The sequence below is a fragment of the Jatropha curcas genome, chromosome 5, assembly GCF_041381405.1.
Source record: "Jatropha curcas cultivar XTBG-Jc1 chromosome 5, XTBG_Jcur_1.0, whole genome shotgun sequence".
Taxonomy (NCBI): domain Eukaryota; kingdom Viridiplantae; phylum Streptophyta; class Magnoliopsida; order Malpighiales; family Euphorbiaceae; genus Jatropha; species Jatropha curcas.
Window position 1 is genome coordinate 6,263,894 of NC_143155.1, and position 72,089 is coordinate 6,335,982.

Sequence of the window (72,089 nt, forward strand, 5' to 3'; positions counted from 1 at the left end):
GTGTCAATTCTTTTGATATACCAAATGGTACTTGACTTATGGGTAGTGGATATTAGTGGCGAATCCAAATAGTCGAGTAGAGTGAAAGGATCATAACCCCAAATATCACCTTTAAGGTTTAGGGTAGAAAGGAAATTAAGAAGAGATAAATGCATGAATGACATTGTATAAGAACAAAAGGTAAACTCAATTTAAAGTTAATGACATTATTAAAGATTGTGAATAGTTACACAACTTTCGGAGCCAACTCTCTTATTCGAACACAAAACTGAAAACCAGAGATTATGGGTTCAATCCCCAGCAGAGTCGCCAGGCTGAGGACGTGTGATTTTTCCATGGGAAGAAAGAAACGAATTGAATGGGCAAGGTTGGTTTTATTTAAAATTGGTTTTCTTTATTAATCCATTTGTTAATCCTCAGAAAATGGTTTTCTTACTTTGGTAAGAATTTTTACTTTTGGAGTCGCCACCCTTATTAGGAAAAATTCTCGAATTAGTCAATTTTTTAGAATTGACTAACTTGGTTTTAAACTAGAGATTGGGTTCGGGAGTTAGATATGATAGGGGAAGGTGTTAGGCACCCTATCGCCCACTTAAACCGGCCTCCTCGTTGTCCAAAGATTCACAATAACTCAAGTAATGCAATTAACTGTAAATGAGGTGAAAATACTCTTTGATGCATTTTTAGAAAACTATGTCAATCACACAATTGAATGAAATATTAAGCATAAAATCATAAAGTAAATCATTAACAAAGATGGAGGGAGGAGAAAAGAGTTACAAACCATTCCTAATTGTTACAATCTACCCATTACCCTTCAAATTTCCCATTTCCCCAACTAACTATTACATACAAGCATTTATTGAGATCAATCAAGATCTTTTTATATCTTGTAATGATAAAACATTAAAACATAATAAGAAAGATAAAGCATCCATACAAATAACATAAACACAAAGGCAAACATTATTCTCAAAACTAAAGATCATACATCCTACCCATCATCACTCAAACATACACAAAATGAAGATATGATGCATGTACAATTTACAAGATTGACAAAAAAAGGGGTTAGCATAATAATAAACATAAGGCATTAAATAAAGGCATAAAATTAAAAGGACAGAATAATAAATGTTGCAAAAGTAAATAACAATATTTAAAAGACGTGAATCTAAATGGTTAACCAAGGTTTAAGCTCATGGTCTTGATGCTCATCAAGGATGATGAACAAATTCACCAATCATTGCTCTCAATCTTGCTTTATTGTTTGTTGGATCCATTTGTGACCAAATATGCATCCCAAACCTTTTAAGGTTGGAGCTTGGTCACTGGATCTCTGAAATAGGGCATTTATTGATTTTTAAACACTTTCAACCTCTGAAATGAAGGGCCTAATGCCATAGGGGGCTATGGCGTGCACCACATAGGTGTGGTGTGCGCCTGACGTAGTGGTATAAGGCTCTTCCGAAATCAGGAAGGTTTTAAGTGAATAACAGGTCAAGAACAGAGGATCTAGGCTCATGTGGCATTAGCCACTGACTCAGGCTGTGCGCTACAGAGGCACAAAGATCCTTTATTGGTTGTTCCTCAGTTTCTCTCTCAACCAGACTCAAAAGAGGTGTTCAAAGCCCCGAAAAGAGAAGGAAAAAGGCGAAAGAATAAGATTAAGGTTCTCAAAAACTACCTTTGATTATTTCTTTGAAGATTTGTTCAAAAATGGATGAAGGAACCCAAACACTTGGTCCTTGATCTAATAGCCTGAGATCCAAGATTAAGGTGTATGTTTTTTTTTTATCATTAATTGATCTTAGAGGGTTTTGATTGAATAAATCACAAATCTCAATCTTGGATCAAATGTTAACACTAGTTTCCTTTGAATCTTTATGTTGAGTTTTAAAAATGCAAGAGTCTCCACTAACTTTCAAAAAAATCTCCCTTTTGGCTCACCCCCCAATGCCTATTTATAGGCATTTGAGGATGGGTGTCCCTATTTAGGGCTGACGTGGCAAAAATGCCACTGTCTGGCCTCGCAATGGGACTGGGCTCACTTTTATTAAAATGGATCGGGTAGCACCTAAGTTGAGGTGGTGCACCGAGAAGTGTGCCGGGTGGGCCCGATGTGCTTCTCGAGCCCGATTTCATCGTGAAATGCCTGGTCACTCGAAAATATAAAAATGGTTAAACACATAGATAATCTCAGCCGCGGACCACTGGTCTAAGAACCAAGGTGGTCGAAAATCCTGATCCAATTTTATACAAAAAACGGTGTATCGTCACTGAATCTTTTAGGAGAAAAATTTGAGCGTCTGCGCAATCACAGGATTAAAATCATACATCCATAAACACTAAACATTCATTCATTCACAAATGATCAAATGATGCATATTCTAACTGTAATAGTTGACAAATGAAAGGTTAGTACAACAATAATCATAATACATTAAGTTAAGAATGCATAAATTTAAGAGACGGAATAATAAAGTGCTTGAAAAGTAAAGGACAGTAATTAAAAGGCAAGAATTTAAAGGATTGAACAAGACTTAAGTTCATGACCTTGATGTTCATCATGAATCAACAACAAATACTCCAATCATTACTCTCAATCTTGTTTATTATTGTTTATTTGATCTATTTGTGGATAAAAATAAATTCCAGACCACTTAAGGTTGGAGCTTTGCAACTAGATCTCCGTATCAGGGCCATTTTTATTGATTGTTTACATTCTGAACCTCTAAAATGAAGGGCCTAGCACCACAAGGGGCAGTGGCATGTGCACATGAGTGTGGCATGCGCCCACATAGTGGCGCAAGGCCCTTCCTAGATTAAGAAAGCTTCAGGCAAGAACAGAGTCAAACAGGGGATTCTGGATCAAAGTGGCGTGACCCACAAGCTAGAAGTACATAGTAAAATGTGTGAACCTACAGATTATGAATGGGTTGATTTTGTATGGTTTAATATAAATCCATGGATCAAATAGATGATAAATAGTAAAATACTTTTGAATAAAATATAACTATTTGAGGAAACTTACCAAAAAAAACTACATATACCTAGAAGTAAAATTGTACAATACTTTTTACAAATTATAAATATATTTTAATAACAATATTAAAATCAAATTTCTTAACTTCATTGTCATGCCCGATCCTAATCACCAGAGGAATTGTCCGCTTTGGATCAAGCCAAATCCCCCATACAAGATTGGCAAGACCCGCACGGTTTTATCCCATAGGTGAAATGGAAAACTTCCCAGGAGGTCACTCATCCTAAGATTTCTGTTAAGCGAGCACGCTTAACCCTGGAGTTCTTCCAACTATCCAGCTATTCCACCAAAAGGCGCCTCTAATGATTAATTTGCCCCTTTTCGATATATGATTCGATTCATTCCTGTGTCCCACATTCCACTACCCTAACTAGCCTGCCATCCTAGAAGCTAGCCAAGAGCTTCGCTCTACCCGCCTAAATCATGCAAACATGCTCCAAAAATAGTAAATAAAATATTAAATATGCATAGTAATTTTTCTGAACTAAAATAATACCAAGTCCCGGACCGATGGTACTATTCACAGACCGGTAAATCACTGTTACCGACACTAAAAGAAAATCAGACTGTTACATTCATCATCATAATCATTACGAAGATGACTTGATTGATCCAACCCATTATATCTTCAAACCCACTGGATTGAGTTTGATTGAGTTTGATCTCCTATTGAATCAAGTTGAAACAATTATAATTATTTCAATAATAATATTAAAGTCAAATTTCTAAACATCATCGTCATAATCATTATAAAGATGACTCGAACAATTCAATCTATTATATCTTCAAACGTCTAATGAATTTAGTTGGATTGCACAAATCAAATATGGTTAAGGCTAGTCACATGAAATCTTAGGAGCTATCACTTTCAACGACAAGAGCATTAATCCCAATTGATTTTGCCAACTTCTATTTGTCTATTATGAATAGTGGCTTTGTATAGTTTGTTTTTTATGCTAAATTCTAGTTTAATTGCAATATATATCATGCAAAATCAGTCTTACTAAAAAAATGGAAACATAAAAAACTTTTTAGTTTGATACGATTAATTAAAATGACTCCTTAATTAATTCGATATTCACATTTATCATTAATGAAATACTATTAATTATTTAACTCTTGTAAAAATTTAAAAGACTATTAATTGCATTAACAATTAACAACATAATATTAATCAGTATTTATGAGATAATTAAATTAAAAAATTAACTAAAATCATTATATATTTTTTTAAATGAGATATAATTTAATTCTAATTAAGCAAATAAGTCTTTTAACTTTAGGCCACAATGATAAATTGGTTTATGCTTTTGTATATTCATGTCGATATAAATAAATAGATGCATCCATCTAAAATGGTTTTCTATGTAAGTTGTTCATTTATGTTATTCATAAAGTTAGATTATATTAATTTTTAACTGAGACATGACTATAATGTAATTATCTAATCCTCGTATATTTATATAATACTAGTCTTTTTATAACATACATTTCACATTGACTATACTCGCTATTCATACTCATTCAATTTTTTATGTCCTTTTTACTTATTATTTATATTCATTTTTATTTTTTAATATTTAATATTAATTATAATTTTTATCTTATATTATTTAAATTTTTATAATGTTAAAATAAAATTTCATATAAGATTAATGTGAATATGACGATTAATTAATAAAACAACAGAGTGTGTATATACACACACATTTTAACTTAATTTATATCGTCATTTATCTAAAATTCATCATAACTACAATATCACCTAATAAATATGTTTCAATATATATAGATATATAGATATAAGAATAAGATATTACATATATTTTTAAAATTAATATTTTCAACTATTCATTATCCTACACATACATATATTCATTTTATTCAAAAATAAATTTTAAAAGTAAAAATTTTAAAATTTTAAAAGACTTAATTTTGCATATTCATTCTATTTGAAAATTTGTTATAATATACTTTTTTTTCTTTTTTTTATCTCTCTCCTAAATAAAATATTTTAAATTATAATAAAATAGAATCAAATATTTAAAAAATAAATTTATAAAATAAAATATAAAATTTTCAAATGTCTCATTATCATATATATTTATGAAAAAATAATATTTCCATACTATTTTTCTTTTAAAAGAAAATATCGTGTGTTCTATTAAATATCTATGTTATACTAAATATCTAACCACATTATATCTTTGAGAAAATAAACTTATTTTGATATTAAAAATTCGTAAATTATTTTTTCATGGTTTTTTCTTTATAATTGAAATATTTATATTATTTTATATAATAATTTAAATTACACAAATGTTAAAAGAAAAAATTAGGAACATACTCCAGTATTAGAATACAATAAATAATTACATGTACTATAAAAATTAAAGTTTAAATAAATACTCATGGATAATATTCAAGAAAAATATGATTGTTGATTGATTAGTAATTAATTCATTTTGAAATTGAGAAATAATTGAATGTAACCGAGATTTAATCGAATATAAACTTTTTAAATCAATTAATAAAAAATTATTAACAAAATTCAATATATATATATATATATATATATATATATATATATATATATATATATAATCCTAAAGTAAAAAAAAAAAAAAAATCTTTAAAAGCTGATTCGGCACTCTACTTTTTCAGCATTCACTTTTTTCTTTTTTTACAAAATTTTAATTTTTTAATCTCTTTTCTTAACATTTGTTTTTCCTTTTTTTTAATAAAATTTGTAATCTATCTATTTCAAAAAGTTTGAACCTCTTACTATCATATCTTATTTCAATAGAAGAAGAGTTTCAAATTCGAATAAGCTTATATTCTTCCTATTGTTTCCTAAAATTGAAAAACACTGGAAAATTTATCTTGCTATAAGTTTGTTAATCAAAACAATTTTTGCATCTTCTTCCTCATCACCATTTTCTATTTCCAAATGCCGGAAATCAATTCCTAAGAACATTGTATCAGTCATGCTCCTAGCAACTTAAACACTAGCCTATAACCACTAGCTCAGTTAGTTTCGTCTCATTTTAGTTAATGCTGATTTTCTCTTTTAGCAATTTTGTTAATTTTGTAGCTCTACATGCTTTATATTAGAAGAGGTTTAATTTCTTTTTTTGGTCATAATTATTTTTTTGCAGCAAATTAAGTTTATTTAGTTGCTTCTATTTTCATGGATACAAGTTTTCTATAAGAGAAAGGCATTGGTATCAATTGTTGAGGCCTCCATTGCAGAATCAGTTTGTGAAAAACAAGTTAGAAATACATATATTCATTGTACGTTAGGTATCACCCTGTTATTTTGTTGTCATAGTTACTCTCTTTTTAAATCATTATAACTTTTTTAATTTTTTTATATTAACTAAATTTATAGGAGTTCCTAATTGACTCAGTTTCTAATACATTCGTATTAGAACTCCAATCTCTAACAGGATCTTCAATGTAGCTATATCTTATATTAAGCACTAACAGTAGAAATGTGATGTAGTCATTATACAAACATGAAAGGCAGCTTGCGAATCCACTGCTCCTACAAAAGTTGTTATTCCAGCTGAAACATTTTTGACAGGCCCTGCTGTATTTTAAAGGCCATGCGCAGGGCCTGTGATTTTTAAGGTGCAAGGGTGTGTAAAGGCCAACACTAATCTTAGCGAATATACTTCAAAAGAATGGATGTCCTTTGAATATATCAACGATTTAACTTTGACTGGTAAAGGAACTTTCAACAGCCAAGGAGCTGCCATTTGGGAATATAATGACTGTAAAACAAATAAGGATTGCCAGAAGCTTCCTGCTGTAAGCATCTAATTAATCAATTATGTTCCTATTTTTAATTATATATAGTATTGAAATGATTTGCGGTATTGTTTTAGCTGCTTAAGTTCCATAAAGTGAATAATTCAGAAGTTTCTGAGATCCCTCCCTCAATAGCATGTTCTTACACTACCATGTTGTAAAATGTTAGAATGCTTCCTTCCACAGTCTCACCATAACTGCTCCAGATGAGAGTCTAAACACCGATGGCATGCATATAAGCAATTCCAGTTTTATCAGTGTCACTAACATTATGATTGAAACTGGTGATGATTGCATCTCAATCAGAGACAGAACCACAAATCTTACAGTTTCTCAAGTTACTTGTCGCCTAGGACATGGAATCAGGTAATTAACTTTTTCTTTAAAAATTTTCTATTCTTGGTACTTCCCATTTTTAAGAATAATATTATGAAATTTTCAATTTCTTTTTTTGTCATTTTGGTCTAGTCCTTGAAGCCTTGGCAAATATCCTAATGAGGATGATGTGAGCGAGATTGTTATGATTCACTGCACATTTCAAACACTACAAATGGTGCCAAAATCAAAAAATATTTCGAATCAGATCCCAACAATGCTTGTGGCATCGTTTACTAGGATATTATCATAAACCATGTAAAGAACCCAATTATCATAGATCAGAAATGCGATATCAAAGATAAGGAGGTAATTAATTCAGGGAATCTTATCAATAAAAAGATGAATTCTTATGATAACATTTATTTGAAGTGTTGTATAATATTATGCAGGCGCAACCATCTGATTCTAAGGTGAAGGTTAGTGATGTTCATTTCAGAAACATTAAGGGCACATCAATTTCAGTTGTAGCAGTCGATTTACAATGCAGCTCAGCATTTCCTTATGAAGGAGTAGAACTTTCTTATACAAAATTAACCTACATAGGCAATAAACCTTCAACTGAATCTGCTTCATGTTCCAATGCAAAAGTGACCTGTGCGCAAAACAAAATCCAACAATTACTTGCACTTAATGTTTATATATATTTGGATTGTTTTTACTTACATTTTAATTTCCAATTTTGAGCTTACATAAATCATTTTACGTGTAAGCAACAACCTTAAGGCTTATTTTACGTCACTTTGTGACCTACTTCATTGCAAGATTTTTGCATGCTGCTAATTGCAGTATAATTCTTATATGACTAGTCTTTTTATGACATGCGTTGCACGTTGACTATATTCGTTATTCATACTCATTCAATTTTTTATGTCTTTTTTTACTTATTATTTATACTCATTTTTATTTTTTAATATTAAATATTGATTATAGTTTTTATCTTACATCATTTAAATTTTATAATGTTAAAATAAAATTTCATATAAGATTAATGTGAACATAATGATTAATTAATAAAACAGCAGTGTGTATATACACATACATTTCAGCTTAATTTATGTTGTCATTTATCTAAGACTAGTATCTTTTATATTCATTGATACTAATTGCACTTACTCGTTACATTTACTATTTTAGAACATATAAAATAATTGCATTAGAATATAACGTTGAATTATATAATAAATTTTTAAATAAGAATTAATAGATAAAAATTAATTTCTTCTAAAAAAAATAAAAATTTAGTTAAGAGATTAAGAGTAAAATAATTAATTAATATCTCTAAAAACAAAGGAGAATGATAAAGTAAAGAGTTTTTATTAATTGAACTCTATTAATAAATTGTAGTAAATCAATATATATCACTACAAAAAAAACGCCATTTTGCAACCGATTTTCGTGACCGCCCAGTATCAGTCGCAATATGGCGATGATGTTGCAACCATTTCCTATGAAAGTTGAAGTCACAGACATTTATACTCATGATAGGTTTGCGACCAATCTCCGATAAATTTCGCAACGGATTTGATACTGACTGTAGATCCGTCGCAAATTCTAGCGCTAATAACTCCCGCCAGTTTAGTTTTTGTTTTGCGACTCAATTGTGATGAATTTGAGATCGATTTTGCGACAGATGTGCATCCGTTTCACATTCCATCACTAAAATGCGCGCTGCAGTTTAGTGCTAATTTTAGTTGCTGGTTTGCAAGGGATCAGTGAAAGATTTGCGACCGATATTTTTAAGACCGATTGTGGTGGTCGCAAGTCAGACGCAATTTCTTTGAGTATAAAATGACATTGCAGGATTAAAAATTACGATCAATTTTTAAGTTTACCGTGTCGGTCACAAAAAGTTAGGGCTTTATAATGCCTTGGTCGCCTTGGGCGCGATCGCAGCGTGCCTCTCCCCTTCTTTCTCCTTTTCCAGCAGCTGCGTCTCCTCTCTGTGCAGCGATGATCACCGGAGAAGCCACTGCGGTAAAGTTAACAGCTTGGAATTCGTCCTCCATTCATTGCCGCTTTCTTAGTGGGCTTCTTGTCAAAGACCGGCCATCTCCACGAGTGGCGGTAAATCTCCTCTGTGGCTCGCACCGTTGCAAGTCGCCATAACGGGTATGCCCCTGTTTATTATTAACGTTTTTTTTTTCTTTTGTTTATGCCATAGCAGGTTGTTTACAAATAATTTGATAGCAGGTTTATGTTTCAGTAGAAAAAAAAAACTACAGCCAGTAAATAAACAAAAAAAAAAAAAAACAAGTTCTGCGTATGAGCATAAAGTGGATAATTTTTTTTGTTTTATTTTTTGGATAATTTTTTGTTCTATATGAGCATAAATTGGCATCAATTGAATTTGATTTATTTTTTGATTTATTAATTTTGAAAAAAAAAACTGTAATTCTACTGTATAGAAAAGGAAAAAAAACTGTAATTTGGAAAAAGAGTTTCTTTGTTAGGTACAAACTGTCCATGAACGAGACCTAATTAAAGCAGATGCATGGAATTTCTTCATTAAGGCATATAATTATTACTAATTGATGACTGACAATACAAAATATATAATGAACTTAGACATATTAATTTGTTGTTTGTTGTTAATTAGTAGACGTTAATTATTGGCAATTGAGAAGTAATTATCATCCACGAGACTTAATTTGGCAGCCAAATTAAATAATTTTAATTAGTAATCTACTACTAAAATAACAATAGGAGTTCTATTAATTGTTTTTTTTATTAATAAAAGCATTATGTATAACTAGATAAATTAATTTCAAGTTGGAGATAATTCATTTTTAACCAAAGAAATTGTTCCTGTCCTAAAATGACCTTTATGACAAAACTATTAAATTTAAATTTGATCTCTCTTCTTCAATTGAAGCTTTAATTAGGGAAGTTAAAACTCTAAATATTTAGAGAGTTAAAAATAAAAAATAAAATGAAAAGAGAATCACTTTATGTTGATTTATTTTTTTCAAATTTATTGAAATTTATTTTTTTGAAATTACTTATGTTGATTTGTGTTTTTATTTGAGTGGAAATCGCATGAATGATGCGTTTGAGTTAGAAGCCTGTAGTGGCCATTTTGACTTTTGGAGAATGTTAAGATGATATACAAGTGTTTATATAACTGTGTTTAGACTTGAGATTTGATTATGTTATGCTGAAGTGCTGCTGAAATTTTTTTAAAAACTGAATATGAGGAATCGTATACTTAGTTACTCTAAGTTAACCTAAGTGAGAAATAATAACCTTAGTGAGTTTACATATATATAGTTACCCTCATTATAGAAATAAACTTAGTAAGTTAGAAATGAAAATAGAACATTACTTTTGGCATGTTTTAAGGATGACTTAGGACTAACGCAATTACATATAATTTGCCCTTTATAAACAGAATGTTAATTACGTAAAAAAAAATAAAAAAAAATAAAGCGGACTAATCGAGATTGGATATACTATAGTTATGAGGTTGATGGGATTTTAAACAAGAATTCTTGCAAAGATTGGAATCGTTTATACAGTTTACAGTTGGTACCCAGTTGTATAGATGGTAATTCTTAGATATCAATACAATTAAACTTCAATTATACAAAAATAGGTTCATGGAAAATTATTACGAATGGATACATCATGGTGAACCTCGAGTTTCCAGTGGGTCAGGCCATTCTATTTCTGTAAGTTCAGAAGGTCAGCTTTTGCAATTTCAATATGGTAATCGATGCAATGATATGGTAGTCGATGCGGGTAGAGCGGAATTCCATTGGGACAATATGGAAGAATCGTCAAACTATGCAGCACAACAATTGTTTGACATGCTAAGAGCAGCTAATAGTGAACTGTGGCCTGGATGCAAGAATCATTCAGTTCTATCTGTAGTGGCATGATTACTGTACATGAAAGCGAAGCATCATTTTTCAGAAAGGTGTTACGATGATTTTCTGCAGTTAGCAAAAGAAATGTTGCCTGAAGGCCATTCAATGGTGGATAATTTTTACCAGACAAAAAAATTAGTTCGGGGATTAAGACTACACGTGGAAAAGATTGATTGTTATCGAAATAATTGTATGAGATAATGGGGTGTTGCTCCGAATTAAGAGAATTTAAGTTTTGTAATCTTCCAAGATATCAATGGCGGGGTCAATGAACTGGTAGAATATAAAGAGAGAAGGTTTTCAATAAGATGTATTATTTCCCTTTTGTTCCTCGCCTTCAAAGGTTATATGCATCTAAGGCAACAGCTAAACACGTGAGATGACATGCTTTGCATGAATATGAGGATGCTATAATGACTCATCCGTCAGAAACTGAAGCCTAGAAACACTTTGATAACAATCATCCTATGTTTGCTGCTGAGATGAGAAATGTGAGATTGGGGCTTTGTACTAATGGGTTTTAGCTGTTTGGCCAATCAAGACAACAATATTAATCATGGCCTGTCACTGACACACCATATAATCTACCATCCTCAATGTATATGAAAGATGAATACATGTTTTTGTGTGTTATTGTACCTGGCCTTAATAATCCAAAATACAAAATTAATGTGTTTCTACAACCTTTGATTGCCAAACTTAATTATTCATCACTTCAATACATTCATTTAAATATATCAACTTCTAATGTTCTAACCATTAAATAAGTCCAAGTTTATCTCCCAATATATATACACCAAAATAATTTACAATAACATGCTTAAGTTATAAATGAAATAATACAGTCTCCAAAAATGTAATACTTATACATGCCATAATTTTTAGTTACATAAAATACTAATCAACTACCAAAAGGTCTCTTCAACTCTGATGCTACTCTTCAGGTCTTTAAGCAGCAAGCACAATCTCCAACCTGCGCGTGATAAAATCAACGCGCTGAGTATAAAACTCAATGGTGCTCATAAAACACAACAAACCAATGTTGTGATGACAACATACTTAAAAACAATCATTTATATACATAAAATCATTAAATTTGAACATGCAGTACATATGCACACCAACACATCATGCTTTAGAAATTCATTTGATATCATAAATAAGTTGTGGTAAATTAAGAGTTATTAACATAATGTGATCTCATTTATTTCACTTCCTTAAAAATATTGTATAAGGGCTCACATACACTTAGGAGAAAAAGAAGCAGATAAGTTTTCATAGCTTATTCACAATGGCCTTAGGTCGCCAACCTTTTCATAACATATAGAGCGCGTCCGCCCTAACATAAGACACCCACGTGCCTAGCATATGATCATAGCTTCTTATCATAATGGCATCAAATGCCGAGCATGCTCATCATACATAATAAAATCAAATCATGCATCAAATCCACACCAAGTATATTAGAGCCCAAAAACATTTCTCATAAAATTCATTTTCTTTAGTCTTCTCATAATAAAAACTTAATTTAAACTTAAGTAATTCATAAAAATTCTCATACTTAAACAAAATGACTTAACATAGAAAATTTCCAGCATAAAAATAACATGGACCTTTGCTGTGTTTTTAAAACATAACCGGAGCTATGGGTCTCCAAATTAAATGAAATTAGAGTCGTTAGAAAGCTAAGACAAAATCCTACAAATTTTATGAAGGGATCACAGCCCAGATCAATATGGAAGATAACAAAACAAAGCTAGGAACACAGACTGACAGACCAGACCTGATTCAGCAGAACCAAGTCCATTGTTTCTTGAATTCCTACTAAACCCCATACTCAAATTAAGCCAATCCAGAACGAGAGAATTCTCAAGACACAGGGCAACAACTTTTATGAAGAACTCAGAACCTAATCTTGTCATTATAGTGGTCACAATGGGCACTAAATTCAGTGATGCATGTGGCCCGACACAAACAGAGTCAGTTTGGGTGTTTCAGCCATACGTTGAGTTATATATCTCCAAATTGGACACACAAGGGTGGGTTGGAAAGATAAGAGATAGACCTACAACTTTTATGAAGGACTCAGACACAAATGGAAACTAGAAAGGACCGAAAAATGGTCCTAAATCTCACTCAAAATCTCGTTTTTCCCAAATTCAGTTTACTTGAGCCATGAAAGGAACATGAACCACAAAGATACAAGGTAGAAATGTCTACCACAACATAAATACTCATCAAACATCATCCAAGAGCATGTAATGGCAACCAAAATTCAACAAACCAATCATTTCATACAAAATCTCAAAATATACACATAATAGCATAAAGGCACAAAAATCAAAATTTGAGTAAGGTAAGTGTGTTTATGAACACTAACCTTCAAAACAAGCTTTAATAAGCTTTAATCAAAGCTTCTCAAGCTTTGGTCTTGCCTTTATCCTTATTAGAAGGCTCTCCACCCTCTACATGGAAGAAACTCAAAATCAAACAAAGAAAACAAAGCAAAGAAGTAATTGGAGCATGATTAAGCATGTATATGCTAAAAGACAAATCTAAATCCAAAAATAATTCACTTATCATAAAATTACTTACTTGACCCAAGTAGGAAAATCACCAAATTCCTTGAAATTAGTCACCAAAGATTACTTCTCTAGCTTCACTCTCTAAGATTTATGCCTTAAATCAAGTTGGATGGGAGTTTACTAAGTAGGAATTGAAGAAAATGAAGAAGAAGAAGAAGAAGAAGGAGGAGGAGGAGAAGGAAACGTGTATGGAGAAGAAGAAGGCAAAAGTTGGTGCTCAATAATTGATAGTTGCTTTATTAAAGCAACTAAGGGGGTATTTTGGTCTTTTCTCCAAATTGGAGGGTATTTTGGTCTTCTCTCCAAATATTCTCCAATTAAATTCCTTCAAAATATTATTTATCTCCACAAAAGTCTCTAATTTATTCCATAAAAATAATTCCTCAATTTTCCTCCATAAAAAAAAAATAATTGCTCAAATTTCCTTACTTAATATAACACCATAATTCAATATTCACTAAGTATCTAAATTCTCCAAAAATATTCCTTACTTACTTTCTACCCATAAAAACCATGCATACATGCTCCAAAAATGTTAAATAAAATATAAAACATAAATAGTAACTTTTCGGACAAAAAATAATACCAACTTCCGGACCGGTGGTACTATTCACAGACCGGTAAACTACTATTAAAACACAGGAAAAAAAAATGGGGCGTTACAATTCTCCCCCCTTAAAGAATTTCATCCTCGAAATTCACCTGAATTAAACAACTGAGGATGTTGTTGTCTCATAATCTCTTCACTTTCCCAGGTAGCTTCTTCGGTCTTATGGTTTCTCCAAAGAACCTTTACCAATGGAATTCTCTTATTCCTTAGTTCCTTAATTTCCTTAGCAAGTATCCTCACTGGCTCTTCCTCATAAGTTAAATCTGGCTCTATAGTCACAGAGTCCACTGATATTACATGTGATGGGTCGGACCGATACCTCCTCAACATAGATACGTGGAAAACATTATGTATCTTATCCAGGTCTGGTGGTAAAGCTAGTCTATAGGCTAATGGACCCACACGCTCAATGATCTCATATGGACCAATGAACCTAGGACTAAGCTTACCCTTTCTTCCAAATCGCAATATCTTTTTCCACGGAGATACCTTAAGGAAAACCTTATCTCCCACTGCATACTCTATATCCTTCCTCTTCAAATCCGCATAAGATTTCTGACGATCTGAAGCTGCTTTCAATCTATCTCTGATAATTCTGACCTTTTCCTTTGTATCTCGAATCAAATCTGGACCTACCATCTTGCCCTCACTCAATTCTGACCAACACAGTGGAGTCCTACATCTCCTACCATATAGTGCTTCAAAAGGGGCCATCTGAATACTCGATTGGTAACTGTTATTGTAGGCAAATTCTACAAGTCGAATGTACTTCTCCCAACTGCCCTCAAACTCAATAGCACAAGCTCTTAACATATCCTCCAAAATTTGAATAACCCGCTCTGACTGACCATCTGTCTGAGGATGAAAAGCTGTGCTGAAATTCAGCTTAGTACCCAGGGCCTCATGTAGCTTCTTCCAAAATCTAGAAGTAAATCTCGGATCTCTATCTGAAATGATGGAAGAAGGAACCCCATGTAATCTCACTATCTCATCTATATACAGCTCTGCATATTGCTCCATGGTGAAGTCGGTCCTAACAAGAAGAAAGTGTGCTGACTTAGTTAATCTGTCAACTATTACCCATACAGCATCTTTCTTTTTAGGAGTTAAAGGCAATCCAGTCACAAAATCCATAGTAACCTTATCCCATTTCCACTCTGGAATAGAAGTAGGGTGTAACAAACCAGAAGGAAACTGATGCTCTGCTTTCACTTGTTGGCACGTCAAACACCTCGACACATAATCTGTGATATCCCTCTTCATCGCCGGCCACCAATACTGTGATTTCAAATCCTGATACATCTTATTACTGCCAGGATGCATAGCACAGGGACTACTATGAGCTTCCTTTAAGATACTCTTCCTCAGCTCTGAAATTTTAGGCACACAAATCCGATCCCCAAAGTACAAGCAGTCGTTATCTTTAATCATAAATCTCTTTTTCCTTCCATCTCTGACTAGGTCTTTCCATAAGGCAATTGTCTCATCATCCTTCTGTGCATCTCGAATCTGCTGAAGTAGACTAGGTCTAATCATAAGCTCTGCCACGAGTGCACCATTACTAGCTACAGATAATCGCGTATTCATAGCACGTAAAGCAACCAAGGACTTCCTACTAAGTGCATCTGCTACCACATTAGCTTTACCCGGATGGTAATCAATGGTGAAGTCATAGTCCTTAAGTAGCTCTAACCATCTGCGCTGTCTCAGATTAAGCTCCTTTTGAGTAAGCAGATACTTGAGACTCTTATGATCCGTATACAGATGACATTTCTCACCATACAAGTAATGCCTCCAAATCTTCAAAGCGAAGACTATAGCTGCTAACTCCAAATCATGCGTAGGGTAGTTCTTCTCGTGTGGTTTAAGCTGTCTAGAAGCATAAGCAACTACCTTGCCCTCCTGCATAAGCACACAACCCAATCCATTATGTGAAGCATCACTATACACATCATACGGTTTACCCGAAACTGGCTGTGTCAACACTGGAGCCTCAATAAGCATCATCTTAAGCTTCGCAAAACTATTTTGACATTTATCATTCCACTCGAATCTGACATCTTTTTGAAGAAGCCTAGTCAAAGGAGCCGCAATGAGAGAAAATCCCTTGACAAATCTTCTATAATAACCAGCCAATCCTAAGAAACTCCGAATCTCTGTCACATTCTTAGGTGGCTTCCATTCAAGCACTGCCTCTATCTTCTTCGGATCAACTCTAATACCCTCAACAGAAATAATGTGACCCAAGAAAGCAATCTCAGACAACCAGAATTCACACTTACTCAGCTTAGCATACAACTGTCTCTCTCTCAATATCTGAAGTACAATTCTCAAATGGTGATCATGATCCTCTCTAGTCCGAGAATATACCAAGATGTCATCAATGAACACAACCACAAACTGATCTAAATAAGGATGAAAGATCCGGTTCATCAAATCCATGAACACTGCAGGAGCGTTAGTCAAACCAAACGGCATTACCAAGAACTCATAGTGACCGTAGCGTGTCCTGAAAGCAGTCTTAGGTACATCTGATGCCTTCACCCTTAGCTGATGATAACCTGATCTCAGATCTATCTTCGAGAATACACTAGCTCCTCTCAACTGATCAAACAAATCATCTATCCGAGGCAATGGATACCGATTCTTCATAGTAACTTTGTTAAGTTGTTTGTAATCAATACACAATCTAAGTGATCCATCCTTCTTCTTTACAAACAATACTGGAGCACCCCACGGAGATACACTAGGACGAATAAACCCCTTATCAAGCAATTCCTGAATCTGTATCTTCAACTCTTTCAACTCAGCAGGTGCCATCCGATATGGAGCAATGGATATCGGTGCAGTACCAGGCATAACCTCAATACCAAATTCAACCTCTCTCTCAGGAGGTAAACCAAGCAACTCCTCTGGAAACACATCCGGAAAATCACATACTGTGGGTATATCATGGACACTAGGAGATTCTGTAACGCCCCATTTTTCTGTGTCTGAAATAGTAAGTTATTGGTCTGTGAATAGTATCATCGGTCCGGGAATAAATATTATTTTTGTCCGAAAAAATTACTATGTATGTTTAATATTTTCTTTAATATTTCTGGAGTATGTATACATTATTTTTATGGGTAGAAAATAAGTAATGAATATTTTTGGAGAATTTAGAAAATTAGTGAATAGTTAATTAAGGAGTGATTTATATGTTCAGTTAAGACGGTGTCTCCGGCACCAAATGTGGCATCCGCCGTCGGGTCTCTCGGGACTGGGCGGCGGGTGTTACAGATTCTGACTCTGGAGCAAGTACACAGGCTAAGTAGGCCTCACAACCATGCTGGATCAATCTTCTAGCAGTAGAAGCAGAAATAACATTAGAGAGGTAATCCGACCTCTCACCCACAACTACAATCTCCTCACCAGATGAAGTCTGGAGTGTAATCCTCTTAAGTCTACAATCAATCCTAACTCCATGTCTAGATAACCAATCCATACCCAAGATCACATCAAACTCCCAGAAAGGCAACTCTATTAGATCTCCCAGAAACACATGGCCATAGATTACCAATGGACAATCTGTATACACCCGATTAACTACGACACTATGACCTAAGGGATTAGTAACCTCAATACTATGCTCTAACATATCAGCATGCATATTACCCAATCTACCCACATGTATGCCTAAATATGAATGAGTAGAGCCAGGATCAATCAAAGCATATACAGAAATATCAAAGAGAGAGAATGTACCAATGATAACGTCTGGGGCATCCTGCTCCTCCCTAGTCCGGATAGCATACGCTCTGGCAGGTGCTCTGGACTCAAGTTTTTCCACTGTCTCTGAAACTGGCCTCTGACTCCCAGTACCTCCTGTATCACCACGGCCTCTGCCCTTGCCTCTCGAAACATAAGGAGCTGACCTCCCTACCTGAGGAGCTGCACTAGCCAAAGTCATAGGGCAGTCTCGAAGCAAATGCTCTGTAGACCCACATCGAAAGCATGCCCCAGAAAATCTCCTACAAACCCCAGAATGCTTCTTTCCACACTGAGGACATGGCGGAATATCAATCCATGTAGCACCTCCACCACTAGCAACAGATGTGGTCTGTGGAGCTACTCTGCCATGAGTACCCTGTCCATGTCTCTGAATAGGTCTAGACCAGGTCTGTGATGGACCCCTGTGCCTCTTACTACTAGACTGAACCCCAGAAGTCTGTCCAGATACCATACCCTGAACCCTCTTTTGTTGACCCTACTGACTCTGTTGCCTCCTAACCTACTGCTCATTCCTCACTTCCTCAAGCTCTAAAGCTGCCTTCACTAGGGAAGACAATGATGTATGAGGATGAGCAACCAAATGCATGCGATATTCATCATGCAAGCCTTTCCTGAAGCGCTTGCATCTATCAGACTCAGTAGGAATCATCTCCGTAGCATACCTGCTCAATCGGATGAACTCTCTCTCATATTCAGCCACAGACATTCTGCCCTGTTTTAATGCTAAAAACTCTGCTTTACGTTGGTCAATGTAAAGCTCCCCAATATATTTCTGTCTGAACTCAAAAAGAAAGAAGTCCCAAGTCCTCTGCTCAGCACTAACTGTCCGTGATACAGTATCCCACCACTGGTAAGCTTCCTCTCTCAATAAGGAAGTGGCACAAACCAAACTGTCTACAGGTGAGCACTGCATCTGGTCCAATATCCTCTCCACAGACTGGAGCCAATACTCTGCTGCAGAAGCCACATCATCCTTTGTACCCATAAACTCAACAGCTCCATATTTCCTCAGTTTCTCAATAGGGGGACGAACTGGAACAGGGGCTGGAGCAACTGGAGCCTAGGGAACAGCTCCTGCTGCCTGCCTCAAAGCAGCAACTAACTGCTGAACAAATGTATCCTGATTAGGCCCAGCAGGACCTGCAGCAGCTTGCCCCACCCTCGAGGCGTGCTCTGCATCAGAACCCACAGCACCACTAGCGGCATCACCAACAGGAATACCACCAATAGGAGGGACATAACTATCCACCTCCTCAATTGACAGATGTTGAGACATCACTCAACTCCTACAAAGACCAAAAGGTTCGCATCAGAGAGAAGCTCCAAACCAAATCAATATGGCATGTATTTAACTTAAATTACTCATACTCTCACTTCAAAATAGATAAATGCCTATATATGCATATAGTCCGAGAACTGCCTAAACCTATGCTCTGATACCACTAAATGTAACACCCGCCGCCTGATCCCGAAAGACCCGACGGTAGATGCCACATTCGGTGCCGGAGGCACCGTCCTAACCTACATATAAATCAAATAATCATATTATGAATTAGAAGTGACTTAGTATTCACAAGTTTAGCAAGTAATAGTATTCTGTTTTGAAAATGATTTGGGAGAATCCTATAGAAAAACTGCAAGAGTTTCCCCTAAAAATAGAAGTTGCCAAACATATGAATACAAAGCACTCCCAAATTCAAACTCCAAACCCCATCAAACTCCAATAACAACACAATAGCACTTCTATAATTTCATAACTCCATAGTTCCTCAATAACATTATAATATTCATCACTTCAATACATTCATTTAAATATATCAACTTCTAATGTTCTAACCATTAAATAAGTCCAAGTTTATCTCCCAATATATATACACCAAAATAATTTACAATAACATGCTTAAGTTATAAATGAAATAATACAGTCTCCAAAAATGTAATACTTATACATGCCATAATTTTTAGTTACATAAAATACTAATCAACTACCAAAAGGTCTCTTCAACTCTGATGCTACTCTTCAGGTCTTTAAGCAGCAAGCACAATCTCCAACCTGCGCGTGATAAAATCAACGCGCTGAGTATAAAACTCAATGGTGCTCATAAAACACAACAAACCAATGTTGTGATGACAACATACTTAAAAACAATCATTTATATACATAAAATCATTAAATTTGAACATGCAGTACATATGCACACCAACACATCATGCTTTAGAAATTCATTTGATATCATAAATAAGTTGTGGTAAATTAAGAGTTATTAACATAATGTGATCTCATTTATTTCACTTCCTTAAAAATATTGTATAAGGGCTCACATACACTTAGGAGAAAAAGAAGCAGATAAGTTTTCATAGCTTATTCATAATGGCCTTAGGTCGCCAACCTTTTCATAACATATAGAGCGCGTCCGCCCAAACATAAGACACCCACGTGCCTAGCATATGATCATAGCTTCTTATCATAATGGCATCAAATGCCGAGCATGCTCATCATACATAATAAAATCAAATCATGCATCAAATCCACACCAAGTATATTAGAGCCCAAAAACATTTCTCATAAAATTCATTTTCTTTAGTCTTCTCATAATAAAAACTTAATTTAAACTTAAGTAATTCATAAAAATTCTCATACTTAAACAAAATGACTTAACATAGAAAATTTCCAGCATAAAAATAACATGGACCTTTGCTGTGTTTTTAAAACATAACCGGAGCTATGGGTCTCCAAATTAAATGAAATTAGAGTCGTTAGAAAGATAAGACAAAATCCTACAAATTTAATGAAGGGATCACAGCCCAGATCAATATGGAAGATAACAAAACAAAGCTAGGAACACAGACTGACAGACCAGACCTGATTCAGCAGAACCAAGTCCATTGTTTCTTGAATTCCTACTAAACCCCACACTCAAATTAAGCCAATCCAGAACGAGAGAATTCTCAAGACACAGGGTAACAACTTTTATGAAGAACTTAGAACCTAATCTTGTCATTATAGTGGTCAAAATGGGCACTAAAGTCAGTGATGCATGTGGCCCGACACAAACAGAGTCAGTTTGGGTGTTTCAGCCATAAGTTGAGTTATATATCTCCAAATTGGACACACAAGGATGGGTTGGAAAGATAAGAGATATACCTACAAATTTTATGAAGGACTCAGACACAAGTGGAAACTAGAAAGGACCGAAAAATGGTCCTAAATCTCACTCAAAATCTCGGTTTTCCCAAATTCAGTTTACTTGAGCCATGAAAGGAACATGAACCACAAAGATACAAGGTAGAAATGTCTACCACAACATAAATACTGATCAAACATCATCCAAGAGCATGTAATGGCAACCAAAATTCAACAAACCAATCATTTCATACAAAATCTCAAAATATACACATAATAGCATAAAGGCACAAAAATCAAAATTTGAGTAAGGTAAGTGTGTTTATGAACACTAACCTTCAAAACAAGCTTTAATAAGCTTTAATCAAAGCTTCTCAAGCTTTGGTCTTGCCTTTATCCTTATTAGAAGGCTCTTCACCCTCTACATGGAAGAAACTCAAAATCAAACAAAGAAAACAAAGCAAAGAAGTAATTGGAGCATGATTAAGCATGTATATGCTAAAAGACAACTCTAAATCCAAAAATAATTCACTTATCATAAAATCACTTACTTGACCCAAGTAGGAAAATCACCAAATTTCTTGAAATTAGTCATCAAAGATTACTTCTCTAGCTTCACTCTCTAAGATTTATGCCTTAAATCAAGTTGGATGGGTGTTTACTAAGTAGGAATTGAAGAAAATGAAGAAGAAGAAGAAGAAGAAGAAGAAGAAGAAGGAGGAGAAGGAAACGTGTATGGAGAAGAAGAAGGCAAAAGTTGGTGCTCAATAATTGATAGTTGCTTTATTAAAGCAACTAAAGGGGTATTTTGGTCTTTTCTCCAAATTGGAGGGTATTTTGGTCTTCTCTCCAAATATTCTCCAATTAAATTCCTTCAAAATATTATTTATCTCCACAAAAGTCTCTAATTTATTCCATAAAAATAATTCCTCAATTTTCCTCCATAAAAAAAAAATAATTGCTCAAATTTCCTTACTTAATATAACACCATAATTCAATATTCACTAAGTATCTAAATTCTCCAAAAATATTCCTTACTTACTTTCTACCCATAAAAACCATGCATACATGCTCCAAAAATGTTAAATAAAATATAAAACATAAATAGTAATTTTTCGGACCAAAAATAATACCAACTTCCGGACCGGTGGTACTATTCACAGACCGATAAACTACTATTAAAACACAGGAAAAAAAAATGGGGCGTTACAAAACTAATGTTTAATGAAATGACAGCATATTAATAAATCATGCATAAAAATCCATTACAGGCTGAAAAATATGGTCGTGAGCCCACAATGATGGAGGTGTTCACTTACACTCACACAAAGGACCACGATGGAAATACGTTTGTTGACAGACATGTGTTGGGAGTCAATGTAAGTAACAATAAAGAATATTTACATTTACTTTCTAGTCTTCTCTTACGTGTACAAGTTCAATATAATAAAGCTTGCAACTGCATTGATTAATTAATTTATCTTTTTCAGGACAATATAGCTCGCGAGCATGTTATTTCTTCTCAGGCTAGATCTGAAGTTAAGTCAAGAATTGATGAGTTAGCACTTTATCTGAAGGCCTTAGGGGGCGAAAAGAAGAGGAAAGTATATGGCATCAGATCTCAGGCATCACAGTTTTATTGCGGCTCAGCATCTGACTCTTCTTCAGCCTCCTCATGACCGCAGCCCTACCACAGTGCTGAGGAGATTAGTGCCTTATGGGCTCGTGTTGATGAGCAGGAGAGACAGTTTGCAGAGCTTAGAGCGCATGTCATGCGGATGTCCGGTTAGCATGGTGCAGGTTCGTCTTCCTCTGATCCTCTGCCTACTACAGATCGACATGTTTCTATAGCTCTACATCAGCCACTATTGTCTCCTCTCGATCCCAATGCTGCAAACGATACCTTGGTCACTCCTGCCGCCTCTACGACACATCCAACAGATACTCCTACCGATGCTACAAAATTGGATCATGCAGAAGACCGACCTCGTAAATTTTAATTTGGACTTTTTAGCTTTCTGTGATTTTTTTCATATTTTGGATAGTACATTACATTTACAATTCCATTGTTACATTGTTATTGTGTTGTGATCTTGATGATGATGCTTGTGATCTGGATGATGATGCTTGTGATTGTGATTTATATATATGTCGACTTTTAACAGGTGGAAAAAATTATGGTTTTTAATATTTTTTTTTTTTTTTGCCTGTAATCATATTTTGTGATCGGGGACCGAACTGCAACTAAATTATAACAGTTAAATTTAAATTTGTGACAAATCACCAACCAATCACTTTCAAAATTTACGACTGACACTTTCTGCAACCAATTTGCAATAAGCTTCCAAAAGGAAAACACAACAAAAATTAGCGACCGATATTGATTATTTTGCGACCGACTAATCGGTCGCTCATTTACGACCGCATAGTCAGTCCGTCGCAAAATTATTTGCGATGCCCACTTCTGCGACCGATTCATGTCTGTAACAAATCGGTCGCCGAGTCCATTTAGCGACCGATTTCTTATATTTTATCACCGATTTGTTGGTCCAATTCAGTGATTTTTTTTAGTGTATAATAGTCAAGAAAGGAGAAAAAGGCATTCAATTATAATAATTAATAAAAATTATATGCAATTCATATAATCCTCATTATCGCCTAAGAATGTAATATATATCTTGACTTGAGAGCTTATACATTCCATCATTGCATTAGAAGAAATTTTTTTTTTTTAGGCTCAAAAGAATCTAAAAAAAGTAGTCTAAGTTCATTAAACAAACTATTTATATTAGTTTAAAGAAATAGACTCATTGTTGAAGTAGCAATGAGGATTTTTAATTTTTCTCTAATCTTGTTTCTCTAGGTTTATTTCTTATATAGATAGCAATACATTCTTTGATTATTTTCACCAAGTTTTTAATTTTTTTATTATTTATTCTTTAATTTTTTAAATATAAAATTTAAATCTTTAAAAATATTTTTTCATCTCTAAATTTAATAAGGGTATCTTGGTTAATCCCAACATTTTTCTTTCCAATTCATACTTTTATATATCACTATTATTATAAATTAAAATTCCTATTTTAAATGCAAATAGAAACTCTTTGATTAATATAATAAAAATATCTTAGTGAATAATTATTAAAATATATATTTGAATTTCTGATACAATTTTTATTCACTAACATTATGAATTTCTAATATAATGGAAATTACTAAATAAAAATTATATTATGAATTCAATATATAAAAATAAATATATATTAAAATATAAATTTAAATTGAATATTTCTAAATGAATCATATTAGGATCTAATATATACTTTATAATATTTAATAATAATAATATATAAAATATTATATACGTTATATATATACACTTTCTATTCATTTATTATATAATGTAATTTTATATCAATTTTTATATATAATACTCAAAAATGTTAATTTTTATATTAATGAATAAGGATATAATAACAATGCTACTTGATTGAAAAAAATTTTCCAATGTATATTCCTTTTCATATGATTACATATACAATTGAATAATTATATATATAATATTAAATTTTAAATTTTTTTTCTATATTCTTAGTTATTTATTATATATATATATAATAAAAATTATTCTATTAATTTTTAAATAAAGAAAGTTAAAATTATACTTACTGCAAAAAGTATACATGATTGCAAACTCAATAATTCTAAATTAGCAAAAGCTTGATGTAACAAATTTTGATAGTGAAAGGCAATAAATTTTTGATAGTGAAAAGCAATTCAAACCAAACATATATATATAGTGGTATGATAGGATAAATTACTAATTCGAATGAAATTAAATTTGTAATATTAATATAATAAAAATAATAAATTGATATCATATTATAATAGGATTAAAGTCCAATTTCTAATTAGAGTTAGATTAAATTTATAATATTAATATAATAAATAAGACTAAATTATCCTTCAATCAACCAACAAAACTAAAAGTCTATAGGGGCATTTTAGGAACCCAATGACCCAATTCGTACTTATATATATATATATATATATATATATATATATATATATATATATATATATATATATATATTATAGCTACGAATACGGAAAAATAAATTTAATATTTAATATAATATCATAAATCAAATATTCATCAAATCAAATACAATATATACTAAGGTACCTTATAATATAATTGATAAAGGCATCTGGACTCAGTCTAGCAATGGGAAGTTCTCAATCTCTAGTGCTTAGAATGATGACCCATATTGAAACGACCAGAAAATTTAATTTTGTAGAATTTTCATTAAAAAACTAAATTTGTATTTCAACCAATGAGATTATACCACCTCGTATGTTATTATTGCTAAACTGGACCCGTAAACCAATTCGATTTTTCGAAAACCAAGTGAAAAACTCAAAAACTAAGCAAATTGAGCCAAATCATAGAATTAGACCAACTGGTTCGAATCGAACCAGAATGGTCTAGAAGCTCTAGAATTCTCCTTTCTTTTCTTTTGTCTTTTCTTCTTCTTCTTCCTCCAAGGTGCGACCTCCTCCTCCTCCTTCCCTCCCCATTCCAGCCACCGGAGCCGATCATGCTAGCCTCCTCGCCGTCACCTTCTCGCTGCAGCGGTTCCGATCCTCTGTCTCTCTTTCGTTCCTGCGTACCCAGCAGCCGCAGAAAACTAGCGAGCTCGTGGATGGAAATCGCGTCGCATCTCAAGTTCGATTCTCCGGCGGTCGACTCCAGCCTTCTCCTCCATCGAAGACGAGTGCTGAACACGGGTGAGCTGGAGCCGTTTATCTTGGAATTCTTCAGATGCAGCGATGATAGTGGTATTAGACCACTGCCAAACCCGTTCCGGCCAATTAGAGGACTGGTCTCACTAGACTAACACTAGAAATGGAATCCTTGGTGAATTTTGAGACGAATGGTATGATCGTTGCAAATTTCTGGGCAATTTTGCTTTTTTCGGCCACCGTGTACGGTGGCGACGGTGGCAGTCCGGCAACACTCTGGCGAGGCATCAAGAGACAGAATCTTCCTCTCCTCTCGTGGATCCTGGAATCGTCACCTGAATTTCGATTGGTACGCCTTAAGTTCTATTTCCCGATTTGTGTTATAAATTTGAAATTTAAATTTATGGGTTAATTTAGTTAATTTCGAATAGATATTTAATCGAAGGACTTTGAAATATTAGGTTGGAAGCTTGTGAATTTAATTGGGGGATTTTTAGGAGAATTCGAACTTAGGATTTACTTGTTAGAAATTGTGATTATATTAGGTTGAGTACGTAATTAAAAATCACTATTCAACCTAACTAAATACATTTAATGTTGAAAATCTAGAACATAAGTCATTTTGGAATAATTGTCATAAATTGAAACGTGAAGGACGAATCGGAATTAATTAGTTAGATAATTAGATGATCGAATCTAAATAAATAGTAGTTATAAATAGTTATTGTTAAAATGAGTTTTAACAACTTAACAATTTAATTACCATAAAGTTATTAATTTGGTCAGCTTATGATTTAACAAATAATCTTATATGAGTGAGTATTGTTGGAACAGATTGAAAGTCGTTATATTTATAAACTTATGGTATAGTTGGGTGTTAATACTGATATTTAAGGAGGATGAGAATAAAGCTGATTGATTGCCCAACGGATGGGCTGTGTGTATTGATTGATAAATATATAATAATATTGTGTTATCTAAACAGGTGGATAATCCAATTTTTTGGGGAAATGCTATCAAAATTTCAGTAGAACCTAGGCTACACATAATTAATAAGTTTATTTAGATTAATACTATAACTTGATATATAATAAATAAAGTGCTCTAATTATGTTATTATCATGATTATTCATTTAATTATTCAATTATTTATTTATTTCATCATTGTTGTTTATTGTTAATTTTTATTTATTTAGTTATTTGCATTTGAGAATGGATGTCTAATTGTGCATTGCATTACGATGTTCAACTGATCAATATGTCTGCATTTAATTGCAATGTTTGATTAATTGTGTTGTGATAATGATATGCTTTGTTTGTGTGGAATTGGGATGAAGTGGGTCACCATGGGTTTGTGAGACCGTTACCATTATATGGATCCTGATTATGATTACCTTTACCGTTTACCGTTACCATTATATGGATCCTGATTATAATTACCGTTAGCCGGATAAATGGGAGATCGGGCCCCGTGTGCACCTACCGTTAACCACAGGATGGCCACTTGTTGTTGCGCACCTGATAATCTAGATTTAATTGTAGCCCACAGGGTGGCCTCCTGTTGTGAGCACCTGATGATCTAGATTGGATGGAGACCACCGGGTTGCCTCCTGTTGGTATATAAAAAAAAAAAAAAAGAGAGAGAGAGAGAGAGAGATTGAAAAAATAATGAAAGGACTGGTTATGTGAGGATTATACCGGTCGGCCAGAATGGGGGATTGGCTCCCAGGTGCACACGTGAGTTGATGAGCCATGTGGGAGGACGGCTCATCGGGGTTTCGGTGACGCCACTGACTAATTTCCACGTGATGTGATTATGTGAAGATGTTAATAATTGTAGGTGCTGGTGATATGACATTTGTGTGACTGGCTGCGTGAGCATATAACTAATCAGATGACTAGATTGAAATATTTATACATTTGCAATAAGTATTACTTCTTAGAAGGCTCACATATCTTGTTTAATTTTTCAGGAAGTAAGTTTCTCTTTAATTCGGTTAAGTTATGTTCTTTCGCCGCAGGACTAGAAGAAAATTTTCCTAATTCCATAATTATTTTACTATGTAATTATATGTATAAAAAATTATGTATACCAAATAGTTAGTGACTCCGCAGTTGTAGAATTTGCGTACAATTAGTCGTGTATTAACATAGACGATATAATTCTGTGAGTCCATATTAAAAATGTGATGTATTGTTAATTGGGCCCGAACTGGGGAATGTTGTAGCTGATAAATTTGGGCCGAGATTTAATAAAATCTTGAGGTTTATTTTTCTATAAATATGGGCTGAATATTTAAAATTATATGAGATAGTAAATTTTTAGTGTTTCAGGCTTACTACAAGTGTCGGGGGCCTTAAGCTTACCTGAGCCCTAGTGCCCGTCCAGCCATAGAATCAGGTCGTGACACATATCCACTGTGAATGAATGTCAATCAAACACTCAAATCAGTGTGTTGAATGCCTGTCGCATATCGATTTCATATCGTGGCTGTATAGCACATATCAGTTATTAGTAGCATATCCACTCTTTCTTTGTAATGCCTCCCCAATCGATCTGACTTGCTCATTAATGTGCAACACATATGCTTTGATTTTGGCAAAACCCATGACTTCTAATATATCAACTAATTATATCCATTGGCAATATATTGACAAAACAAAGAAGCAAAATATACGGAGCAATATATATGCAATTGGTTGCAAAATATAAACTCTAGGTTTACCAAATTAAATCATATACTAATTAGAATAGGATTAAACTATTTTTATTGTTGATAAAATATCAATAAAATTAAAATTTTTCTAATTACAATAAGACTAAATTATCTATAATAATATTTTTAATCAATTAAAGTATGTAGGGGCGTTTTAGGAACCCAATGTACCCTCATTCGTACTTTCATATATACTAGTCTTTTGTGTGATGTGCGTTGCACGTTAACCATACTCGTCATATACTAATTATTTTTATCTATATAATATTAAAGCATAAATTTTATTTAGATTAAAATAAATACAAGTTGTTAATTTGTATTATATTTTACCGTACAAACTACTCGCAATGCTACTTCTTATGTACTAATTCTATTTTTATATAATGAAGTGGTCTTGGAATAAAGTTAAACTCAATCATTAGACCTAATTCTTTAGTCCCTAATTTATAAATGCAATTTTTAAAACCCTAATAGGTGCCCAAAATAAAATCAAGTTACCACTCAATCTTCAACCCTAGCATCAATCCCAAATTAATATCTATATACAATTATAATGAAAAATAATAATAAATTATTTTTAGTGTTAGGTAAAAGAAATGAAACGAGAGGATGATTTGAATTAATAATAAAAATCACTTTGGCTATGGTAGCCGTGTTATTTACTCAATGTATCAAAGAAAGGAACATATGCACATACAAATAAATTTTTAAAACCCTAGAAAGTGACCCAAACAGAACTATGTAGAGTTTTTTTTTTAGTTTTCTAAACACTATTTTCTTTTAAATCAAATAGATTTAGGATGTAAGAGAAAAGAATATCAAGAAAATTAGAAAATTAAAAATGTTTAATCACCAATAGACCAATATTTATTGCAAAGGGGATATAAATCTCCTACTAAAGTAGAATGATAGTAGTTACAAATTATTAAGTAACGAAAAAGAAAATAAAAAATTATTATTAAGAATAAAACTCTTTCAAAACTCACCTAATAAAAAAAATATTTCAATGTATATAGATATATAAATATATCAGTAAAATATTTTTAAATTAAAAATCAATTTTTTGTCAAGTTTAATTATGTAAATTTTATTTGAAAACTTACTTTTTAAAAAATATATCTAATGAAATCTTACAAACATAAAGAAAAAATATTAATAAAAATAATTTTCTTTTTCTTTTTTTTTCTCTCCTAAATAAAATATTATATATATTCTATTTAAAAATTTATTTTTTAAAAAATACATCTAATCAAATCATACAAATGTAAAGAAAAAAATAATATTAATAAAAGGAATATATTTTCTTTATTTTTTTATCTACATCCTAAAAGAATTAAATATTTAATAAATCAAATATACATATATAAATATAAAAAATAAATTTAGTAAAGATAAAATTTATATTTTTAAATGCTTAATTATCTATATATATTTATCTAAAAAATAATTTTTTAAATTCATTAGGAGGCCTTATGGATTGAAATAATATTGGCGGGCTACACAATAAGGAATAACCCTCCATTCACCAAATTGGTGAAAACACTTATAGTTGAAAGGATTCAAACTCGAAACCTCTCACTCCTCACATAATGAAAAGACTATCAGACCATACATGATTGACTTAAAAAATAATTTTTATAAATATATTCTAATAAAATATAATTTTCTAATTGGCTATAACTAATGTTATTTTAGAATATCTTAAATTTCATTAAGGGCGCTGTTAAAAATCCCTTTATTCCCCTTTCCACTTTTATATATAGTATAGATAGATTATAGATAGATAAATAGATTATTATAATATTATATGAATATGAGGAAAAATTGGATAATAATAATAATAATAATAATTAATTTATTACCCAAAAATCTCTCTCTATAAAATTCCAACAATTCACTAATGTCATATATTTTTTATTGTTATTTTTTTGGGCTGGATTTTTTTTTTCATTTATAAAATATATTTTTTCTTTTATTATAATTAGAATGGTTTGTATTTGAAATTTAATTTCCAATTTCCCATATTAAGGGGCGCGCAATTTGATAATTAGGGGGGGGGGGGGGGAATTAAGAAGGTGAAATCTGAAATTTGTGGCTCTGTGTTACATTCAAAGGCAACTGACCATTAATCAAATTACCCTTTTATCCTTTTCTTACAATCTCAAGCCCACACAAAAAGTCTTTCTCTACGTTATACATGGCCCCGCATCTCAGCTTTTTTACAATTAAAATAGTGTCGTGAATTGGAACGAATCGTGCCGTCTATCATGTTCCATCTCTCAATTCTCAGAGTAGGTTAGTAGTTGGAGAAGCCTGTATTATCTTCTTTGTTGCTTTATGGAATATAATATTACATGAGACGACGGGGTTTTTACCTATTCTAAAGATGTTTTTTTTTAGTTGTTTTGTGGGATGTAATAGCACCTTCGTTTAGAAAAAGAAAGATGTCCTTTGTGTAATATAACATTCTAAACATGTGTTTTGTGTAATATGACGGGGTTTTGACCAATTCTAAACATTTGTTTGGTGTAATATAACGGGGTTTTGACCAACTCTAGAACATGTGGTTTGCTGCTTCATGGAATATAAAATCACCTTTGTTTAAACAAAGAAGGGTCTTCGTAAAGATGTGTTGCTTTCTGGAAAGTGGACAATAGGTAAACTCAGAAGATAAAGTAATATGAATTTACTCACACTTGGATTAATCACTTCTCAATTGTCAATACTAAGTAATTAGCAGGCTAACTTTTTATTTTCATAACATTTGATATTTTAGGTTTGTCTGCTCATCTCCTCTCTTGGCTTTGGGTCCCCTGTTTCTGCAGCAGCTGTATCAGCTCTATTCTTGTTCTCTCATGTCTTAGAGGTTTTCTTGGATTTTGAGTATAAAGTATACATATCTTTCTTTGTAGCTGTTTTGGTGTTTGCTTGTATGTTGTGTGATTTGATCTCTTTTCTTGGGTGCAGATTGCCCTTCTCATTCAAATTGTGAGATTGGTCTGCTCTACCTTTGCAGAAATAACATTGCTTGAAGAGTCTAATTAGGGCCAGGCCTAGGACCAAAAAAATAGAGACAAGATGAGACATGGAATTTCACATAAAGATTGACAGGAAATTGGTGCTTCACTTCAAACAACACTGCATGAAAATAATAATAGGCCAGAATGTACTTGGGCATGACAGAGTGGGCAATCGTGAATATCTCTTATTACTGTTTTTACTATTATGGGGCAGAACTGGGAGTAGACATAGATGGAAGGTGGTGGGAATGCTTTATATACTTATTTGCACTAATAGCAGTATGGATGGAAGTATTTGGGGAGGATCATAGAACAGTGATGCGAACTATGGGTATTTTGGTGTTTTGGTGGCGACATAATCAAGGGATTGCTACTCTGCTTCTAATTATTGTTTGCTGGTTCTATTCCCAGATCCTTTCAGAGTTCGTGTTTTTCCACTATCAGCGCCTGCAGCCCCAAGACCACGAGAAGAATTATACTGTTACTGATCTCAATGAAGAAACAGAGGAATCACTTGAAAGAAAAGAGAGGCAATTCTTGAAGTCCCATCAAGAAAAGGAAACAGATATTAATTTTATGGTTTTAGATTTGCTATATCTGGTTATGTGTCTTGTCTTTCTAAAGTCATTAGAGATCAGGAAGGTACAAAATTACTTGCTTATTTTGAAAACAATCAGGCGTCATATGTTCATGATTTTATATATGGACATACTGATTGCATCTCTCAAATTTGTGGAAGCGGTAATCATCGGGGAATGTTCTGCTGATACTAGAATAAAGGCACCGCCTTTTGATTACTCCAACTTGCAGAATTCTAGCATTGGTATTGGGGAAACTTCATTTCTTGAGAACATTTTGCCTTTTTCTGATGTGCTTGAATGTCATGAAGAGAAGCAATTCCAGCAAGGGCAGATACCTGTAGAGTCATCAATTGAAAGGCGTGCAATCCTTGCCCAGGTGAGTCTAGAAATTTAAAAAGTTTATTAGAGTCTATTCATATAGATGTGCATTTTGATGAACTCTATGGATTTTGATTTGTGTTTCTAAGTGAAAAATATAAAAGAAAAGCACTAACATGAAGTTCAAATAAATTTTCATTTCAAATGGCTACCCATCCAAATGGAGTTGCTCTTGAATAACCATTTTGAATTGTTTGGCAGGCTACTAAATGTGCAAGACCAGACATCAAAAATTGGCAAAAGGGTGATCTTTTAGGGCGCGGATCATATGGACTTGTTTATGAAGGATTCGCTTCCCAAGGGTTCTTTTTCGCTGCAAAGGAAGTTAGGTTTTTAAGTGAAGGTTCACTTACAAAGATTGAGCACGAGATTAGATTACTAAGTGAATTGAATCATGAGCATATAGTTCAATATTATGGCTCAGAAAAGGTTGATTCAACTCTGTATGTGTTTCTTGAGCTTGTAAGCAAAGGTTCTCTCGAGAATCTTTATAAGAAATTCTCACTTGAAGATTCTCAAGTCTCTCGTTACACAAGACACATTTTGCAAGGTTTAAAGTATCTTCACGACAAAAACATTATTCACAGAGATATTAAATGTGCAAATATATTGGTTGATGTAAGTGGACATGTGAAACTTGCAGACTTTGGATTGGCGAAAGTAATTGAATCGAGTGGTCTTATTAGGTCTAGCTGGGGGACACCATGGTGGATGGCTCCTGAAGTTGTTAATTCAAGGAAAGGATATGGAGTTCAAGCTGATATATGGAGCCTGGGATGCACTGTGTTAGAGATGTTGACTCGTCAGCGTCCATATCCTACTCTGGAATTCCAGCAAGCATTGTTTAAAATTGGAAAAGGTGAGTTACCCTCAATTCCTGATTCTCTCACCTCTAATTCTAGAGATTTTATTCTACAATGTTTGCAAGTTAATCCAAATGATCGTCCCACAACTGCTCAATTGTTAGCCCATCCTTTTGTAAAGGAGGTGGAAGGCCATCTATGATCCTTAACACTTCAATTTTAAGGGTGTCTATCATTTTTCTAACTTAATATGTCTTGTGCTAATTTTTTCTATTCGAATGTCTTTACAATGCATTCAAATTATGTGGGACATTTTTATGATTGGTTTTATTGTTCTAAGTTGAGATGATTTTCCTTAATTTTGTGTGAGAGCTGATAACCAAGTTTAGCTTATTAGCTATTGAGATACACTTGAAAGGCATGTGAATCTATTATGAGATGTGAATTCAGTAAGTAAACTACTAGCATAGTGGTTATCAAACATGTTATTACATTCTCAAGGGTTAAATAGCAATGGAAAAATTACAGCACGACCCCGTGATTTATGAAATACGATTAGTTTGTCCCTATTTTGTTTAGAGTATACCAATTTGTCTATATGTTTTGCTTCCATTATATTACTAGGTTCTTTTGTTCATTTTCTATATCTTTTCCGTTAATTCAAGAAGAGAACACAGAGGTCAAAGGAGATATACTAAAATATTATACCAAAAAAATTATAGTACGGTCCTTATAGTTTGAAAAATACAACTAGTCTGTTTCTATATTTTTAAAAATAAAAAGGTATTTTTGTCATTTCATAAGGTACTTAACATTAAAAAATGCAAAAATTGGATGGAAGGACCTTATAGTCTAATGGAAGTAAAATATAAAGATGTTTTAATATATTTTAAAAAAAGACAGAGACGAACTAGTTGCATTTCATAAATCATAGGGATCGTACTATAATTAATTCATAATTAATTCGTCCCTGAGGTCTGACTAAACTAACTAAGTCATCACTGCAATTTGACAATATTAATAGTCCCCGAGGTTTACCTCCGTCAAACCACTTGGTCCTTCCGTCCATTTTCTCCAGATTTTTCCATTAAAACCTTTAAAAAAGACTAAAATACCCTGACATATAAGAATGGAAAGTAATTAATTCGTCCTTGAAATTTGACCAAACTAACTAAGTCATCCTTGCAGTTTAGCAATATTAATTAATGATCAATGAGGTTTATCTCAGTCAAACCATTTGGTCATTCTGCTTCTTTTCTGCTGATTTTTCTGTTAAAACCTGAAAAAAAAAAGACTAAAATATCATTACACTTAAGAAGAAAAAAACTAAACTAACCTAGGTTATTTGCTTTATAACGGAATGACAATTGAGTCTTATTAAATTTACAACTGGAATTCTGCAAAAACAATGATTTATTTTTATTTTCTAAAATATTCTTACTATTCTTATGTTCCTACTTTCATTTCATTAGTTGTAGTTTGTAACGAAATATATAAAATAACTTGTTCTCTTGAATATTGTACCTAAAATTAAATTCCTATTATTTTTATTGAAATTAACTTGATGTATATTTTTTTTTTATCTTTTTATTAGTGGCTCAAGACAGTAAAATGACACAATATATCGATCATTTTTTTTTTTTTAGGTGAATCAAATAATCAATATATATCCTGACTCTTTATTTCCCTCCACGACAAATGAAAATTCTAACCTAGGTTATTTTAGTCTCTTTCTTCTTAAATGTTAGAGTATTTTAGTCTTTTTTTTTTAAGGTTTTAATGAAAAAATATGGAGAAAATGAACGGAATAACCAAATAATTTGATGGAGGTAAATCTCAGAGATTATTTATTAATATTGTTCAACTGTGGGTTTAATTAGTTAGTTTGGTCAAACTCCAGGGATGAATTAAGTATTTACCCTTCTTAAGTGTGAGGGTATTTTTTAATGATTTTAATGGAAAAATTTAAAGAAAATAGACGGAAGGACCAAGTAATTTGACAAAGATAAACTTTGGGGATCATTAATTAATATTATCAAACTGCAGGGATGATTTAGTTAGTTTGGTCAAACCTCAAGGACGAATTAATTATTTTCCTGAATTTTTCTAATAGCAATTTATTTACCCAAAAATATAATTAATGAATCCATTAAGTCTCTTAAGTATGAATAATATGTATGTGTATGCATGTATATGTATATAAGTTTTAGTAGAGACTTTAATAGAGGCTGAAGAGAGTTAAGAGATGTATAATAGAAATATAAATTTAATTGCAAAGGAAGTAAAACTTATTAGGTTTTTTATATTTATAATAGATAATGTGAGTTAATATAAGTTATAACGCTTATACCTAGAACCAAATTTAATGAAGTCTGGTTTGTTACTTTAAAAAAATTAAAAAAAAAAAAAAAAAATTGGTTGGTTACAAATGAAAATATAGAAAGATTGATGAATTGGTAGCTTAGCTAACCAAGATAAGATCACATTAATTGTGGTGGGGCCCATTTGTATCAAACAAACCAATTATAACATTAATTATGGTGGGGCCTATTAGTATCTGACAAACCAATTATAAAGAACACAAGCCATGACCAAAGGATAGGGATCACCGCAATTCGGTTCAAATTGGAATCGAATTGAAAACTAACTAGTCAAAAAAGAGCATTAAACTGTGGTAAATGGTTCTTGGTTCTGAGCTATCACCGAAATTGTGTAGTAAGATTCAATTTTAAACACTGAAATGGTCGATTTTGGTTTGAAACAGATAGTTTTGATTTGAAAATCTTAAAAAATATATTCTTTAAAAAACTCCCAACTTGTATTTTTATTTTATTACAATTGTCTGAAATAAATTTCAAAAATTTCTATTCAATTGGTTTAGTGCTTTTGAATAGTAATATTTTTTATTATTATATATTCAAGCTACGTGAAAAAAGAATTTTAAAAGTTTAAAATAAATTATCTAATTTTAGTTTCAAACTAGAATAAAACTAGAACTGTTGGCTCCAAAACCGTATTAATCGTTTAAAATCGGCAGTTTTAATCTAACTCGGTAATTCTAGAACTGTGATCATGCCTGCCGTAAGAGAGAGAGATGGGAAGCGGATTTCATGTTATCGTTTGATTTCCTTTCATTTTTCATACTCTCTCATCATCCCAAATATCTATTAGTCCTAAATTTACTTACTTAACCGTGAGTTATTTTTTAATACATAAATTCACCTATGTATTTTGCACAAAAAATCATGTGACAACCTCGATTTTTGTTTTAACCTATTGAACACTTCAATTTATAAAATTAGATCAATTAAACACTTGATTGGAAAATTAAAAAATGTAAAATTATTGTTCTAAAAGTTGAATTAACCACATATCAAATTAATATTTTGCATGTAAAAGCCAAAAAATTTTAAAATTTACTATTTTTAATAAGGAGGTATGAAATTATTGCAACAAGTGAAGTTCAAAATGTCTTAAGGTCAATTTTATAATTTAGGTGTCATAAAATTTTTTTGTCAAAGTTCAAAGATTAAACGATGTACTCGACTTTTAATCATCATATAGTTACCAAATACAAAATACCAACAGATTGTACACCCATACCAAAATCTCGACAACTACATTTCCATAGTGATTCATTGTAAGATCTAATTTTATTTGAATGATCTATAATTTCAGCCGGATTATCATCGGAAAATTTCTTTCAAGATGCTTATAATGGAACCAAGTATTAGAATCCTATTTTCGATTCTTTACCCACCAATGTAGATGGCAGTGCCAATAGACCCTTTGATCTTGCATGAGGTAATTAATAGCTTAATTGAACTAAATACATAAATTTACTCCTAAATATCGCAACTTTAACCTTGTGACATCTTAAATTTTGCGGATGACTTATAATGCACTTAAACTTGTAAATTTTAATAATATTACACACATTTCGATATTAATATCAATTATTTTTGTGATTTTTGATTTTTATTTGTAAAATATTGACTTGATATAGTTAGCATGACTTTTGAAACAATAATTTTTATAAATTTCAACTTTTTAATGAGTGTTTAATTGATCTAATTTTATAAATTGAAGTGTTTAATAAAATAATTTTGAAAATTAAAGTGTTTTTATAAATATATTTTTATAAGTTGAAGTGTTTAATAGACCAAAATAAAAGTTGAGAGTGACACAAGATTATATTAAGAAAATTCAGAGGTAAATTTATGTATCTTGCTGCTTAATTGAGAATTGAATTTCTATTTGATGCCATTGTCTATGTATTAACTCATGCTAGGTTAATGTCCCCAACAGTTATAAACCAATTACTGATAACCTTAATTTTGAACAAAAGGCTACGAAAAGAGAGGACAAATAGACCAAAATCTGAACCTCAATAGACCGGAACTTCTGGTTACACAACTAGGAAAATTAACTACCAGAATTAATCTTTTATTTTGAAATTTAAGATTTGCCTCTAAGGTTGTGTTCTGTAATAATTTTTTAAGGAGTTTTTATCAAAAAGCTAAATGCTAATTTTTATAGTGTTTAGTGATATAAGGTTTGAATTAACTTTTAGATGTTAAAGTAACGTTTTATAAAAGTTAACGCATGTAACATTTAGCTTTTAGAGTTTTATAAAAACTACTCAAACAGCTAATTTTGCAAACAAACCCTAAAACAAAACATACTGCCTTATAAGTAGCTGTAGCTGCAAAGCTAGGATTTAAATTTAAGGGCTGCAAAAATTGAACATATAAGTTAAGGTGACAAAACAGTAAAGACATGTTATATTTTCTTCGATGACCAAGATTTGACCCTAGCCAAAAGCAAACCATTTTTCATCTTTTTTTTTTTTTTTTTTTTTTTTTTTTTTTTTTTTTTTTTTAAAAAAAAGAGTGGGAGGGGGCAATTGCCAGGTAGCTTCGCCCCAGTTTATAAATTTGATTAGAATAAGGTTTTTAATTCTAAATCCTAATATACTTGGGACTATCCTTAAAAGCCTGCTAGAATAAATTCCTGAATAGCAAATAACTAAATCGTAATATAAAAAGGGATATTCTAAATAACATACTAAAACATAGAAGAACAATAACTTCCTTTTGAAACTTATACTTCTGCATCAGTCACAAAAATTACCATATTTCTATTTGTTCCCAATATTATTGAGTTTTGAATTTTGTAAAGATATATCAAATAAATTCCTATTTCCATTTTCTTTTTGTTTTTAGTTTTGATATCAGGAGATTGGATTTCCAATTCGATAAAAAGCTACTTTGTAAGGTATATTATTTATATTAATCACTACTACCTCTGTTCTATAATATTTGTCACATTTAAAATTTTATGTCTCTAAAGAAAACCATTAAATTTATCTAAGTTACAATAAATTATTAAATAAATTGACTATATTATATTTAATTTAATATTAATTCTCTAAGAAAACCATTAAATTGGAGTAATAATTATTGATTATATATAAAGGTAAACATTAAAAAATTTTTTTTATTACTCTTTAAAATAATAAATGTGATAAATATTATAAAATAAACTATTTTATCAAATGTATTAAATATTATTGGAGGAGGTAGAATAACACATCATTATTGGTTTTCATAAAATGGATTTGTTTCCTAAGTCCTTTTTCTAAGATTTCATGCGAAGCAGCAACGATACGGAGAAGAGTGGGCGTGAGTGATTCACTACTGCTTGTGGCATTTTATATTTTTCTAAATTCCTTTAATTATTGAATAAGTTATAGGCTTGACACTTCATCAGCTAGCTACACACCAATCGCAGTCAGCAGTACGTAACATCGCAACCTTGTTATTTTGTTTTATTCTAATCGTGTTAAATTACCGAGGTGTATCCATATTGGACATGGACACTCCTGGGACGGTATGTGTCTTAACATTTTAATAAACGTATCCTAATTATTTATTTTATTTTATTAATTTCGTACACTTTAAAAACACATCTAAGATATTTTGAGACCATTTATTAAACATTTTAAATACGTTTAAAATTTTTATTAGACTTTTAAATAAATTTATTAATAAAAATTTTAAAATTATTGTCGTAAATATATATTTGCAATTATTAGTAGCTAAAATAAGAAATTAAAAGAAACATAAAAGAATGAAAAAATCTATCTTGTAAAATACAATTTTTAATTTATTATATATCTATTATTACCGAATTCAAAAACTAATTCACAAAGTTAATTTGAAATTAGTAATTTACAAGACTTGTATGAAAAAAGAGTCGGACAGTACTGCATTGCACAAACTGAAATATGGAATATAGTCAAAGGTTAATTTGTTCTCTTTTCAAGATATTGAAATTCTTTAAATTGTCAATTTCGAGATGCTATAATTTTCAAATGATGATGTTAAATTTGAGATTTAACTAATTATATGGAAATAAGAATTTAAATATTTTTAATTTTATACTAGTATTATTATTATAAATGATTGTTTACTTATTTGAATTATTAATAAATTATACTTATTTATCGCAGTGTGTTGATATCCTACTTTTTAAAAAATATAGTGTCCCATATTCGTATCATGTCATGTCTCATATCCTTTGTCCCTTGTCCGTGTCTATGCAACCGACGGTGTAACAGTTAGTTTTTGATATGTTTTAGCTAATGGATTCTTAGCTCAGTTTTGTATATAAGAGACCAAACTTAACTCCGTAATATTCATTGATAAGTAATACTTTCTTCTTCTCATCTGTTAGAACTTGTTATAGTTCTTTTACGGTTTGATTACTTGAATTGTTTATAAACTGATCACCAGTTTCTTAATATGGTATCAGAGCTTAGTCTCAAATTTGATCACTGCTTTCTTTACACCTCCTTACTAGTTCTTAAGATTACTCATAATTTCTATCTCTCTTCTTCAATTAGATTTTTAGCATTATCACTAGTCAAAAATAGCAAGGGTTACTGAAAACCTAAATTCAAGCGAGAATATGGCCAGATCCAATGGAGACGCTATTAATGATGCATTAACCCTAGCCAATTTAGATCATCCAAGTCTGAAATTGGTAAGTGCACCTCTAACTGGTCGAAATTATCTCACTTGGAGTAGATCGGTAATGGTTGCTGTTAGAGGCAAAGACAAGATAGGATTAATTGATAGGAAACTTGAAAAACCTCCTCTAATTTCCCCATGGTATGATAAGTGGATGAGGACAAGTTCTATGATTTTCTCTTAGATACTAAATTCGATTTTAAAAGACGTAGTAGAATCTTTTCTGTATACATCTAGTTCAATAGAACTTTGGTCAGAATTGGCTCATAGATATGGCCTGCTTCCATTTTTTATCTGGTTCACATTGACTTATAGGGCCCATATAGGGTTAAATCCATTACTGGTGCAAGATACATGGTAACTCTAGTAGATGATCACAGTAGGTATACATGGGCATGTATGGTTAATGCCAAGAGCCAAGTAAACAAAGTTTTAGTCCATTTTCTTTCCCTTATCACTGTATGATCTATAAACTCATACTATTTTTGTATCCAAAGATATGATTTTCCATGAAAATCTTTTTTCCTTTAGTATATTGAAACCTGAAATTCTGAATAGAAACTATATTATCCCAGAACTTTAATCAAGATGATGAACACCATAATTTTACCAACTACTGATATAGGTCCAACTCATGAAAGTCCACAACACACTTTAACATAGCAATAGTCACACCCTAAAACCCCCTTAAAAACTACTTCACATGAAAATTCCCTTCATCAAATTGATTTTTCTCCCATATCAACACATCACCACCCTACACAATCTTCAACAGATACATCAAATTCATCTGTAATTCCTATACACTGTGGAAATGATAAACACTTGTTCCAGCCACGACCAATACAACTCAACCTAATTAAAACCTTCAAAGGAGTAACAAACCAATCACAAAACCCATATAATTAAAAGATTTTGTAGCCATTGTACAAGTTAACAACAATAATTGTGAATGTTCTACAAATTCTATCATTATCAACACCACAACAATGACAGTGATAGTGATATATATCGATTGAAGTTGTTATTATCGTCCTTTTACAATTTAAAATATGAGAAACAATAATAACAACATATATCAAAAATTTGAGAGCACAATCAAATTTAAAAGCAAAATAATAAAAAAAATAAAAAAAGAAGAAAACCATTATGAAAAAATCTTTGAAACTAAGAGGTATATATAGATATATGTATATAGATATATAAATAAGATAAGAAAAAAAAAATCAAAAGCTCTAAAATTTTAAATTCAAAAATTCAAAAAATTTTAAAGTTTTAATTATTCAATTTTTTAGCTCGAAAAAAATAAAAAAATGTAGAAAATTTCTAAAAAAAAGGAAAAAGGAAATGCTTAAAGAAGAATATGTCAATTCAGCATTTTTAAAGATTTTTTTTACTTCAGAATTATATATATACTAGTTGTGATCTCGCGCTTTCGCGTGCAGGTATTTATAGACATATATCTTAATTTGTAAATTTAAAAAAAAAAAAGATAAACGTTTGTTTCAAAATAAAAATATCAATACAATTTATTGACTAAAAATTATAAAACTTGAGCAATTAGATTTTTTTATTCCTAACTCAACTTATTTCTTCTGACTTAAAAAATACTAAATACAATAATATATAATCTAAAAGACTTATGCACCCTGATTGTTTTTTTAAAAAAATAAGAATGAGAAGTGAAAAATAGATACATCAAACTATTGTAAATAAACCTTAATTTTTGTAAATAAAGTACCTATCATATAATAAAATAGAATAAAAAAATCAAAAATTAAGATATAGCCGTAGATAATATATGTCTCAATAATTTTTCAAATAATATAGTAATTTTTAAAAGAAAAATGTTTGATATAATTTTTTAAATGATAAAATCAACATTTAAATATAAGTGATTAGGCATTTGAATTCTTTAAGACAGTAAATTTTATTTTTTTATTTAAATTAGACTCTTAAAATTTTTTCACAAAAATATTTATTTTTTTAATTAATTTTCCTCATCCAATTCATGATACTATTTTTTGTACCAATAAAGAATTCAAATATAGATTTATGAAATATTCAAAATCACTCACCGTTACGTACCATTAAATAATAAAAAATAATAAAATCATAAATCGTATAATGGAAAATATTAAAAGGCTCTCAATCCTAATATATATATTTATAAAAACTGAGAAAAGATATAACATACCTCGATTGAAGTAGAAGAGGTGGCCATATATTTAGACTGAAGTTGCTTTTGTCACTTCACATTTTAAAAACCTGAAAAACATATAAACAAATAAATGAAGGAAGAAATTTATAAAATTTGTAGAAACAAAAGTTGAAACTTAATTCTTATTCAAAATCTGAAATACATATAAACAAATAAAGGAAGAAATTTACAAAATTTGTAGAAACAAAAGTTTGAAACTTAATTTTTCTTTCAAGAAAAGAGAAAGTGTAATGATAAATAAAGAGATAGAAAAGGATATAAATAAATTTTATTCATTTAAGTTATCAATTACTTAGGATTTAAACTATTGTGTTTAGTTAGAAATTAAACTTAATATTATTTTAATTTTATTCATTTAAGTCATCAATTAGTTAGGATTTAAATTATTGATTAGTTAGAGATTAAACCCAATTTTTTTAAAATAATAATTATCTCTAAAAAATTATCTAAATAAATAATTAAAAAGCTTTAAAAAGTAAGAAAATTTATAAAAAAATGATAAAAGAAAATTCTAAAAGGGAAGAGTGCCATGAAGAAATTTTTTTGCTTTAGAATTATATATATACTAGTCGTTATTCCACGCTTTGTACACGAGGTGTTTATATATTTTTAAATAAATATTATTATGAATTATATTATTATTTTAAAATTTTTTTAATTTATGAATAAAAATAATTGAAATATTTTACATAAATTTTTAATTATAATAATATTTTGAGCTTGTCAAAGATCAAAATATGTTTTTGTATATTCTATTTAGACATATTGTGAATTTGAATTTTAAGTTGACATAAAATTATAAAAATAAGCATTTATATGTCAAGTATGGGATACAAACAAAATTAAAAAAGAAATTAATTATATTTATCCATTAAAAACATTTAGACAATTGCAAAAACACAAGGGAAATCTTTCTCAATGTTAATACATTATATTATATGACCCTCAATATCAATTGAGGCAAATCCAAAACCCTTTTGCTGACATATGTTGTTATGAAATGAATAATCAATTGCAACTATCCTTTTTTTAAATTCTTTAAATTACAAAATACAATCTAGATTTGGGTTTTCACGGTACCAATTTAAAAAAAATAGACATATAGATAAATATATAGAGTAGATATATTTATATATATATAAGAAAAAAATTTTAAATTTTTTAAAGTTGTAATTATCTAAATGTAATTATATTGAAAATAATAGCTAAAATAACATAAAAGAATTTTCAAATTTTCAAATTGGTAATAATCTATACATACCTACTAAACTTCAAAAAAAAAAAAAATAAATAAATAAATAAATAGAAAGATGAGAGGTAGTACGTATTGAACTTTCTCTTAGCTTTCATATGATATTATTTAAATAATTATTATGCTATATTATTATTTTGAAAAAACAAATTATTGGCAATTTTATATTGAAATTCATAATAAAAATAGATTGGATAGATTTTTTTACACTCATTTTTTATTTTATCATCAGATAGATCATGCATTTAAATTCAATTAGATAGATCATGCATTTAAATTTTATTAGAAATAGAGCATAAATTTAAATTTAAGTTTTCTATAAAAAACTATGAATTAAGTTATGTTGTTAAAATTTTTAATTGTAAATGGTTATAAATATATTTAATAAGAAATAAAAATTAATTAATAAGTATATAATTTATTATAAATTATAACTAAATATAAAAATAAATTTTTTTATGTAATGAAAAATAATACAATTTAACTAGAAGAGTCTATTAATGCATTGCATTCAATAAAAAAAAAGAATTGTCATATGCTGATCTATATGTGAATCTTTTTTCACGGCGTTTCGCTCTAACTTTTGAAAAGCTCAAAGAACACCACTTTTAATGATATAATTCCCTCTATGAAGAGAGTGAAATATTTTTCAGCCATTGAATATTAATCCTTTGAGGAATTTTTATGTTATGGCTTTTATGTTGATATTTATCCTGCAGTTCCTTGAAAAATAAATTAATAAATTAATATAAAATATAAAATATAATATATATATTGATAAAAAAAATTAGCTAAATAAATTGATAGGAATTGTTTGGATCATATGATCTTAACTTTCAAATCTAAAGTTACAATAAAAACTTTCAAATTTTTATTATTTCAATCACTTAGTCATGATAAATTATTTATTTAAATAAAATTATATTTATATAAAAAGAGAACAAAAAATAAAGAAAGGGAAGATTATTGATTATTGCTATTGTCGAGGCTATTAAGCAAATATAAATTTGAATGTATAAAACTAATAGCAATAAGAAAAACACTCATCCATCATTCAAATTATGGTCGGAATTCTCGACTTCTTCCTTTAGCATTCAGATCTGTTGACTGAGGGTAATGATGCGCCAACTTCGAAGCTTCTGGAGGATAGCGAGAAGCCATAATCTATTTCTCTCAGGTTGGAAGCCAGGTAACTTAGCTGCAGATCCACGACCGACTAAAGCATGAAGCTGACTTTGTTGGGAAAATCGCTATTTTCCCGCCTTTCGGATCGGCTTTAAGCAGGAACAAATGAAAAAAAAAAATAATGATTGAGAAATTAAAGAGAATAAAGAATATGATAATTTAATGTGGAAAACTCTCCAAGTGGAGGAAAACCGCGGCCGTTGCCAAACGACAATCAAAAAAAATATTCACTATGCGGCAAATTGTTACAACCACAGTTATAAAATATTTTTCTACCTGACACTCTCAAAACACTCCAAATATTTTATACTCTAAGGGACTCCAAGAGATTTGCTCTAAATCCCTAATATAAAACATATTCAAGTGATTTTGGTGTCTTTAGAAAGCTAAACATTAGCTTCTTTTTATAACCAAACCTACCACCATCTTTTGCTCATCTCTCGACGTGGAATTGAGCAAAACCTTTTTTTTTTTTTTTTTTTTATTTTCAACAAAGGCGGCTAACAGACTTTGTTATTCAAAGTTACATCTGAAAAGAAGAATTTGAGAGCACGGACAAACATACAAGTTGCTATATTCAAAACTAAATAAATGAAAGATCATCCAAGAAAATGACAATTAAAAACTTTTATTTGTGGAAAGGATAATCAATTACACAAATAAGAAACACAAAAACAAGATTTGAATATAAAAGCTAAAGAAAATTAACCTCTAGAAATATACAATAATATCGTTCAAATCAACTATATATACTTAGATTTTAGGTTCAACTTTTTAAAAGATAACGTTTTAATTGAATTAGATTAGATTTTAAATGTTATCAATTATCGTTACTATATATTAAATATTAAATTAAAAAAATAATTATATAGGCCAATTAAAACACAAAAAAATTAAAAAAAAATTCAAAATTTTCTAAAGAAAGAAAAATGAAATTGTGATTAAAAAGAATGTCTTGAAACTTTCTCTTTATTTCGGCTTTCATATATAGATGTAGATGGATATATAAATATAGATAGATAGGTTATGTACTATCATTTTTCATAATAAACGCATATTTAATTGCATATTAGTTTAATTTTATTTTTATTAATTTAATATTTTCAATTGATTTAGAAGACTATTAACATTTCTACCATACATGAGGTTATAAGGAACAAAATAACTCGGTTAACTTTAATGAGGTTATACTTTTTTTGTTACACTACACGATAGTTTATGCGTATTTTATATCTATTAGTTGGCTCAAACCGCGTTGCATGTTGGTTGGAATCGAGGTGGCCACAGTTCCGGAATCGACAAATCCGATTCCAAAAAATCTAAAATCAGAATTGAACCGAAAATTGACAGTTCCAGTTAGTTTGAAATTGAATGATTACAGTTCCGATTCCAGTTCCTTAACGGTTCCAAATCAATGGTTCGGCCGGTTTTTCGGCGTTATAAAATCAAAAGTTAGGAAATATTTTTTTGTTAAAAATTTAAAATTGAAATATTTATAAAATAATTTTTAGAGAAAACTTGAAATAAAAATAAAAAAAGGCTTAACTTAATTTATTTATTAAAGAAAAGGCTTGAACTTTTTTTTTTAGAAAAAAAGCTTGAAATTAATTTTTTTTTAGAAAAGGCTTGAACTTAATTTTTTTTTAAATGAAAAAGATATTTATAGTAAATCCAAAAAATTAATTTTTTATAAATACCCTTAAAACTAACCGTTATATAGTTGTTAGGAGGGTTAATTTGGAAATTTCACAAAAAATATTTGAAAAAAAAGTTATTGAAACTGGGTGGAACTATTGATTCTAACCAGTTGAAAAAACTGTCGGTTCCGCCTGGTTCTTAAAACCACCGATTTACGGTTCCTAAAAAGTTAAAACTAGAACCAAAATGTAGACTCTCAGTTCCGATTCTAATTTGAACCAGTTTCAATTCCTCGTGATTTCGGTTCCCATCAATTCCGAACCGACAATTCCAATTAAAAAACCAAAAATGACCATCCCTGGGTTGGATTAACAAGTTGTGAGCCTATTACTATGGATAGAAATGGGAAGAGAGAGAGAGAGAGAGAGAGAGAGAGAGAGAGAGAGAAAGAGAGGAACAAAGCTAGAAGAGAGAAAAAGAAAGAGGAGGGAGAGAGAGAGAGAGAGAGAATGGGAGAAAGAGATTGTAAATGCTAGTACATTTGAATTGTTGTTTTGAATTTCGTATCGTTTATAATAGTGCCACCTCCTACTTATAGGAGTAAGAAGAGTGTACCCCAAATGAATATTCTAGAAGATCTAGTCTTTTGTTATGTATACAATTTTTATAATTCCTATAGTATCTGCAATTTGTACAATATTTACATTTGTGGGTCTTTAGGCCCAAGGGGCCTTGTTAACATATTGTTAGTCATTTTCTTCTTGGGTCTTGCTGTGTGGGCCGTTTACTTGGGCTTAATTTTAAGACTGGTGTCAATACTTCCCTATCCCAAAAAAAAAAAAAAAAAGAATTAGAACTGTCTTTTTATGTAGATCGAGGATCCATAGTTAATATTGTATATCAAAACGCTCAGTCGAATTTATGCTGAGTAATTGAATAGGGCAAGTGAAAGGGAATGGGGAATTCATTAAAATAAAAGAAAGGAAAATTAAGGGAGGTTCATTAAATATTTTATTCTTTCTTATTTAGAAGAAAATCAGAGATAAAAGAGATAATATGAGTTACATATCACTGTAAAATAAAAAAAAGAGCTTAACGTTAATAGAAAGGAAAAAAAAAAAAAAAAAAAATAGAACTAAGCAATTAGAGACTTTATTTTTGAAATCCCTTTCAGAAAAAAGTCTATATTTGAAATCCAAAGAGAATTTCTATCGTTGCAAACAAATTTGAAGAAGAATTGCTTGTTTGAGGGAAAAAGCTAAGAAAGAAGATGCATTTCTTAGAAAATAGGTAAGGGAATCACTAACCTTCAAGTATTATTTATTATCTGGAAGGTCTATGTCAATTTAGTTCCTACTTTTTTTTTTTTTTTTTTGAAATTTTCCTTCTCTCTTTTTGATTCCTCCTTGAACTATTTGTTTTGTATGGGTGTTACCAAATATGCAAGGTAAGGGATCACATTTTTTTTTGGTAACTATCAAAAAATGAATAAGAGACAGTTTCTAATATTTTAGTCGTCGAGTATTTGATTTTATAGCATATCATATTTAATGTAAAATTTAAATTTTTAATATTTACTTTCACTTATAAGAATTTCCAACATACAAATATTAAACTACAAGAAAGTAAAACAAAAAAAGAATTTTTATATCTTATATTGCAATAACATTGATAAACATTCTAATGAATCTAACTTTTCTTTTATCTATCTATATTTTCTATAAGCATTTGGGTATTGGCTATGATAGCAAATATAAACGCATTGTAAATTTTCATAATTAGTCCTTATTCTATTTATCCCCTAAAAGAAGAGTTGGGAGGGAAAGAAGAAAAGCTTTTGCTGCCAAAATTCTTCTCCCTGGGACTCCATTGCACCAGCATTAGTACTTGCAATTTCCATAACCTGGAATAAAAAATTAAAAAATAAAAATTTTCAGCAATCAGCCTTTGAAAGAACACATGAATGCACTAATAATATATACAAAATAATATAAGGAAATTAATGGGAGAATTATGTTAAAACCTAAATGCTTAAAATACAAACTATACCGTTGGTGTTTTGTAGTCAAAGCAATTAGAGTTTAAATAAATTAATGATCTCATAAATCTTGAATCTTAAGTGTGAATTTATGCTAACGTAAAGTTTAGAAGGCAACTGATATGTATTGATGGATTAGTTTTTTTTTTTAATTTTTATATATACATGTATAAAAGAGGTCTGATGAACTGAAATAACATTGTGAACTACACAATAAGAGTAATTTTTTTTTAAGTGGAGGGAATTCGAATTCGAGAGTTTTTGCTCTCTTTATTCTCTATAAGATGTAGAAAGATCAACTAGATCACAACTTGAGACTTTCCAGTCCCTTTATCTTCTACAAGATATATGAAAACGAACCATACCACATTTGATTGGCTATTGATTGATTAGTTAAATTAACTAAGATTATAGCTAGGTAATAATGAGCCTAAACATTTCCAAAAAATAATTTAATAAAAAATTTGTGCCCTAAAAATTCATTGTCACTAGAATTATGATTAAAAAATATAACTACTATTTTTACTCTCACGTGCCATTAAGCTAAATTAGAAATTTCCTAAAGGGGAAATAAAATTGAATTTCCAATCATTTTCTCTTAGGGGCAGTGATGTAACTAAGATCTAGTAGACGCAGTTCTCAACTCAAAACTCAAACTGGAATGTAATAGAAATACAAAGCCCAAATTTTGATTTCAACTCAATCAATTTTTAATTCATATACAATCAGTTCTAACTATGATTTACAAAATCAGTAACCCTAAATTAACGAATAAAGGTTTCATACAAAAACTTACTTGGATCCAAGCTGCTAATAGCCCCAGTTTGTTCAAAATCACAATCATAATCATTCTTTCCCATGGCTTGATAGTAAGCATTCATAGCAAAAGCAGCATGTGCCCTAACTGTGTTAGGCATAAAGCACTCACCCCCGCTTTTAATAGGTCCACAGTCCACTCCCATACCACACACATAATCAATATTTCTCTGCAGAGCCTCCACATCTGCTCCTGTTTTAGGAAGGCACCACCGTTTCCCTGGTGGCCCGGCAGGCGCTGAACTCCTAGGTGCAGCCACTGGCACCGGACTCCGGTGCCTTGGAATCGATGAACTAGCCTGAGAAGATCAATCAACCAATCAACCAGTTAATAATCATACATAAACATTTTATCACAAACAATAATAAAAACATTAGCTTTGGATTAATCATACTAATGGTATTTGAATTTATCAATTAATTTTTGACAATAAGGTCATATAATTTTAATCTTATTTCAGATTTTGAAATAAAATTAAATTATGCGACCTAAATACAATGTGACTACATTGAAATTAATTGATAATTTCAACTACCGTTTATATAATTAAGTCTAATAATTCTTCTAAAATATTAATATCAATATTAACAAACAAATTAAGCATAGTTTCACCATGATTAAAAACAATTAGAAGGCCGATTGTAACTATTAACAAATATGTAACGTGGTGTTTTTCGGCGGCGGCAGCTACCGTGGACCGGAGGATTCCGATATTGTAAACTGGAGTCATATCAGCCTCGAACAGTCCGAAATTTCGCTCGCATGCAGGTCCTGGCTTGAGATTTTCATTAAAGAGAGCAAAAATGTAAGTCTCAAACGTACGGTTGGGCATAAGAGGAGTGCCTGAACCAGACATTACATGTTGGATAAGATTGCCATTATATTGAGCTGCACTTTCTGCATTTACACCAACTTGTGATGAATCTCCATTTGACGGCCAGCCAGTTTCAGCTATAACTATATCAATGTCAGTGAAACCAAGAAGTTTCATAGCTGAATAGACTGCATCAAGTTGACCATCTAACATATTTGTATAAAGGAGTTTAGTGTTTTGATCAACGACACCACTATTAGGTCTAAACAAGGCATAATCAAGGGTTTCGGCTGAGCAACCGAAAAATGGATATGGGTTTATCATAAAAGGTGAATTTGTTTCTCTCAAGAAATTAAGTAAAGGTCTAAGCACATGAATATCATAACCTTGACGGAATTTTCCGGTGGACGGAGGGCTTGAAGTTGAAAGAATGCCTAAAGAATGAGGAGTAGAGATTTTAATTTTACTGTCTAACGACATTGAAACTAAAGCTGTATGCAGAGTTTGCATAGCAGGAACAAGGCTGGCTATGAGCAATTTATTAGCAGTTGATAAGACTTCATTGCCTACTAAAATTCGGATAATATTAGTAGCTGGTATGTAAGGTTGGATATTGGATTTTAGCCATTCTTGAGAAAAATTTAGCTTCGTAAGATGGGGAATTTGATCATCAGGGACAGTAACTGTAACTGCAATCCCAGTATGTGCAAAGGCTTGTAAGATTTCAGTATTAGTGTCGAAAAGCTTAACCCGGTTGATAATGGTGGATTGTACAAGAAAATCTGCAACTTTTGCTGGTGGAGGAAGGTTGTTTGCCAGTGTACCATAGTTGACTCCAAGAGTAGCTTCAACTCCTAAAAAAAATGGTAAATTTTGATAAGTCATAGGTACTATTAAGATTTTTTTTCCTTGTTTGAGGATGCACATTTTGTTTATCCAGATTAGATCTTTTTATATGCAATCACTTAATTCCTAATAAAATAATGAGTGCTCATTTTAAATTCAAGAAATAAAATTCTTGAACATACCTTGAAATAGTAGAGTTGATTCAAGAAACCAAATTGCAGTGACTATTGAAGCGAAGAAAGCAGCAGACAAGATTTGCTCCATAAGCTGAATTTTGATTTGAGTTTTGGTGAAGGATTGATTGAAAGGTTTGGTGGACAATTGGGGCAGGAAATGTTTCAAGAAGTGACCTTAGAGATGCCTTTCTTTGTAGTAGGGGACTTCTTTATTCTATATGTGTGCTTATACTTTTGAATCTGTTTTATTGTTAGAATTCTTTTTTTTTTTTTTTTTTGGTAAAAAGAAAATCTGTACTGTGGGCTGATCTGAATGATTTTATGTTTGATGTGATGAAATTAAAAGAATAACTTAAAATTTGCATGGATTTGTTAATAAAAGTTTCTAAAAGAAATGTTGCTAGTTAAAGTGCATTGTGATAATTAAGAGGATTTAGAGAGGCAAGGGGAATAATCTTTCCTTGTCCTGGTGGAGAAGGAATTACAGATTGGAGATGGAGGTGAACCAAAAGCACCTATGTTACTTTTTATTCTAACTTTTGAAATTGAAATGAGTTATATATGATAGAGAATAACCTTCCCTTCAATTTAAAATTCCTAGAAATCTCAAATTTTGGTTTAGATATCTTTTTCTTTCTTTCTTTTTTTTTTTTTTTTTTTTTTTTTTAGTTTCACATAGAGGTATTAAATTTAGATTTGGCCTATGAATTCATCTGCTTTAATTTAAGGAGTGATATGTTTGAGTTTTTATTAATTTGATCTAAAATAAAGTGAACCTGCATAAACTGAATCTAGATAAGGATCAACTCATGGGTCAATTCCTTTGGTTCAGCTATCCAACTCAAAATGCAACTCGTTTGACTAAATATAAATTAATATAAATATAAATTTTTGTCACTTAGAAGTGTTATTTTACCATAAAAACAGAATTAATATTATGATATAACATGTTATATTTATATAGAAATTTCTATGAAAAACTGCAAAAGTGTTCCCTCTAATCTTAACATTTTCAAACTATAAACCTGGTATTAAAATATGAACTTAAACTATAAAAATATCTCCAATTATGTGATTTGTTTCAAATCACTCTAGAACAACCTTCGTAAACTAGGAACTATCATTTGAAATCTTAAATATCGAGATAATGATAATTTAATTGTCTAAACTTTAAGTTCTTCTATCTGAGTGTTTGATCGAAAAATATTTTTAATTGAGTGGTCGAACTTTTTAAATAATCAATTAAGTGCCTATTGCTAATTTTGGTTACTAGATTGCTGACTTTGCAAATGTGGGCCCCATATTAGCTTATATTGAAATCCCAAAATTGCCCTTCGTTCTCCATGGCTTAGCCCCAAATGCATATTAACAGCATCTGGTTGAAATGAATATGGCAATAGCAACACACAAACGGGTTTAGGAGCCTCTATGGCTTAGAGTTAATGAGGAAGAATAGGAATGAGTCTCTGAAGCCTGCAAAATCCTTTTAAGCATCTTCTGTCTACTATCCAAAAACTCAAACCCCTCTTTATATTGAAGAATATATACAGCTATTGTACAAAATCACTTTCCAATTCATATTTTTTCCATTCTAATAAATATTTCTCTGCTAATACTTGTAAAGTTAAACTTGCACCCCAATACCAGATAACAATAGAGTTTCTTTTAATGTCTTGGTCGACATTTCGGTCAAAGTTAGGATGTGGTATGCCCACTTAAATGGGACCCACATGTGTAAAAGAAAAAAAAAAAAAGAGAAGAAATTCTAAATTGGTGGCTTGCAAAGGAAAAGAAGCACCCGCTTGGAAAGTTAGGCGGTGGACGCATAATTTTACACATCCTCTTCTCCTATAAATAGGAGAAGTTAGCGGCTCACAAACACACCAACAAGCAGAAAGAGAATAAAAAATGTAAAGAGAGGAATCTAGTTTTAGGAAAGGTTTCCTAAAACTAAGGGAGAGAAAAATAGAGAGATTATCCAAGAAGAAAAATTAAGCCTAATTTTTCGGGTATCTCAGATAAAGGGTTGTGAGTGTATGTAAACACTTTATTTATTTTTCTCTTATAAAAGATCCGTAGCAGTCCGGATACATAAGCAAGATTGGCCGAACTCCGTTATCAAATTGTGTGTTATTATTTTCTTTTGCTCCCTCATACATTTAACTTATTAGGGATTTTGCGTAATTTTTCCCCAACAACTGGTATCAGAGCCGAATGTTTTGGCAGGTCCAGCCGGTCAGATAGCGGTACCGGATCCGTGGATATATTTTAAAAATAAATATATCACGACGACGAGAAAATTACGACGAGTCCATTGGTGCTGTCTACGCGGAAAGACGTTGCAGAATCGGCTTAGTGATGAATAGTAAAATAGTAAAATAGTAACGCATAATTTTCAAACCTCTCTCCGAAATGAAGCTAGAGGCTATGAAGAAAGAAGATTGCAATCTTCTGGACAGACAAGCACTCGGGGTTATTCGTTTAACGCTCTCTCGTAATGTCCCCTTTAAATAGCAAAAGAAAAGACTAGACGAGAGACATAACACGGTTGCTAGCGACTCAGAGTAGAGTGGGCCAGTGTTTGCAGAGGTGGCCGACAGACATAACACAGTGGCCAGCGAGTCAGAGCAGAGTGGGCCAGTGTTTGCAGAAGTTGACAACAGACATAACACGGTTGCCAGCCACTCAGAGCAGAGTGGGCCAGTGTTTGCAGAGGTGGACGACAGACATAACACGGTTGCCAGCGACTCAGAGCAGAGTGGGCCAGTGTTTGCAAAGGTGGACGATATCTCAGAAAGTCCAGTGGCCAGCGACTCAGAGCATAGTGGGCTAGTGTTTGCAGAGGTAGAGGACAGACATAACACGGTTGCCAGCAAGTCAGAGCAGAGTGGGCTAGTGTTTGCAGAGGTGGACGACAGACATAACGCAGTTGCCAGCGACTCAGAGCAAAGTGAGCCAGTGTTTGCAGAGGCGGACGATATCTCAGAAAGTCTGTCGAATGAATGGAGGAGAACCTGAATGCTTTGAGTAAGCATGTCAAACGGCAAATGCCAGCAAATGAGAGCTTGCCATGAAAGACGTAATGAAGTCTTTAATCTCTAATCAAACATGGGAACTAGTTGAGTTACCCGTGGGAAAGAAGGCACTTCTCAACAAATGGGTGTACCGAGTAAAAGAGGAACATGATAGTTCCAAGAGATACAAAGCTCGACTAGTAGTCAAAGGGTTCCAACAAAAGGAAGGAGTTGACTACATCAAAATATTTGCACCAGTTGTAAAACTCAATACTATCAGATATGTGTTGAGTATTGTTGCCAGTGAAGGGCTCTACCTTGAGCAGTTGGACGTAAAGACGGCGTTTCTTCACGGAGACTTGGATAAGGAGATATACATATACCAGCCAGAAGGATTCTCAGAAATAGGAAAAGAGAATACGGTGTGCAAACTCAAGAAGAGCATGTATGGCCTAAAGCAAGCCCCAAGACAGTGGTATAGAAAATTTGACGGCTTCATGCGCAGAAGAAGGTTTCCAGAGGTGCAATGCCGACCACTGTTGCTACTTCAAAAGGTTTGAGACTAGTTATATCATTCTGTTACTTTATGTCGATGATATGTTAGTAGCAGGACCAGATATAAACGAAATCAAAAACTTGAAGAAGCAATTGTCAAAAGAATTTGACATGAAGGACTTGGGTCCAGCGAAAAAGATTCTTGGAATGCAAATCACTAGAGATAAGCAAAAACAGGTGTTGCAGTTATCTTAGGCGGAGTACATCAATCGTGTATTGCAAAGATTCAACATGCAGGAAGCTAAGCCGGTCATCACACCCTTGGCTAGCCATTTTTGCCTATCCAAGGACCAGTCCCCTCAGACGGAAGAAGAGAGAAAAGACATGGCCAAAATTCCTTATGCTTCAGCCATAGGAAGTTTGATGTATGCGATGGTCTGTACGAGACCAGATATTGGCCATGTAGTGGGAGTTGTTAGCAGGTATATGTCAATTCCAGGGACAGCTTATTGGGAAGCGGTAAAATGGATTTTGAGGTATCTACGAGGCACTACTTAAAAGTGTTTATACTTTGGTAAAGGAGAACTAAAAGTACAAGGTTATGTAGATGCAGACTATGGAGGCGACATTGATCACCGAAGAAGCACCACAGGTTATATTTTCACTGTTGGTACTACAGCTGTTTGTTGGATGTCATAGGTACAAAAGATTGTAGCTCTATCCACCACAGAAGCTGAGTATGTCGTAGTGACAGAAGCCAGCAAAGAGATGATATGGCTTCAAGATTTTTGAACAGAGTTGGGATTCATGCAGGAAAAGAATGTTTTGTATAGTGATAGTCAGAGTGCAATACATTTGGCAAAGAATTCGGCATTCCATTCTAGAACAAAACACATTGGTCTTCGATATCATTTCATCAGGTCTCTGCTCTAAAGTTAAAGAAGATTCAAGGAAACAAGAATCCAACTGACATGTTAACAAAGGTGGTGACCATTGACAAACTGAAGTTGTGCTCGACTTCAGTTGGCCTGCTAGAATAACAGACCAGAGAAGATTGTCGCATGATTGATGTGTGAAGACAGATTGAAATCAGTCTTCAAGTGGGAGATTGTCAAAGTTAGGTTGTGGTGTGCCCACTTAAATGGGACCCACATGTGTAAAAGAAAGAAAAAAAATGAGAAGAAATTCTAAATTGGTGGCTTGCAAAGGAAAAGAAGCACACGGCTTTGGAAAGTTAGGCGGTGGACGCATAATTTTACACATCCTCTTCTCCTATAAATAGGAGAAGTTAGCAGCTCACAAACACACCAACAAGCAGAAACAGAATAAAAAATGTAAAGAGAGCAATCTAGTTTTAGGAAAGGTTTCCTAAAACTAAGGGAGAGAAAAATAGAGAGATTATCTAAGAAGAAAAATTAAGCCTAATTTTTCGGGTATCCTCAGATAGAGGGTTGTGAGTGTATGTAAACACTTTATTTATTTTTCTCTTATAAAAGATCTGTAGTAGCCCGGAGACGCAGGCAAGATTGGCTGAACTCCGTTATCAAATTGTGTGTTATTATTTTCTTTTGCTCCCTCATACATCTAACTTATTAAGGATTTTGCGTAATTTTTCCCCAACAATTTCCACATGCAAATAGACAGAGCTGATTTGGTGGCACTGCCTTGTCTGGCGCTTTGTCGCGACAGCCATGGCTGGAGATCTAAAAAAGAAAAGTTGTGATTTTTATGAGAAAATAAAACCAAATTACTTGCTTTCAAGATAAAGAGCAAACTGTAAGAGATTGATTTGTTGGTGAAAATGGAAGTGTAAGCAAAAGATTCACAGTTTGTTAAAGAGTGGCTTAATTTTATACAACAACTGTATACATTGTTTATTACAAATGAGGATTTGGGTTTTTGGATATGGACGAGAGGAGAGGATATTACTGTTTTTGTAGATGATAGCGTGATTATAGATGGACATGGTTTATTAAGACTTCATCTTCCTCTACTTTTAAATTGGCCCTTTTTGGCTTAATAATATGTTTTTTTCCTTCTTCCAAAACAAAAAAAATGGCCCTTTTCTCATTTTGCTTCCATTTTTTGAAGATAAAAAGAGATTTTCACTTCTCCAATTTCTATCAATCTTCAACTTGTTCTTTGTGTTTTTAATTCACTGAGAGAGGTCGTGGAATGAGAGAGAAAGGAAAGTCGATGAAGAGATGGATCGATCTTAAATGAATTAATTTGTTGGTTCTAGGGAATAGGAGAAATGAAGGGCAATTCCAGGATTGAAGCTTAGCCACTTACATGGGATATAGTTGGCAAGTCTTTTTAATCCAGGTCAGTTGCCATATAAGCTAATATGGGCCCATATCTATTAAATCAATAATCCGATGAGCAAAATTAGGAATAAGCATTCAATCGGTTGTTTTAAAACGTTTGGGCACCCAATTAAAAATGTTTTTCAGTCAGGCGTTCTAGTAGAAAAAAATTGAAGAGTCCACACACTAATATTATCATTATCCTTTAAATATATTGGCACTCTAATTTAAAAATTAAACCATAAAAACTGAAGTGATATTTTATGTAGAATCTATTGATTTACCTTAGGTTAGCTTTTAACCCAATGAACCAAAAACTCACTGATTTGCTCTCATTTACCTTAATTCAAAAATCTCTCTCTTGTGAATGTACGATTCATCTTCTAAAATTTCAAATAGTTACTGTGCTTTCAAACTCTCTTTCTCTTGCTTGAATTTTATTATTTATTAAACAAGCTTAAAATTCGATTCAAGTTTGATTTATTTAGAAATCAAATCAAATAAAGTTAAGTTTTTTTAGAACTGAATCTCAAATTGTTTACGAATTACTTGGTTCTAATGATATTACTAGTAATTATATATAATTCTTTCACTGTAAGCATGTAGTCAAAAACATCATGATTTTAAATACTAATTATTAATATAATAATTTATAGAAAAAAATATTAGAAAGATAATGCATTTATTATTATCATTCAATTCAATAATTAACATAAATAAATTTATAAATTAGTGTTCAATAGCTAGTTCGCAAGCTTAACAAACGAATATCTTTCGAAGCCTTAATCAGATTGAGTTGTTAAATAAACGAAGCCAAAAATTAGGTTCAAGTTTTATTTAGAAAACGAATATGAATAGTCTTAAATTATTTGTAAATAAGTTTGGTCATTTACAACCTATTGTTGAATAACTATGTGTTTCATTTATATGTCTATAAACTCTCAATGGATAGAGAATACTTTATTTATATCGCAGAGAGAGTATGAATATCTCTTTATCATAATTCTAATATAATTTACTCCTATTATTAATATTTTACAATGTGTAATAATTATATTTAAATTAGTTTTTAAGTATTTCAATAAAACATGGTTATTTAATTACAATATTTTTTTTTGAAAATAATTACAATAGTTAATAAGTCAAAATAGAATAATAATTGAATGTCATGATCCGTTTCCATGGACCAAACCGGTGCTAGGGCTCAGATAGGTTTAGAGCCACCGAGACCCGTAGTAAGCCTGGAACATTGTTTATCAATCGATAAACCCAATAGATATATTTCAAAAAGGACAAGCCCAATGAAGATATTCAACTAGACGGTTCAATATAAAGATAACAATCCAAATCGTATCAAAGGCCCTAATTCAAATACAAATATCCGTATATCTAACAAGTGACTTAATAATTCCACAATTGTGGAGTTCAATAACAAACAGAAATAAATAAGTCCTTATATATAACGCTAACAATGTCAATAATTACTGGAATCAGGAAATTACTTTTGTAAATCTACGGTGAAGGAAACAGAGCTTTAGCCAGAACAAAGAAGAATCTACTTCCTGAAAAAGTTAAATGAAAGAAATGTGAGTTTTATAATGAATAATAATTATGACATAACACAAGCATTCATGCGAAATGCTTTCTAAAATACTAAAATGAACACAACCAGTCAAGCATATAGCACAACATCAGCACCAATAGAAAAGTACACCTTCACATAATCAAACAAGTGGAGATTGGTCTATAGTGTCACCGAAACCCCCGACGAGTCGTCCTCACACATGGCCCATCATCTCAAACGTGCGCACCAGAGAGCTGATCCCCATACATGTCGACTGGTCTAATCCTCACTTGACCAGCCTCTCATTTTTTTTCCATCCTCTCTTTTTTCTTTCATTACCAACACGAGACCACCCTGTGGTTTATCCATATCAATCATATCATCAGATGCACATAGGGGCGCCGATCTCTCCATACATGGCCGACGGTATCGTAGACCGCCCTCACAAATCTAATGGTGACCCACTTCATCCCAATTCCATGCAAACAAGGCATATCATCGTCGCAATACATCTAATCAAGTTATTCATTTAATGCAAACACATTAAATAAACAAACATTGGTATGCAAATGTTCAAATATGCACATATATAAATCAAGTATAAAATAATGAATATTTACGCTATAAACTAAATAAATAAGTTATAATAAATGAGTAAGAAATTGTAACATTGTATAATAATGTACACATGCACGATGTAAATCATAATACACTATTTGTTATAACTCCCGGCAATAAGAAAGGGAATACTCTAATCATAGTTTTGTTTTGCAAAAGCAGAAGACGATCTTGAATAATCTATACGAAGTAGAATTTAAGGGAAAGAAAAGAATGAAATAAAGAACTCCTCCTAATAAGAATAAGAAATCATTCTAAATAAATCTAACAATCTATTTATTAAGTATAATTATTTAAGATTCTATTGAAATTTCGGTAGAACCTCCCCTAAAATATAGAAACTTTCTACCTGTTTATACAATATCAAATAACACTAAATACTTTCTGATGCAAAGCAACTGGCACTTAAATAAATGGAAGACTTGGATCGCAATAAATCCAAGAAGAAGGAGCACGGTCGTGCTATCTCCAACACGCCCGTGCTAGACTCTGGAAGTGCAAGACGTGGGACACGCCCAAGACCAAGAAACACAGGCACACCCGTGCCACAACTAGCCCACCCGTGCTAGCCTTTGAAGTCCTAGCATGCCCGTGTCATTGTAAGCATGCCTGTGCTAACGAGACTATGAAGAATCAAGTTCTGACACGCCCATGACATGCCAAGCACGCCCCGTGCTAGCCCTTGAGAATCTACTGCATGCCCGTGCCAGGTTCAGCACGCCCGTGCCACCTCCTTCATTAGGGTTTAGTTTATTTATGAACTTTGTGCTATTTTTAGGGGTTTTATAACTTTTAGCCTAAACCTGTAAATAGGTTACTTTGTATTATTGGTGGAGTTGATTACCTTTTGATTATTATTCATATCAATAAACTTCTTGAGAGTTTTTAATTCTCTATTTTATTCGTCAGATCATACGTTATTGATCAAAACTCCTGACGGAGTATAATCGTTATTCCTATTCACATAACCATTTTGCATCAGTTGGTATCAGAGCCGAAAGGCGAAGAATCTCCATGGCCGACAATCATGAGACATGACTCACAGCCATAGAAGCGAGGATCAAAGAGTTAACCAAACAGATTAGACAGTTGACTCTCGCAATCCAACAAGGCCACCCACAACCTGCAGCTCTGAATCCACTACAACCAGATTATGCAAGATGCCAAAATCCTAATGATGGAGGCCGAGATTACATAGGCAATGGCAACAATTTTCAAGAAGGATACAAGATTAAGGTAGACCTTCAACCCTTCTCAGGATCACTACACATAGAAAGCACTCTTGACTAGCTAGCGGAGGTTGAACGATTCTTCTAGATCATGAATGTTGAGGATGAACGTAAAGTTTCCATTGTGGCCTGTAAACTAAAAGGCGGTGCAGTAGCATGTGGCATTCTATTCAAAACGAACGCCATCGTCGAAGGATTGAACCTGTGCGAGATTGAATTTTAATGAAAAAGATGATTAAGCAATGTTTCCTTCCTAGTGATCACTCTCAAATCTTGTATAACAGGTATCTTGACTATTTTCAAGGAAACCGAAAGGTTAATGAGTATACGGAAGAGTTTTTGAGATTACAGGCTCGTTGTGACAACTGTGAAACCTAATCCCAGCAGGTAGCTCATTATTAGAAGGGACTGAACCATGATATAATGTGTATGATGGGTGTAGCTGCAATTTTCATATTGGCAGATGCAATTGAGATTACCAAATGTGCAGAAGATAGAATTAACTAGCAGCCTCGGCAACCGTCTAATCATAATCAAAACTTTAGGCAACAATATTCATCCGGAAACCAACAGTTCAATAGAAATTTCGGTGGACAGAATTCAAGAGCAGCAACTCCTGTTAATAACCAAAATTCACAACAACCCTCAACAGAAGAAAAGAAAGATTCCCGGGGAAAGGCACCCATGGCAGACAGAAATAATAAGTCAAATCCATATCAGAAGCCAACTGGAGACTATCGTTATCATTGTAGAAAACTGGGGCATACATCTAACATATGTCCAGAGCGAAGGGTGGCTAATGAAGGGCGTCGACAGGTTAATGTAGTTGATGAGGTGCCTGAGGTTGAAGAGGGAGAAGATGAAGATGAAGGATCTATGGCTGGTTCAAAAGAAGGTGAGGTCACGTTTGTTATTCAGAAGATTTTGTGCTCTCCAAGACAAGAAAAAGAAACTCAAAGGAGAAAAATTTTCCATGCTAAATCTTGGGTTGGTGAAGCAGTGTGCCGACTCATTATCGACAGTTGCAGTTGTGAAAATTTGATAGCCAAGCAGCTGGTTGAAAAGCTAAATTTACCCACAGTACTAAATCCTTCACTGTACAAGGTAGGGTGGATTAAAGAGGTCCAACAATTGAAGTAAACCGAGTTTGTAAGGTTCCTATTTCAATGGGAAAATCATACTCAAACTGTGTCAATTGTGATGTTGTGGATATGGGTGCCTGTGGGGTACTATTAGGACATCCATGGCAGTTTGATGTAGATGCATTGCACAAGGGTAGAGAGAACTCATACATGTTCACTTGGAAAAATAAGAAAATCATTGTCCTACCTTCTGGATCTTCTGCCTGTGGGTCCCAAATATGTATGGCGGAACCCAAGAGGAGGGATGAATTGGGTTTTCTAAAAATAAAAATTTCACTTTAAAATCAAATTAAGAATTCTATAGCAACGGAAAAGTAATGCACTTATGAGAATAAGTTATTGATTAAAACTTCCTCACAATGCTTTATGCAGAAAATAGAAAGACTTTGCAAAGTACAGTTATTGATTAGAATTGTTTCACAATATCTTATATAATATCAAAAATTGCTTTATGAAGGAAAGCTATTAAGTTTAGAACTTCTTCATAAAGTTTAGATAAATATAAAAGACAATGTGAGAGATAGTTATTGAAATCTGAACTGCTTCACAGAGCTTTAATCAAGATTAGAAAACTGATTAGAAACCCAAATAGTAAAATATACTGAAAATAGAAGAACAGTTTAGAACTCAGTAACTGATTAGAAACCCAAATAGTAAAATATACTGAAAATAGAAGAACAGTTTAGAACTTAGTATATTCAGTGAGCAGAAGTCCAGAGTTCTAATGTTCAGAAAAGATAAAGCTTATTTCAGTTTTAGAATATCAAAAAACATTAACAACTTTAGCATTTCTAAAATATAAACTAAAGTGTAAATAAAATAGCATCAAGCAGAACTTCAGAAAATAAAAAGATCAACATAGCGATTTATAGTGGTTCGGCACTAACTCGCCTACATCCACTCCCTAAGACTCATCTTGAGATCCTCAACTATGTTATCTCTTTTCAAGGGTAAGAGACAAACCAACAGTACAAGGCAATAAATCAACTCCTAGATCTACCCTTTGTCCCACTAGATTTTCTAAAGGTTCTAGTTAACCTCAACTCTTTCTGTTTTTGACAGAGAACAGAAACTCAAATCAAGACATTAGAATCTCTCTCTCGGAGAAGGTCGTTTGATAACCTATTTCACAATAGCTTTTTACCTAAGCTATTACACAAAAGTTTATAAAATAAAAACATGTCTACTAAAGATTACAGAATCTAAACAGACAGACAGAAATGCAAATATAAGCACAGGAAAAATAGTATTTAAGATTAGAAAATCGTTTTAGACTTCAGAACTGTTTTTCAAAAGAAGTTGTTATAAAATTTCTTTTCTCTTTTAAAGATAAAACGAAAAGTATTAAAATGAAAAGAAATAAGGGGGTAGAGAGTAAGTTTTGAGAGATAAAAGATATGATCGATGGACGAATACTCTTAAAAACTCTTTTCTTCCACGTCTTTTAAAGAAAAGACGCCTTATATAGAGAGGGATGAGAATCCTGTATTTAGAAAGTGAAATCCCTTTTTAAAATCAGAATATTGACTTTCCAATTTTAGAAGATACAGAAATCTTTGTTACCAAATCTTTTGAGTCAATATTCTTTCTTTTTAGTAAGCGAATAAAGAAAATCTAACTTTCCTTTAAAAATAAGATTTTTGAAAATAAGAAAAAAAATCTTTTTCGGAATAAATATTTACCAAAAACGATTTGAGATAGAATCTCTTTTGTTTAGGTAAACAGATAAAATCAAGATTTTGGATCTCTTTAAAAATTTGTTTCCGAAAATGAAGAGCATAAAAATCTTATTCGATTTATTCTTATTACCAAAATCATTTGAGACAAAGTCTCTTTAATTTAGGTAAGTGAATAAATTTCGAACCTTTATGAAGATAATTTTTGAAAAACTAAAACAAGCTTTTTCTGAGATATTTATTACCATAAATGATTGAGACAAGATCTCCTCCATTTTAGGTAAGATAATCAAGGAATGAAAAAAGCTTTTGATAAAGAGTTATTTTCGAAAAATTCTTTTGATAAAGAGAGAAGAAATTAATTTTGTGCTTATAAATGGATGTTCTCTCTATCCTACAATGAATCCTAAAAATCTAACCACTAAGGTCTTCAATAATCTTCATGATCTTTGAAATTGTAGGACTTGCCTTGTTTATTTATTACCTTCCATATATAATCTGCATAAAAATATTATTAGCATAAATACTATAATTTAAATTTATTTGTTTTGTTTTAATCATCAAAATCTCGAGATAAATATCTGACCCTTGAGCCAACATTCTCCCCCTTTTTGATGATGACAAAACCAATAAATTTATCAAACATAAAACATGTGCTCCCCTTAAATTTATGCATGTCAATAAAATATAAGTTCTAAACATGACATATGTTCTATCATAAAGCATGTTTAGAACATGTATAAAACTCCTCCTGAGTTAGTGTAGTAAAGCAACTATGGGGACTTAGAAGAGAAAGTAATTTTAGAAACTGATATTAGAACATACACATAGAAAGAAAAATTTTAAGTTCTAATAATCAGAGTAATAAGAATAGAATAAAAACTGACATTAGAAATAGAACAGAAATCTTAAGTCTAACTTGCAGAGCATAAGTTAGAACAAGAATCTAAGATCTAAAAACTAACCAATCAGTTCATCATGTAAAACATATAGCTCACAAAATAACATAGATTAGAAAATACTAAGCAATAAGATGTAAACCACTAAAGTTACCACATATTAGCAGAGTACTTAACCATCAAAATATCCTGTGCTCTCCCCCTTTTTGTCATCATACAAGAGGGTTAGTAAATAAAATAGCAAAAACAAATAAAAAACACAACCAAAAAAAAATTTGTTCACAAAATATAGACTGATAAAGTAAAGAAAATAAATCAGAGGGATTTGGGGTCAGTTCTAAGCCTCTTAGAACTTCTGAGATTTTGAGCAGGAGCAGTTTCAGTGGAACTTTCTGGATGCTTAGAAGAAGGGTGCAGTGGAGGCTTGCTTCCATGAAGTTTGAAATGAAAGATATGGGAGAGGCATCCTTTGTGATAGGAATAGAAATATTCCGTGATAAATCACAAGGACTGTTAGGATTGTCTCAAAGATCTTACATTGATAAGGTATCAAAGAGATTCAGAATGGAAAAATGCTCCACAGGAATAGTTTCAATTCAGAAAGGAGATAGGTTCAGCAAAATACAATATCCTAAGAATGATTTGGAACGTAAAGATATGGAGTCTATTCCATATGCGTCAGTAGTTGTGAGCTTAATGTATGTTCAAACATGTACTCGATCGAATATTAGTTTCGCCCTAGGAGTGTTAGGGTGATATCAAAGTAATCCCGGGATGGACCATTGGAAAGCTGCAAAGATAGTACTTAGGTATTTACAAGGCACTAAGGATCATATACTCACTTATAGAAAGTCCAGCCATCTAGAAGTGGTGGGATACTCGAATTTAGACTATGCCGGTTGTGTAGATTTGAGAAAGTCTACATTTGGCTACTTGTTTCTCCTAGCTGGAGGAGCAGTATCATGGAAAAGTGGAAAGCAGTCTGTCATTGCTACTTTCACAATGGAGGCTGAATTTGTGGCATGCTTTGAGGTGACTATTCATGCATTATGGTTGCGGAACTTTGTCTCAGGTCTAGGTATTGTCGACAGTATAGCTAGACCGTTGAGAATTTACTGTGATAATTCCGCAGCTGTCTTCTTCTCTAAGAATGATAGGTACTCTAAGGGTGCAAAGCACATGGATTTAAAGTACCTATTTGTGAAAGAAGAAGTGCATAAACACAAAGTGTCAATTGACCATATCGGTACTGATCTGATGATAGTAGATCCGCTAACTTAAGGCTTACTGCCCAAAATCTTCACTGGCCATGTGGATAGGATGGGCATTATAGATAAGTACTTGTTAGCATGATGTTTAAGCTTGTATATATATATACATATGGTTATTTTGCTCATATTATTATGACACTTGGGAATTCAATTAAAGATGTGTTTTTGCTTATTTATGTGTTATCCACATTATGGATGTATACAATAATGGTTTGGGTGAGATAACAATAACATTGATTGTAACAATGTATTGTTTGTTGAATCGTTTCTCGATTACAGTTATTATGGATTAAGATGATCTGTGATGTATGGAAGGAATCATGTCGATTAATGACTTGTAACCGCCATAATTTGATCACTTTAATTCTAATTAAGGTTAACATGATAGATTCAAGAAATGCACATGGGCCAAGTGGGAGATTGTTAGGTTATTTTAATAACCTGAGTGGCCCATGTAATTAAAGGGATGGTTCTGTTGGCTCAAGGGTCAATTTCTAATCTCGGAATTTTGATGATTAAAACAAAATAAATAAATTTAAATTATATTATTTGTGCTAATATTATTTTATGCAGAATTCTTATGGAAAGAAATCGAACAAGGCAAGTCCTACATTATGTATGAAGATATTCGAAGACCCTAGTGATTAGGTATTTAGGATGCATTGTAGGATAGAGAGAAAATTCATCTATAAGCACATAAACTATTTTTTTCTCTCATCAAAAATATTTTTCGGAAATTAGATTCTTCAAAAATAATTTCTTTCGTAAAAATTCTGTTTTCGAAAATATGCTTTAAGAATCGCAATGATTTAATTACCTAAAACTAAAGAGATTTTATCTCTAAACGATTTTGGTAATAAATCATACACTTTCTCTTTTGGAAATACCTTTTGAAGATATAAAGAATTTCAACGTATACTCTTACCTAAAATGAAGGTAGATTGTATCTTTTCATTTTTAGTAAGTAGTATCTTATTCGAAAAATATTTTCCAAATAAAAGTGCTTTCGAAAATCTTTTTGCTTAAAGGAAAGATCATCTTTTATTCTCTTACCAAAAAGGATAAAATAAATTTTTGGTAACTACGATTTTCGTATCTTCTAAATAAGAAAAGTAAATATTCTGATTTCAAAATGAAATATCCACTTTCCAAAAGCAAGAGACACGAAGCTCTCTATATAAAGGAATTCTTCACTCTTTGAACGTGAGGAAGAAAGAGTTTTCGTTTTAAGAGTATTCACTTATTGATCACATCTTTTATCTCTCAAAACTTACTCTCTACCCCCATTTTTCTTTTCATCTTTACACTTCACGTTTTTATCTTTAAAGTGAAAAGAATTTTTATAACTACTTTTGAAAAACGGTTCTGTGTTCTAAACGATTTTCTAATCTGATAAACTGTTTTTCCTATGCTTATATGTGCATTTCTTTCTGTCTATTTAGATTCTGTAATCTATAGTAGACAGGTTTTTATTTGATAAACATTTGTGTAATAGCTTAGGTTAGAAGCTATTGTGAAAGAGGTTATCAAGCGACCTTCTCCGTGAGAGAGATTCTAATGTCTTGAATTGAGTTTCTGTACTCTGCCAAAAACAGAAAGGGTTGAGGTTAGCTAGAACCTTTGGAAAATCTAGTGGGATAAAGGGTAGATCTAGGTGTTGATCTATTGCCTTGTACTGTTGGTTTGTCTCTTACCCTTGAAAAGAGATAACATAGTTGAGGATCTCAAGATGAGTCTTGGGGAGTGGATGTAGGCGAGTTAGTGTCGAACCACTATAAATCACTATGTTAATCTTTTTAAATTTCTGAAGTTTTGCTTGATACTGCTTTATTTACACTTCTGTTTATATTTTAGAAATGCTAAAGTTGTTAATGATTCTGATGTTCTAAAACTGGAATAAGTCTTATCTTCTCTGAATATTAGAACTCTGGAATTCTGATAAGTGAATATACCAAGTTCTAAACTATTTTTCTATTTACAGTATATTTCACTACTTGGGTTTCTAATCTGTTTTCTAAACCTGGTTAAGGCTCTGTGAAGTAGTTCTAATTTCAATAACTGTCTCTCACACTGTCTTATATGATTTTCTAAACTTTGTGAGGAAGTTCTAATTTTAATAGCTTTCCGTCATAAAGAAGTTCTAATATTGAATAAGACATTGTGAAGCAGTTCTAATTAATAGCTGCACTTTGCATAGTCTTTCTATTCTTTATAAATAGAATATTGTGAGGAAGTTCTAATCCATATTCTATTCTCACAAGTTCTTTGTTTTTCCGCTGCACTTAGAATTCTATATTTTGTTTTAAAATTCTAAAATATTTTTAGAAAACCCAATTCACCCCCCCTCTTGGGTTGTGCCATACATATACGGGACCCACAGGTTCTAATTAAGGTGGCCCAAGATGATGGTTATTAGGCTTAATGGGAAGAGGACCAGTTAGGGTTTTAATACCCTTCCTCTGCCTTATAAAAGAGAAAGTAAATGAACAGCGTAGGTTAAGAAAAGAAAACAGAGAGTGTGACGGCTACCTCAAACACATACGGCGATAGGTTGTTTAAGAGAGCGTGAAAAGAAAACTCATGTGCTGTTGATAATTCTCTGACCATTAAGAGAGCACATATGGACAAAAGGCCAGAGTGAAGAAATATAGATCTGCTGTAACAGTGAGAATCGAATTGCCGCAACAAGGTAATCAATAGCTATGGATTAAGGTACGCTTCCGCTTATGTGTGTTCTTATTAAACAAATTCTATGAACTATAAGATCTAGGCTATATAGAGAAAATCCATTTTAGAATACCCGGGCAATCGCTGGCAAATGGCTTGATTTTTCTATATGAGGGGACCAATGAGAAGTTTTTAGATATCCTTAAAAGTACCCATCTAGTTGAGCTGTACATTAAGCATGCACTGGAAAGGGACAAAAATGTAAATGCACACCAAAAAGGCAATTATGACAATTTGTTTGACCTAGCTAAGGTGGACACACTGATAAAGGCAAAGAGGTGGGTGGGTCAAGCTTTTAATATAAAAGCAAGATTGAGCATACTGTTGATGGGAAGAGGCTAGGGATATTGATGATATTAATGAGAGTTTTAGAGTGTTTGGAGAGGAAGTATTTAATGAAGCTGCTGAGGTTGATGGGTTATTTGATGTTAGTGTAGAAGGTGAGAATCTATTTGGTGCATTTGTTACGAATGAAGATGTGGTAGAGGGAACAAACTCAGATGAAGATGTGGTAGAGTATGAATGGATGTCATGCGATGATGCGGAATTGCAAGAGGCTAGGGATGCAGTGAATAAATTTAAAAGCAATCCTAGAAAAGCAAAAGTTGAGAAGAATCCTAATATCCAATAAAGCGTCGTACCTGAAGACCTTTTTGGGTATGATCCATAGGCTGATGAAGAAGTTGTACAAGTAGGCTTAAGCAAAAGAGACAAGTTTTCAGTATTCAGACATGGAAATAGTAAGGTACATTTCTCTATCGGCATGTTATTTAACAAAGGAGATCAATTTAAGGATGCAGTAACACAATGGGTTATAGAAAATAATAGAGATGTAAAATTCATAAGGAATACCAAAACATAATTTAGAGCTAAGTGTGTGAAAAAAAAAATTGTCCTTAGACCATATATGCGTCTAAGGAAAAAAAAAAGAATGATATTCAAGTGAAAATCCCTTATTGATAAACACACATGTTCTATTTCATATAAAAATAGGAGGGTTACTGCTAAGTGGTTAGCTAAAAAGGTTTTACTTAAGTATAAATCTATCGAGTCCATGAAATTAGTTGAACTTAAGGCACAGTTAAAAGAGGATATCAGTGTAGAAATTAAGTTGTGCAAATTGAGAAGAGTAAAGTTACTATATCTGTCTACAATGTTGGTGATACTGAGGGTGAATATGCCAAATTGCAGGACTGTCTAGGTGAAGTGAAAAGATCAAATCCCTTAAGTACAATTGAGATGAAGGTTCAGAGGCTTATATTTGATGAGATGGTTGTTTGTGATAGACTATATATTTCATTTGCTTGTTGGAGGAAGGGGTTTTTAAGCGAATGTAGGAGGGTAATTGGTCTAGATGGGTCATTTCTGAAGGGAAAAATAAAAGGTAAAATTTTAGCAACTGTTGGAAAGGATGGGAACAACCAGATGTTCCCAATCTGTTGGGCTGTTGTCAAGGTTGAAAACAGCAATACTTGGAGTTGGTTTATTGAGATATTGAGAAAAGATCATGCAATTGGTGAAGGAGATGGATGGACATTCATTTTTTATCAACAGAAGGTACATTTCCATTTTTGGTTGTGTTTACATTTATGCTTTGATTCTATTTCCAAACAATATTTGTTTAGTGTTTCCATTTATTTTTTGTTTGCTATCTTTTATACTTTGAGATTTTTACCGTTATACTGATTGTAATTTAGGGTTTTTTAAAGGCTATGAGAGAGCAGATGACCAAATCTGAACAATGATGTTATGCTAGACACTTGTACGCCAACTAGAGTAAGAAACACAAAGGTTATAAATTACATAGGTTGTTTTGGGCATGTGTAAAGTCTTACAACATGTCTGATTTTGAGAAAAACATGATCTAAAAAAGCTATCACCTCAGGCCTTTGAATCCATCCTTAGCACACACCCAAGCTATTAGTGTAGGGCCTATTTCACTATCAGGGTGAAATATGATTTAGTAGATAATAATCTATGTGAGATCTTTAATGGGGAAATATTTGAGCCTAGGTCTAAAAATTATAGTTTCTATGTTAGTGGATATAAGGAGGTTTGTAATGGCAAGATTACATCAGAATAAGGATGCTACCAGTAAATGGATAGGAGAGTATGGCAATAATTAATTAGAAAAAAGTTGTATTTGAACATAGTTGAGAGTAGATTGTTTCACCTTGTATCTAATGGTGAGAAAGGGTATGAGATTTAATACAAGGGAGATACTCATGCAGTTGATTTAAGGAGACAAACTTGCCCTTATAGATCTTGGCAAGTATCTAGAATTCCATGTCAGCATGCAATGTGCGCACTTCTTAATAACGGCCTCAATCCTAATGACTATCTGTCTGGATGGTATAGGAAAGGGAAATATTTAGAAGCCTATTCAACTATGATGGAACCTATGAATAGTGAGAAATTTTGGAAGAAAACTGGCATAGAGGGTCCTTTACCCCCACCAAATGAGAAGAAGCCAAGTAGGGCACCAAAGAGTAATAGGAGGAAAGAAGAGGGTGAAATTTCAAGTGGCCATACATTTTCAAGAAAGTTAGAGTGATGACTTGCTAGACATGTTTTCAAGTTGGTCATAATAGGAAGAATTACAAATTGCTGAAAAGTTAAAATGCAGCTTATAGTGCTTCTGCCACCATTTCTTCACAGTCTCAACCTATAGAAAGACCTTCTAAGTTGCAAATTAGAACATAAATGTCATTGATTATTATTAGCATTTTTTTCTCTTTTTAGGATACTGTTATGAGCATTCTGTCTCTTTTTTGTATTGCAGCAAAAGGGTGGAAAAGGTCGATAGCAGACTGCGCAAGAAATAAATCCACCATCTCAAAAAATTGCAACAACATCAATTGATCTAGACTTGTTTTTTAATGCCTCAATATCATATTCTTCTCTAAAAAATAAGAAAAAAGTGAGAAAATCACTAGCTAGATATGGTGTATACATTGACTTCACCACATGAACAGTAGCTCTCAATATATGCTATTTTTATAAATGTCTTAGAATTTCTTTTAAATTCAAAGTTCTCTTTAATGTTGTTCATTGTACAGCCTAGAAATACTAGTGAAGCCTCATTTCAAACTAAAGAAAGCAAGGGAAATGAGAGAAAAATAGTAGGAGATGAGCCTGAACCTAGCTTTATGACAAACAAAAAGGAGGGGTTTATGAAACAAGAGAATCACTATATAACAAGAACTCAATTGTAGGTAATGGATTTATGATTTGATTAAAATTGTTTGAAGTTTAATTCGAATAAATTTCCATTCTTTAATTTAAATTGTTTGAGAGTTTGATTTGAGGAAAAATATGACTGAAATGACTTGTCAATTTTGAGAGTTTTATTTGTTGTCTTCAATGATAAAATAGGCCAAGAGACTGAAAACGCAGCATAGAAGTACATCAGCCCCTAATGAAAAGAAAAAAAGGCAGTAAGGGAAGTATAGAATGAAGGGCAAAGTGAAGCAATTGAACTCAGCCAAATATTGCCAATACATCAATCTGGAACATCAAGAATTCTCTAAGATGGAGAAGGTATTTTTTTATGCTTTTGAGTTGGGAAAGATGAGTCTGAGATGGAGCAGATGCTTTATTGTTTTATTTTTTTTGTCATTTGAATTAGGAATATTTAATGTACTATTGTATTTCAACAATAGTCACATTAGGACAATCTATGTTTC

The 72,089-nt window shown here is 32.1% G+C and overlaps 2 protein-coding genes, 3 long non-coding RNA genes and 1 pseudogene across 9 annotated transcripts in view; 3 read left to right on the top strand and 3 right to left on the bottom strand.

The window, feature by feature from the left end:
• Window positions 1-4,401: 4,401 nt before the first annotated feature.
• Window positions 4,402-11,115, top strand: LOC149496137 (exopolygalacturonase-like; annotated as a pseudogene).
• A 761-nt stretch (window positions 11,116-11,876) lies between these two features.
• Window positions 11,877-13,881, bottom strand: LOC149496138 (uncharacterized). The gene is made up of 3 exons (XR_016321048.1): window positions 13,699-13,881; window positions 13,484-13,568; window positions 11,877-12,076 (listed from the first exon to the last, which is right to left on the bottom strand). It is a non-coding gene; the product is annotated as an uncharacterized LOC149496138 (long non-coding RNA).
• Window positions 13,882-19,848: 5,967 nt separating this feature from the next.
• On the bottom strand, window positions 19,849-21,864 carry LOC149496139 (uncharacterized). Its single transcript, XR_016320781.1, has 3 exons — window positions 21,748-21,864; window positions 21,533-21,617; window positions 19,849-20,125 (listed from the first exon to the last, which is right to left on the bottom strand). It is a non-coding gene; the product is annotated as an uncharacterized LOC149496139 (long non-coding RNA).
• A 9,218-nt stretch (window positions 21,865-31,082) lies between these two features.
• Window positions 31,083-33,800, top strand: LOC105636498 (mitogen-activated protein kinase kinase kinase 3). 3 transcript variants are annotated; one of them, XM_012219780.4, is made up of 4 exons: window positions 31,083-31,316; window positions 31,436-31,549; window positions 31,627-32,636; window positions 32,840-33,800. In XM_012219780.4, the coding sequence occupies exons 3-4, from the start codon at window positions 31,824-31,826 to the stop codon at window positions 33,641-33,643; spliced, it is 1,617 nt and encodes a 538-aa protein (XP_012075170.1). In that variant the 5' UTR covers window positions 31,083-31,316; window positions 31,436-31,549; window positions 31,627-31,823; the 3' UTR covers window positions 33,644-33,800. The 3 variants fall into 3 exon arrangements, with proteins under 3 accessions (XP_012075170.1, XP_012075169.1, XP_089577165.1); XM_012219779.4 differs by having other exon boundaries at window positions 31,436-31,525; XM_089721039.1 differs by lacking the exon at window positions 31,083-31,316 and having other exon boundaries at window positions 31,377-31,525.
• Window positions 33,801-48,397: 14,597 nt separating this feature from the next.
• LOC105636497 (O-Glycosyl hydrolases family 17 protein) lies at window positions 48,398-51,701 on the bottom strand. Of its 2 annotated transcripts, XM_012219778.4 has the most exons (4): window positions 51,469-51,689; window positions 50,318-51,294; window positions 49,606-49,924; window positions 48,398-48,674 (listed from the first exon to the last, which is right to left on the bottom strand). In XM_012219778.4, exons 1-4 carry the CDS (start codon window positions 51,548-51,550, stop codon window positions 48,652-48,654), a joined length of 1,401 nt encoding a protein of 466 aa, XP_012075168.1. In that variant the 5' UTR covers window positions 51,551-51,689; the 3' UTR covers window positions 48,398-48,651. The 2 variants fall into 2 exon arrangements, with proteins under 2 accessions (XP_012075168.1, XP_020535932.1); XM_020680273.3 differs by lacking the exon at window positions 48,398-48,674 and having other exon boundaries at window positions 49,788-49,924; window positions 50,239-51,294; window positions 51,469-51,701.
• Window positions 51,702-68,672: 16,971 nt separating this feature from the next.
• LOC105636496 (uncharacterized) overlaps window positions 68,673-72,089 on the top strand; it is a 3,549-nt gene continuing 132 nt past the window's right edge. The window contains exons 1-3 of one of the 2 annotated variants that reach the window (XR_001046967.4): window positions 68,703-69,960; window positions 71,463-71,618; window positions 71,779-72,089. The exon at window positions 71,779-72,089 is cut by the window's right edge and continues 132 nt beyond it. This is a non-coding gene — a long non-coding RNA (uncharacterized LOC105636496). Of the gene's footprint in view, window positions 69,961-71,462; window positions 71,619-71,778 lie in introns of both variants that reach the window. The other variant, XR_001046968.4, reaches the window with a different exon arrangement.

Bases quoted from the DNA above. Each gene is read 5' to 3' on its own strand.
- LOC105636498 (XM_012219780.4), top strand. From the start codon at position 31,824: ATGTACTTGGGCATGACAGAGTGGGCAATCGTGAATATCTCTTATTAC. The intron at 32,637-32,839 runs GTGAGTCTAGAA...ATTGTTTGGCAG, and splicing joins GGCGTGCAATCCTTGCCCAG to GCTACTAAATGTGCAAGACC.
- LOC105636497 (XM_012219778.4), bottom strand. From the start codon at position 51,550: ATGGAGCAAATCTTGTCTGCTGCTTTCTTCGCTTCAATAGTCACTGCA. The intron at 49,925-50,317 runs GTAGCTGCCGCC...TGATCTTCTCAG, and splicing joins TCGGAATCCTCCGGTCCACG to GCTAGTTCATCGATTCCAAG. The intron at 48,675-49,605 runs GTAAGTTTTTGT...TTTTTATTCCAG, and splicing joins TATTAGCAGCTTGGATCCAA to GTTATGGAAATTGCAAGTAC.